The sequence below is a fragment of the Bidens hawaiensis genome, unplaced genomic scaffold (genome assembly GCF_021521415.1).
Source record: "Bidens hawaiensis isolate Kalapana, Puna unplaced genomic scaffold, B.hawaiensis_p1.1 tig00010796_1, whole genome shotgun sequence".
Taxonomy (NCBI): Eukaryota; Viridiplantae; Streptophyta; class Magnoliopsida; order Asterales; family Asteraceae; genus Bidens; species Bidens hawaiensis.
The window spans coordinates 205,007-277,095 of NW_027491829.1; the positions used below are offsets into that span (position 1 = coordinate 205,007).

Sequence of the window (72,089 nt, forward strand, 5' to 3'; positions counted from 1 at the left end):
ACAAATTTTTTTTTTTTAAATGAGATGATTCTTTGAAGAGCAAGGATTTATATATTTTTGTTTGTTTTGTTTTATTATAAATAATTGGTAGCTGATAATCAAAACATGATTATCAAATCTACCAAGAACCAAAACACCTATCAAATTTGAAATAAATAATATTTAATTTGATTATATTTGGTAATTTTATTAACATCAAACAAATGCCCAAAAACAGACCTTAGAACTTACAACAAAACAACAGTCACCCACATAAACATAGATGATTATAGCAGTCAAATTTACAACTTACGACATAAATGTGACATATACTTCAGCAATTCAGCCATAAACTATGGTCTTATTTAATCATCTCTATTACTTTGTAGAAGCACTAAAATAATTGAATACTCTATTTTTCCTTCATCCATAGATTCCAAAAAAATTTGAAAAAAAAAAACGATCTTATTTTTTTTTTAGCTGCTCTAGTTAACTCCAGAATAATAACACACGCCGAATACTTATAACAGACACACATAGTAGGTTGAGGTATGAAAATAGACACTTAGTGTCACCCCAGGCTTTGAATGAGCTTATGGTCCTGTTAAATAAAATAAAATAAAAGCTAAAACATAAATATCTGAATTATATTAGATAAAATAGGTGCTTCACAAATTTTGCACTTTGATCTTGAAGATCAGAAGTTGCAATCCACTCAATTGAAGGCTTTAATAAATATGCAATGCAAGCATGAAGAAAGACCTGCTAGAAGGTTCATATTTGAAAGACAAATAGGTAAATTTGGTTTAAATCTCACTTTTAAGATGAGGGGTTAAATAAAACACTTAAATCAATTTAATTTTGACACGAAACATATATTATAAAAAAGAATTAAAAATAAAACGGGTCAATGGGGTTTCATTAAGTAAATTTCGTGTTTGATTGAATAAAGGAAATTTTATGTTTGGGAATGCAAGTGTAGCTAAGCTTGACATGTGAAACTTTAAATTTGGCTGCTTTATTAGATATGCTCACAACCCATGGCCCACATCAATTTTAAATATGAAAGTACCAAGTTTGACTTTTTTAAGTCAAATTATAAAAAAGAATTACACTGATGTTTCTTTGCCATAGTCAACCAACTGTGTTGTCCATTATTATAAGTGTACCAACCTTCCCATTATTCGATCGTCATCCTTGCAATCCTCTGCATTATAAGTGTACCAACCAATTATATGATATATGCTCTTATCTTGATCGACCCATTTTCATAAACTTGCAATCTCACAACCCACATATTCATCCAACTATTAACATTGAAGATTGGGTCTTTTTATAATCTACAAAATAAATTAACATACTGAATAAACACTAATTGACCCCGGGCAGATTACGGATAATCTGGGGGTTAAATAGATGTTTCCCACGAAGGTTGGTTCCGGCAAAGATGGTTCTTCTGATGACCTGCAAAACAGACACCGTAAGCTCGTCACTGAGAAGGGGGGTACCTCCTTGTGACCACCCTCCGGCGTGAGAATCAGACTAGATTGCTCTTGAATATAAGTGTATATTAAGAGAATGACTAGAGCATATATCAGGTAATATATCAAGATATGAGATATGAGATAAGATCAGATGTAAGATGATAATACCGTTCCAAGGTGTTGGAGTATTTATAGCCGAAGGTATGTTTCCAAGCAGGTACAGCCGGCTGAATAGTGTTCCTGTTCTGCCAACTGTGGGCTACGCACATGCCATGCTGGTGGTTGGTGGGTAGGCAGCGGCTGATAGTGACCAGGCCGGCTGTGTACTATTCCTGTTCCACCAACTGCAGGCTATGCACGTCCTCCGACAGGTTGGTGAGTAGGCAGCGGCTAATAGTGACATACAGTACAAGAGCGTGCTGCTCGCCATACTGTTGTCAGTGAGCTGTCGTATCTTTGGTCAGATATTTTGTCCATACCTCGTCATGTACAGTACAAAAGATCCTCCAGTATCGTACGGACTGGCTCATTTGGGCGGGAGTTTTCCCGGCTTTGTGCGGGAGTGTTCCCGGCTTGCTCATCTCCTCTTCAGGTGACATTACTGAATTATTTAAGAGTTAAGTGCCTTGTGCGTGTAGCCTTGCTGCGCGGGTAGCCTTCCCTGATGGCTAGTATCCGTTGCTGCGGGAACAGGCGGAGTACGTCGACCATTGGGAGGCTTTTCCTGCGGGAACAGCTTGCGTACTGCGCATAAGGACGTCACGTCTCTGAGCATGGTGGGTCATGCGGATCCAGTTGGTTTCTGCGCAGACGTCTCTCTTCAAGGTGAGTCTTGCGAGTTTAGCCTTTGCGCAGACGTCCCTGTTGAAGGTGAGTCTTGCGGGTTCAACTGCGCAGACGTCCCTCTTTGAGGTGAGTCTTGCGGGTCCAACTGGGCTCTGCTGGGACCTACCTCTTCAAGTCCCCCCAGTCCAATGTTCTTCTCATGAATTGTTAATAAGTGAGGTGAACTTTTGGACTTAACCAAAGGGTTTTGAAAAGGGTTTAGTTTTAAGGTTTTCCATGGGGATTCTTCCCGCGGAAGTCCTAATGTCACGTGCAGAAATTCCCGACTTTTCTGCTTGATCTTTGGGTATGATGCGGGTAGGTCTGTAACCTCCTCGCAAGTCAGGAGCGTTGAGTTCCACTTGTATAGATTCTCCCTGAGGTTTTGGTAGTTTTGAACATAGTGATCAATTATGTTAAAACAACCAATTCCATCTTGGAGCTTCAAACAATCTAGTTCTCGACGTTCCCGCTATGCGGGGATGTTATTCCCGTTTCCGCAAGCATGGCCCAGAAGATCCTTCTTGGTTTCAATTCCCTGCGGAGTGCTAGGTATGTGAAGGGTTTCGCCTTGACACTGTACCCGCACTCGTCTTATAGTTACTTTACTTCCAAGGTATTCCTGGCTTCAATTCCCTGCGGGTGCTAAGTATGTGAAGGGTTTTGCCTTGACACTGTACCCGCACCCGTCTTATAGTTACTTGGTTGCCGAGGTATCTTTGGCTTCAATTCCCTGCAGGTGCTAAGTATGTGAATGGTTTTGCCTTAACACTGTACTCGCACCTGTCTTATAGTTACTTGGTTGCCAAGGTAAGGGGTATAGTCCCGCTTACTTTTGAATCTTTTTGACTTGCGTTGTAAACGTTGTATGACTTGCTCACGCATACTTTAGTTTAATTTAGCAATTTTCCAAGTGTTTTGAACAAGTTAACCGTTCGACGCGCGGTTGTCAATAGGTTAGTTCGGTTTCCTCTATCATGATTTGTGCGGTTAGGACCGGCACTTTCATTTAGTGGAATGACTGAACTTCACCTATAACTAACCTGCGTGAAGGTTGTCAGCTGTTTTTTGTGCTTACGCGGGTTTTGCCGCCGTCCACACGCAACGATTTCTTCACACTTATGCGGTGAAAACCGGCATCAGTGTTTTGAATAAATTAACCGTTCGACGCGCGGTTGTCAATAGGTTAGTTCGGTTTCCTCTATCATGATTTGTGAGGGTAAGACCGTCACTTTCATTTAGTGGGATGACCAAACTTTACCTATGACTGACCTGCGTGAAGGTTTGCCGTTTTTTGTGCTTACGCGGGTTTTGCCGCCTTCCACACGCAACGATTTCTTCACACTTATGCGGTGAAAACCGGCATCGGTGTTTTGAATAAATTAACCGTTCGACGCGCGGTTGTCAATAGGTTAGTTCGGTTTCCTCTATCATGATTTGTGCGGGTAAGACCGTCACTTTCATTTAGTGGGATGACCAAACTTTACCTATGACTGACCTGCGTGAAGGTTTGCCGTTTTTTGTGTTTATGCGGGTTTTGCCGCCTTCCACACGCAACGACTTCACTTATTTATGTATGCGGTGAAGACCGGCATATCAGTGTTTTGAATAAATTAACCGTTCGACGCACGGTTGTCAATAGGTTAGTTCGGTTTCCTCTATCATGATTTGTGCGGTTAGGACCGGCACTTTCATTTAGTGGGATGACTGAACTTCACCTATAACTGACCTGCGTGAAGGTTGCCGTTTTTTTGTGTTTATGCGGGTTTTGCCGCCTTCCACACGCAACGACTTACTTCCCCACTTATGTATGCGGTGAAGACCGGCATATCAGTGTGGAAAGTTAATAAGTATAAATGTAAGATCATCAGCGTCAATGTGATAAGGAGAATCATTTCCATTAGAAGTAGCTCTGGGCCTTTTCTTTTACAAGTTTGGAATTGATCTACATGCAGACTGTGTAATTGAGCTCCCTTCCATGTTCTTAGGAGTGTCATCGAGCCTTTCGAGCCGATTTGCACTTGGTTCGGAATCTCGTTGTTTACGCAGTATGTAGTCTCCGACATTGAAGCTGCAGTTTTGTTCGTGTTTTCCCCAACTGGGGTTCTACACGCATTAGCCTGCTTAGCGTTACGCCACTAGGTGCGTGAGCGTTCCTTGGTTTGAAGGTTTCTTCGAAATTCCTTCTCGGTTGGAAGTCCGTTTCCTTACGCTTCCCTTTCGCCCTATGGCGAGGGTTTGCGTCAGTGTCGGATTCCTCCGAGTACTCGCACTCACTACTCATGTTGAGCTGTTGAGTGCTTCCAAATTCGTCAGCCTGTTGGATGGAACGTAAGCGTTCGTCCAACTTAGCTTGGAATTTCTTCTGACGTGCTTCCGCCCACGCTTTAACTTGTTCAAGTGTTTGGCGGGGGAACCTCGTCTGTCGTCTTTCCGCCTGGGTATCAATGAATCCCAGGGGATGATTATTTACTACACTTGCCCCGGCTTGGGTAACCGGGGTAGTGTTCGTAAAATTTACTGCACTTGCCCCGGCTTGGGTAACCGGGGTAGTGTTCGTAAATATTGTGTACTTGCCGGTGTTCCCCCCAGTGGCTGGGGTTGTGGTTACCGGGGTTTCTTGGTCACTCGTTGGCCTTGGCAACGGAGTAACCTTAACCATCTTTCCAGAAGTTTGAAAAAACTGAAAAAGAATTAAGTTCTAGCTTTTATGCACGGATTGTGCCAATGAAGAAACACTAATTGACCCCGGGCAGATTACGGATAATCTGGGGGTTAAATAGATGTTTCCCACGAAGGTTGGTTCCGGCAAAGATGGTTCTTCTGATGACCTGCAAAACAGACACCGTGAGCTCGTCACTGAGAAGGGGGGGTACCTCCTTGTGACCACCCTCCGGCGTGAGAATCAGACTAGATTGCTCTTGAATATAAGTGTATATTAAGAGAATGACTAGAGCATATATCAGGTAATATATCAAGATATGAGATATGAGATAAGATCAGATGTAAGATGATAATACCGTTCCAAGGTGTTGGAGTATTTATAGCCGAAGGTAGGTTTCCAAGCAGGTACAGCCGGCTGAATAGTGTTCCTGTTCTGCCAACTGTGGGCTACGCACATGCCATGCTGGTGGTTGGTGGGTAGGTAGCGGCTGATAGTGACCAGGCCGGCTGTGTACTATTCCTGTTCCACCAACTGCAGGCTATGCACGTCCTCCGACAGGTTGGTGAGTAGGCAGCGGCTAATAGTGACATACAGTACAAGAGCGTGCTGCTCGCCATACTGTTGTCAGTGAGCTGTCGTATCTTTGGTCAGATATTTTGTCCATACCTCGTCAGGTACAGTACAAAAGATCCTCCAGTATCGTACGGACTGGCTCATTTGGGCGGGAGTTTTCCCGGCTTTGTGCGGGAGTGTTCCCGGCTTGCTCATCTCCTCTTCAGGTGACATTACTGAATTATTTAAGAGTTAAGTGCCTTGTGCGTGTAGCCTTGCTGCGCGGGTAGCCTTCCCTGATGGCTAGTATCCGTTGCTGCGGGAACAGGCGAAGTACGTCGACCATTGGGAGGCTTTTCCTGCGGAAACAGCTTGCGTACTGCGCATAAGGACGTCACGTCTCTGAGCATGGTGGGTCCTGCGGATCCAGTTGGTTTCTGCGCAGACGTCTCTCTTCAAGGTGAGTCTTGCGAGTTTAGCCTTTGCGCAGACGTCCCTGTTGAAGGTGAGTCTTGCGGGTTCAACTGCGCAGACGTCCCTCTTTGAGGTGAGTCTTGCGGGTCCAACTGGGCTCTGCTGGGACCTACCTCTTCACATACTTAACTCTATAGAAGCAGTGAGAGGAAAGTGGCAATCCCAGATCATCTTACATAAATCATTCAATATAGATTCTAATAAGAAACTAAGACATCTATAGAAGCAGCGAATGTTTTAATGTGAAAAGAAATTATCTAATGCCCGTTTACCGTACTACAAAAACAAAGAAAGCATTATTATTTTAGTTTAATCAAATTTAAAATCTTATTCAGGCCATAAAAATAACATCCACCCACCCACAAATTTACATGTAACAATACAAACGATTTGCTCCTGATACAACACTCACGAGAAACATACATTCAGATTCTTCATCTTCCACAATTTGATCTCTACTGATTTCAAAGATTGCTAGAATTCTCAATATAACCATGCAAAAATGTTAATCCGTAGTCTCAGATAATTCCGAATTATTAGTCAGGTTCAAAACAATATCAACCATGTTTTGCCAATCATAAAATTTACTGATTTTAGGGAGAAAAAAATATCAGAATTCGCCTAAAAAAACGATAAACAATCCAAAAAATGTAATTAGTCAATCAATTGAAAAATCGAAAAATTGATACAACCAAAATCATATTACATACCTTGTAGAAGAGATCGAACGATGATATACTAAGTTAATGTTGCAGAAAAAGGCACCTGCATGGCTGTACCTGTTCATCAGAATTAGGATCTATTAGAGGGTCATTGCTCATAAGAAATTAGGGTTTATTAATGGAGAAATCGTACAACATAACATGAAGAAACATTCAATTGATAATGAATATGATTAATTATTGCAGAATTGAAGCACAGAACATGTGTTGATTAATCTGTTTGAATTGAGAAGATTACTGATTTAGAGATGACTGATGGTTGTGATAGGGTTTGTGAGAGATTAAGCAGTAGCAAGATTGTTATTGGTAATCCGGGCTGGGTTAAAAGATACAATCGGATCCCATGTGATTTTAATTTGATGCCTCTGATTATTAGTCATGCCATGTGGATAAAATTATGCCTCCTAATGCGATGTGGCAAAATAAAGAGCTCTTATGCATTGTAAAATATAGGTTGCAAAAAATCCATTCTTTTATTATATAAAGAGAAGAGATTAAATGCATTTATTTATTTTTTTTTCAATTGTGTAAAAAAAACAAAAGGAAAACTATGACCCTTTTGATAATTTTTCCTTATTTAAAAGTCAAAGGTTAAAAGTCCTACTGGTTAAGTAATTTGAACGTTAACCCCTTCAAATTTACAGGAGTACCACTTAAGTCCCTATATTTTATTAGCCAGTTTGCAGTCCACGGCCGGCTATGGTGGTAGGTAAAGTAGTTGACAATGAACGTATTTATACCCCACAACCAATCCCTTTGTATCTCTGTATTCAATTCATCAACTTTCAACTGCACAACATATTTCTAGGTAAGTCTTTCTCTCTCAATCTTTATCATCACCATATGCTGTTTTTATCTTCACAATAATCAGTTACAGATTTCACCTTCATGATCATATTATTACTCGCCTTTGTTCCGTTTTAAGTGATTTACCGTAACTAGGGATGAGATCAGTACCGAACCCGTACCTACTAATACATAATTTCTAGAAAAGTGTGCTATCGGTACAGGTACATGTACCGAAAATAATGATACTGAATTTCTAGAAAAGTGGGTACAAAATCTATCGGTACGGTACCAAATGCTCATTCCTAACCGTAATTACCCGTTAAAAAGCGAGTCTGTTTGGAATGAGAAATTATTAATAAACCATGTTAATTGACCAGTAATTTATGTTCAGAAATACACCAAAATAATGGCTCAATCAGCAACTAATGCAGAGAAGAAGTTCATCAAGATTGATGTGACTTCAGACAGTGTATGCCCATGGTGATTTGTGGGCAAAAAAAATCTAGACAAAGCTTTAGCTTCATCGAAGGACCAATACGATTTCGAGGTTCGAATTCTCTCCATTTATCCTTACTTTAAGCTGTTTTGTTCGGTTTCGTTTATTCCATCATTTCTGCAGATTAATTGGCACCCTTACTTGCTTGACCCTTCTGCACCTAAAGAAGGAATTAACAAGAAAGATTTCTACAAAAACAAGTTCGGTTCTCGTGCTGATCAAATACTTGCCCGTATGACTCAGGTATCTCACTTTGCCTTCTCTTTCTTATATTCACTTCTAATTTTATGTTATTCGGATGATAATATACAGCCTGTAAACGAACCGAACGTTCATGGTCTGTTCGGTGGGAAGTTCGTTTATGTTTGTTTATTTAGTTAAACAAATGAATATGAACACACCTATTGTTCGTTTGTTTATGTTCTTGAACGTCCGTTTATGTTCGTTCATTTATGTACGCTTAATTTTTAATAAATACACAAGTAGTTATATTTACGCAAATACAAACACACCACAAACTCATTTAAACCACTAATCATGATGAATATTTTGAATAAATCATGTAAATTTAACCTAATTTAGATGTGTTTTTGGATAAATTGTGATGCATTAGACTTGCTCGTTTGTGTTCGTTAATGCAAACTTATGCTCATTTGTTTTCGTTTATGCTTAGTCAGTTATGGTCATTTGCGTTTATTTATGTTCATTAAAGTCTGTTTATGTTCGTTTACGTTTATGAACTTTTCTTTTAGGTTTTAAACGCACGAGCACAAACATGCCCATTTTCTTAATGAACGAACACGAACAAAAAAATGTGTTTGATCATATGTTCATGTTCGGTTAAAGTTAAATGAACGAACACACGTTTATTGCAGGTTTTTAAGGGACTTGGATTGGATTATGATGTGTTTGGCCTAACGTAAGTTCTCTTATCGCGGTCTGAATTATAATTACTTAAAGAGCTCATTTAATGTGTTTTATTTGGGAAACAGAGGAAGTTCCCTGGATAGCCACAGGCTCATACTTTTTGCAGGGAAGCAGGGGCTTGATAAGCAGCATAATCTTGTGGAGGAGTTAATGAGTGGGTATTTCACACAGGGGAAGTTTATTAATGACAGGTAATCTTTCACACTTTATAATATGAATTTTATGTCCAGAAAGGAAAAAAGAAACATAATTTATTAATATTGTTTCAAATCCAGGGACTTTCTTGTGGAGTCTGCGAGGAAAGTTGGTATAGAAGGAGCGGACGAGTTTCTTCAAGATCCGAACAATGGGCTCGAGGAGATCAATGAAGAACTCGGGAAGTACTCGGCTAACATATCGGGTGTCCCTCATTATGTGGTATGTAGCTAAGAAAATATGATTACTAAAACAGTTTTGGTTTCGGTTACAGGATGTTATATAACTGAATGTCTGTTTGCTTGTTGCAGATTAATGGAAAGCATAAGTTGAGTGGTGGCCAGCCTGAAGAAGTATTCCTCAAAGCTTTTCAAGTGGCTGCTAACTGAGTCATTTAAGTTGTTCTTATGCAATATATGTGTGCATGTGTGTGTAACTTTCACTTTCTGAAAACTTCACTTTTAATAAATTTGGTACTCATGGGATTGTGTTCTGTTTGACAATTGATATTTAAACAAACTACTTTACAAAATCAAAATTGATATGTATTTCACAAGAATATAAGCTCATTTTACCTGTGACAGGCATGTATTATGCAAGAAACTTCTACAATAACTTATGAGTAGCTTGGGACACCTTTGAAGAGAACATAAAATATATTATAACAAGAAAAAAGAAACAATATTCATCATAAGAAAAAACAGCCTGTGACGAAACTAAAATCGAGCAATTTTCCAATTTTTTTACATGAAAGAACACTTGATAACATGTGGGTATTCACAATGAATTTACAAGCTGTTGTCTTGATCTCTTAATTGTATTCATTTCTTTACGGGTCTCAGATTAAGCCTCAATAGTCTCATCAAATGCCATCACCTACAGAAGCCAAAACATCCACAAATATTTACTCAGTGGCGAAGCTTGGACAAGAACGCTAGGGGGTGGGTTCAAATGTATAAAAAATTTCATAAACAGGCGCACAGGGGGAAGGCTCAATTTTTTGGTTGAAAACGGGTAAGTTTACCCTACGTACAAAAAATTTCGGGCGAAACACAGGTAAATTTACACTAATGCGCAGGGGCGGGGGGTGGCCCTGGTCCTCACTATGCTTTGTATTTACTCACAGACAGTTGCATTCAAGCACATAAACATATATAAGAAACTTTTACCTTGCCACAAACAGGGCAGTTTTCACTTCTTTCCATCCACTCGTATATGCAACTGAGGTGAAAATGGTGCGAACACTTTGTAATTATCTTAGGGTTTTCTGTAGTGTATTCTGCAATAAAGAATACAAAAAACAACGATAAGTGTATATATTATAAAAGGTAGATAATTATTCCAGAAGTCACCTTCAAGACATGTTGGACACACGTCTTCATCTTCAGACGGTGATAGAATATGTGCAAATCCAGTTGCCTCTTTTGGAGATAAAAGCTTAATGGAAGACTTTGTGTAGGACCCTTTTGTTTCGTCTTCACAAGTCGAGTTATTATTCCATTTGCTTCCAGCACATAACGGATCCGTCTCCATATCACTGTCACTTCCTCTTAACAGGTCGCCTTCTTCCAGTGACGGACTCGACCCTTTTTCCCGTCTTGAAACCAGTCCGTCTCTTTGAAGACAAATATACCTCGGGTCAACATCATACGGTAAAGGTCTTGGCGGGGCCCGATAAACACCAGATAGTGAGCTATCAAGTGATGCCGATGAGTTAAAAGATGCTGTCCCTTGCATTGATGAAGGGCTCTGAAGCCTCACATGCTCATCTCCTCTTTGAAATAATGATGTGTACTATTATTCAAACAAAAACATATAATAAATTCCATAAACTTAATAACAAATTAGGAGACTTTTCATAAACACTTATTAGTTATCACATACCAAATATAAGAAATTCTGAAGAAAGCATCGAAGGCAAATGCAGTTTCGGTATACAGAACTGTTGGGATTAACATAATCTTCACAGTCGTTATGCAAGCAGCAACAAACAGCACCCATGATGATACCTTTAATGCAGGTTAACTGCTAATAAGATTTTATACCAAAACTGAGAGAGGACTTGAGGCTCGCAGAAATGTTAACGGCTCTGCGGACCAGTAAACCCTCTCTGTATACGCGTGAATTAGTCAAGTGATTACTGATTCAAATATGCTTCGCCACCTGCAACAAAACATGTACACATTTATAAAAGATTGTTCATTCAACATTGCAAAATCAAGAAACAAGAAACAGAGCATACAGTTGCAAATCCAGTAATAAATCAACATGTTAATCTTCAGTAAATGACCCCTTTAAAAGATTTCAAAAACCCATAAAAGTTATCAAATTTCAATAATGAAAAACCCTAAAATAAATAATAAATAGTATACTTGTTGTAACCACAAAGCACAACTAGGTCAAAAAAATTGAAACTTGATCTTAATTCCTTAATACCCAGATTGGGTATGAAACAAGTTAGCGTTTTTATGCCAAAAGTCAATCTAAAATTAAACCCTTTTGAATTGATTTTAAATCTTGCAAACAAATTCAAGAAGGAAATGAACATCGACCCAGAAAAACCCATTAAAATCTAATAATCTTGAATGAATCAATTAATCACAACAATTAAGAATATATTATGAGAAATTAGGGTACCTTATATGAGTGAGAGAGGTTGATGATTTGATTAAAAGCAGAAATCTGGAAGTTTGATTGATAATTTGGGATTGTGATGTGTGATATCATAGCATATATATCAATCAGATGATTACGGCAAATTGTTGAGCATTTATTTGGATTTTACGGCGACAAAGACTACGCGCTATCAAATGAAATGAAATGAAATGAAATTAAATTAAATGAAATATTATTATTCATCTTTTATGTATGTCTATGGGGTCATATACATACAAACTTATCTTTTACAAAATATACATTATTTATTTTACTTTCGGCATTGGGCAAACTTATAATAAGCTTAAATAAGTTTTCTAGTATTGGAGCAGGTTACAGATTTATATAAAGATTTAGTAACTATAAAATCAATTTTAAGTAGAAAATCAAGCCGGCCGTAAACTTTTGTTCTGATATAACGATCGTTGAGTACCCGTTTTTTCTTTACGACGATTAATATGGAAATACAACTTGCACTAGCAAGGTGCTAGGCAAAGAGAACAAATCGGCCTAACTGTTTGACATGTTATGCATCGGAATTACACCAGTAAAACCAATCTACTAGTTTTGTTTTTGCCTTGTTTTTTATCCATACAAATGTGTTCAATTTTATTTGGTCTATGACTTTTGACGAATGCGAGTTTTGATTGTTGAAAACCTTTTCTTTTCCTGTCTAAGTGAAGACCATAGTGTTGCCACTTTGATCGTATGGAGTAATTCTTTCTTGGTTTATCAACATGTAGGGAATTTGGAAAAAATGAGCAAAACTTTTATCGTCTCTGTTTTGGTAACTGACAATTGCCAAAGTGCACTTCTTTGGCTAAACCATAGGAATGAAACAGGTGGCTATTCGACTCCTCTTCGTGCCCATACCAAACACATGCCGGTCAGTTGAGTTGATTTCCCTCTTCACGAGTGTGTCTCTTGTTGAAGCCTACACATGACCGCCTTCCAACCAAAGAATTCCACCTTTTTGAAATCTAACTCGATTGTATGTGTATGTATTCTTGTTGAGAGTTTTTTTTATTTGATTCTCACCATTTATTCCTTAAAGTTGTCATATGCAGGGGTAACACCCCAAATATCACATCTACAAGACAAGGGAATCGCATTTACCAGATAGAGATAAAAGGACAATCACGATCAACAGCTACAAAAGTAAATGAGTGATCCACAAGATTACACATGGAATGTACTAAGATGGTGACATGTTAAAGTCACCCCCCCCCCCCTCTTCCCCTCTGGCAACACACAGGTAGACGGCTAGACGCGATCACATCTCTCTATTTATAGAGCTATATATTATAACCATGCGATATATATATCAATATATCATAACTTTACACTGTTAACTTTGCCATATCTAACTCAATATCTCTCTCAAATCTACTACTACATCATAAATTCAGAAGTTAATCATGACCTAAATACATCTTGGTTAGGGGTTTGCTTAACATCATATACGGTATACCACATATAAGTACATTATCTAATTGGTACTATTCACTGTTTAAAATTGATTTGTATATTTAAACATCTCTAGAAAAAAATGCTCAAATTTAAATAACAAGAAAATAACTTAAGGCCCCCAATAATTTCTAGTACGCCTGTTTTGATAAATATTTTGTTTTTTATTAAATAAATGTTTTGTTACTTCGTCAAATCAGTGTTAACAATGATTCAACCATGCAAAAACAATATGATAAAACAAATAGTGTAGTAGGTTACACCTTCCATTATTGCAACGAATCACCTTATTCATAGAAGGGGTTATTATTGTCATTTTTCTAAATTTGTTGGAATGAGATTGTAAAGTTGACACCGACAAAGCCGAAATGACTCGATGACCGCAAGTGGTATATATATCTTTTTCGTCTCTTTTAAGTTTTAATAACTATGTTGTTGCTTTCAATCCAATTTGGTGAGAACACCCCTCTCTTAATTTTCAATAGCAAAACAAATAAATATTTCAATGCTAATCATGGTTATAAACTACTTACCAATGTTATCAATGACGGATCTAAAAGAAAATAATTTGAGTGGTAGCGTAGTCTAAAATTTTTTTGTTTAGAAGTAACTAATGCATAAAACGAAAAAGAAATATATTTCTTTTTGGCACTAAAAATGTTAATTCGCCAAGAAAGTTGAGGGATAGCATGGACTACCCCTCAACCTATGCTGGACCTGCCCCTGACTGTTATGTTGATAATATAGTAAATTTTTGAACAATGACTTGTGAGTTTTTTTTTTAAAATTTATTTAACTAAAGATCGATCTATACATTAATACATGTATTTGAAAAATGAAATAAAAGGCAAGAAACGAGTTTCAAATTCGATTAATTCCATTTTAGTTTGTTTTTTTTAAATGAATACAAAATGGCGGATTACATTTTTGTGTCGTTACTATTACTTCAAAAACTCATTAAAGCTCTTCTTTTTACGAGTTGCAACAAGTAATCCTTATTTATGTGGCTTGATTCCATCTAAATCAAAAATCCAAATTTCAAGTTAAGAGGCATTTAGGTATCGAGAAAAACTGAACATGATAGTGTAGTTTTGGGTCTGTCATATAAAATAATACGAATGTACAAATAATAGTTATATTTATAGCAATACAAATAATTATTTGTGTCCAGATAAGTGAAAAAACACATATTCACTAGATTTCCAACTTGGTGTCTATTTTTTTCCTTGTCCTTTTCTTGGTTATTTCTGGTAGGTGCACCTATTTCATAATCACCTTAAGCTAAATATGGCGGTATATGTGTATTTCTCTTTTGACATTTTTCTAAAGATAATAATGGGTGATTTAGTTTAACACCTTTTTCTGACAAGAAATTTCAAAACATTCATTAACAGAAAGTACGTTAATGTAAAGCATAGTATACGTTAATGAAACTAATATAAAACATAATTAAAATAACGCAAACATAACACGCAACGATAAAATAAAATAAATTAAAATTTTTACGGTAGTAGCTTTCTGTTTACTAGTGTTACTATCTTTTTCACATGCACGTCTAATTTTAGATAACTTTTTTATTATTTTTGTTTTTTATTTATATATATTTACCAACTACTTTCTTTATAACTTCTACTTCAGCCAAAAGAGTATCATTGGAAGGTCTTCATGGTTGATTCATAAAAATTTCAGAATGATTAAAATTATGTCTTTAAAACTTTATGCGTTAGAGCTTAATTAGGTATTCTACCTAATTTGCTAAACAACTTTAAAACATTCAAACTTGGTAACTATTATTTTGATTTGTACGAGAACTCACCAACTTTCCGTTGTCACGATTACTTATTAGTATGTATTTCTTTTAAAAAGATATATGATTAAATAAAAAAGGATTTGTCATGAAAACTCACTTTGTACGAGGTTAGTTGTAGAAAATTGTTTCCCCTCTAGTGCTTAAATCACTTCCATTGGTGAACCTTTGATGAGTTGAACGTCCCACTTTTTTTTTTTGAAAGGCAAACAAAATTTTTATTAATATACTAGCAAAAAGCTAGCACCGCCAATTACAATTACAAGAGAAAACCGGGCTTGACATGACCAAGGCCCACCACCAAACAACAAGAACAAGAACAACGACTTATTACAACCGAAACCTGGTCCAGTCCTCCCACGCTAAACCTTTCCTTTTAGACCTATGCTTGATCCATAGATAACCAAGAGCTTTAATCTCTTCAATCAAGCATTGAAGGTTAATCGGCTTCCCATTGTGGACTAGGTGTTCCGTTTCTTCCAAAGGCACCACATCGTGATTAAACAAACCGCATGGAACACTTTCGCTTTTGCTTTAGGTAACGTAGAAAATTTATACAACTCAACCAAATCCCGAACACAAAAAGCAAAAGTCGGAGGTACCTTACACCATTGGGAGATCAAACACCACGTCATTTGAGCAAACTCACATGAAACAAAAACATGTTCGACCGAGTCCTCATCCTTCTTACATACCGGACAAACCGTAGAAATTACCGGGATGTTTCTTCTCGCCAATACGTCTAGAGTAGGTAATCTATTGATTACAGCTCTCCAAGCTACGAAACCCACATTCTTCAGGATCCAATTATTCCACTAAAATACGAGTCAGGCATGTCACACCCCAACCTAAGGCGGAAATACCGAGGCGTGATCCGATTGCTTACAGCTCGAAGATGCTATCATACATAAAAGGTGACAATATCTAATGAATTATTTTACTGAAAGAATACACACAATATCCAAATATAACAAACAATTTAAATACATAAATGTAAGCTCAAATAATGATTATCTTGTTTATATCCTAAGGTCTTGCCTAAGTGTCCAACTTCAATCTTCAATACAAAGCATCCTGTATATGCGTAGAAAATGGAGTTTGTCAATATAAAGTTGAGTGAGATGATCACCAATTTTGACACAACAAATAATTATTTAATAAATAAATAATAAATGATAAATATTAAATACGCAAACAACACATGTGATGGTAATCAATCAAATCATATCAAAGCATATATCAACCATAAACGTGCTAGTGTGCCATTAAATCATTTCCAAGTGAATCGAGCATTGATTACAATGACTGAGATTGTCGGTTTACCTTTGATGCTAGACTGTCGCTATCTAGTCAAAAACAAGTAAATCAGTGTCCTGATCACCTAAGCAAGTTAGGGTAAGTAGGGTGTCGAACCACGAGGAGTATGTGGTCAGTGTGCAGTGAAATCAATTCCTAAACTTATGAAGTAACTTAGTTAACAGTGTTGATCATACTAGCCAATGGATTTGGGTTTTATACTAAACGAACAATTAATCAAGTATTCTATCAGTCAAACAAAGCAAATCACACCCGGGAATTCAAGTAAGCAAACTAACAGCAACCTCATGCACATAACAGATAAACTATCATGTGTCAACTACAGACTTACTAACCGGTTAAACCTTAGGCATCCACGCTCGCTAACACACGGCACTGGTTATCAAACGGTCCCTGCCAGTGTGACTCAACTAAAGGCAAACGTACGCTTTCTCACAATTAAGTAATTAACAGGTCAAAACAATCCTAAGCAATTATCATAGCAACTGGCACACTAATCGTTATGATCGAAATAAACCTAAACCGACGTTGTGCACAATAATACTAGGCATCAATACTCATAGATTAACACCAAGATAATTACAATCAATTGTTCTAGTACATGAGAAAATAATTGAAAGATTACAAACTATACATCCCGAGTATGACTCGAAGGGTCTAGTCGTGTCTCAGCATCTCTCGGTCTTCAATTATGATGATTTGGATCATATCTATGGACTTTAGATGAATGGAAATGATGATAAGCTGTTATTCTCCTTGGAAACTGTTCTGGAAACTCGATAATGGCATCCCGGGTCATCAAAACGAATATAACATAAAAACCCTAACTTTCCCGTCTGTACGGACCATCGTGTAGCGCGATGGTCCCCTCACCTGGTCCATCGCGCTACGCGATGGACCAAAAGTCAACGCATCAATAAATGAAGGGCATCACGCTACTGTCTTCCACACCCATCGCGCTACGCGATGGGTGGCTTCACTTAGCAAAACCATATAACAGCCTCGGTTTGCGTGCTGGACATCCCGTGTCTTCATTCCATGCTTGTACAGGTCCAAATTAAGCGCGTTAAGTACCTGTGACCTGAAACACAATAAACACGTATGAAGTACCAAAGTTCCTAAACTAAACGAATAAAACGACTAAGTTAACACACTAATATATGTACAAATAAACTGAACATCAACCTTCGCTAAGCGAATCGGGCTCGGGTTACTACGACGGTCGTATGATCATACTAATGAGCATCCTATAAAAAGGGAATACGGTGGACCTCTCCGACAATGATAGAATATACACATAAGCAAATAAATAGCATTTAATTGATATACACACAATGATTATGTTTGCTAGTTTGTGTGTGTGTGTGTGTGTATATATATATGATAGAAAATATGAATAAGTACGCATATGCCCCCAAAACGTTTGAAAACACTATATAAAAAGGTGAATGATCAAACTCATCTTAGATTAATGATAAGCGATTACTAAATGCGATTAAACGAGCTAACGTATAAACAAGTCGTCCACTACACGTCAAATGTTATAAAAAATCAGAATCTAAATCTTTAGGATACGATAATATAAGTAAAAACGAACTCATTTCCGCTGGAATCAACCCAAAAGAATGTTGAGAATTTAAGTTATGTTTGTTTTAAGATTTAAGCGAGCTGGTACTGACCAGAATCCGAACAGTGAGTCGGAAGTCGGGTTTTGGTTAGTAGCCTTAATATTGTGTTACGAGAATAAAAGTCTTCTGGACTGAATATTGAATCCAACCAGAAGTATGAGAAAACGTTAAATCAAACAAGTTGACTATTTTGCCCTTTATCGAGTTTTAAAGCGATTGACCAGTCAACACCCTTTAACCACAGAAATTGATTGAAGGTTATTGACTAGGAAATATATATGAACAATTTCTATGTTTACAACTTACCCGGAAAGTGAAAGAGTCAACCACAACGAAGAGTCAAAGGTCCAATTATAAGCAAAGTCAAACGAACGAACTTGTATCTTCAACAAATTAGCAAAAACTGAAGAAGATGAAGCATAACAGAGGTAGGTGACGGCTGAGATTAGTATATTAGGGTATGAGGAAGTTTATCAGAGATTATGAGGATTGTTTATATAGAAAACACTAAAACGAACCATATTTAGTAAATTCACTCGTTTAGGAAACCGAATATGTATTTAATGACTAAATCAATGAAATAAGTTGTAGATTTCATGCATGATCAGTAATTTATGAATATGGACTTGTGTTTTAGTTATAATCCTTTTCTTGGACCTTAATTCACCGATTTATGCCTAAAATAAGCGATTTTCATGCTAAAAACAAACTAGGAAAGGAAATCGAACAAGAATCTTGTGCAGGTCATCCATAGCGCCGCGTGGTGGGCTAGATGCCTCCCATCACATGGTGCTCCGGCCTCGTAACAGCTTCATAATTTGACAGTTTTGGTCCTTGTGGTTTGAGAATTGGTTAAATAATGAATCTTTTATGCATAAATTAAGAATTGAACATCATTTAAAATATGAAGGGCCTAAAGTGAATATTAAAAAGACCCAATTACAAATTTTGTCCTTTAAAAAAAGCCAAATTACGGTTCGTGTCCTTTCCTTGCAGGCGGTGTCCTTTAAACTTTTTTTTCCTACAAGTTTTGTCCTTTACGCTAACTGGGTTAGAAAAAGTCAGTTAAGTATGACATGTGCCAGACATGTGATGGGCATAATTGTAATTTTAACAGGGGAATATATTATATATATTTTCTTTTCTTTCTCTCTTCTTTCTCTCTAAGCCATAAATTCCGGCCACCATAACAGCCACCACCGTCGGCCGTACAAAACAGTAAATAATAATAATAATATGTTGCATACCTATCTCCGGCCATCTCATCTTCCTCCTCCCTCCTCCTCATTGCCGCCGGAACCCTAGCCTTCGGCTCTCTCCTCTTCCTCTCCCGCCGCCTCCTCCCACCACCAACCTCCAACAGCCGCCTCCACCGCCAGTACCACACCAACCTCCCTCAACGCCGCTTCAACGTCCGCCGCCTCGATCTCAGCTTCCGAGTCGGCGCCGTTTTCCGGCAGCCGGAGAGCCCACCGGAAAAACGCTCCGCCTGTACCTCCCATTCCATCATCACCACCGCCATACAACCGCCGTAGATCTATTACCGGCGGCTAACTGTTCTTCACAAGGTACGATTCAATTTCTACATCGATCGATTTATGCATCGTTTTAGGTTACCATTCGATTTAATCTTTGTGGGTCAATTTCATCTGGGTGTTATTGATTTTTGTTTGTTAAAGCTTGGATCTTTACGGGTGTTCTTGATTTTTGTTAAAGCTTGGATCTTTATTGTTTCTGGGTCGTTTGTTCTGGGTCGTTTGCAATCTGTGTGTTTTTGATTTTTGTTAAATGTTGGATTTTGAGTGTTTCTTGTTGTTTATGAACCATTGATTTATGTTTGGGATCTGTGAAAATGTATAAGTGATGTCATTGTTGATTGGATTAGGTTTTGATTGAATTTGGATCTGAATCGGTTGGGGGAAATGGAGCCTGAGGGGGTTAAGCGTCGAGGGAGGAAGAGGAAGAGAAGGAAGGAGTTGCAGGTGGTGAAAAGACAAAAATGCCCTCACATGCGTCTCACGTGAGGGCATTTAACTGAGTTTTTCTAACCCAGTTAGCGTAAAGGACATAACGTGTAGAAAAAAAAAGTTTAAAGTACACCGCCTGCAAGGAAACTTAGAAAAGGACACGAACCGGTTTTTGGCTTTTTTTAAAGGACAAAATTTGTAATTCTGTCTATTAAAAACTTAAAGTCTTATAAATATTTGATTTTTAATTTATAATAAAGATCCTGAAATATTCCGGGTTGGGTTAAACGCAAACGAATACGGGTTTAGAAAATCCGAAATATTACAAGGCTTATCCTGTTGGAATATCGTATGCCCGAGACACGTAATTAGGTTAATGTGGCTAGTTGTGTTTGATCCAAGTCGGGTCATACCCAATAACGAGTTAGACACACACCAATTATGTATTTGTTGAGATATGATCTATAAAACAAATACAGAACACGACACATTCAGAAATCGGGTTTCTGAATATTTACTTGAAAGTGTTAGATAAATTAATTGGTTAATTTATTTATTCAAATAATTATTATTGGAATGATTATTTAACTATGTATTCTTTTATAAAATGGTTTATAAAAGATGGGGTGTTTATATATTTTATAAAATATAAAATATAAAATATAAAATAAAAAAAAAAAAAAAAGAAAAGGTTATAATTGGGGCCGGTTTTGGGTGGGCCCCACACCCCATGTCTTGGTCAATATCATGTCATGGAAAAGGTTGAGTATGGGTAACTTAACCTAACATCATGGGCATATGAATGATGATAATAAATAATGATCAAGATACACCAAATACCAAACACTTTTCAAGTAACCAAACACAACTCTTCCTTTCTTTCTTTCTTGCTTGTTTACGGCCAAAAGAAAAGGAAGGGCTCGGGTCTCGTTTTTTTTCGTGTTCAAGCTTCCTAGCATAGCTCGGTGTGTGTTGGAGGCTCGGGGTATATTCCGTTTGAGGGTTTTCCTTTGAAAGTCTAGCATTCACATCATCATCTTCTTCAACCATATACTAAACTCTTAAAGGGTTAAGAATGTAAGTGTTTACAAGCTTGATAGTTTAGCTTTTCCGTATCATTTGATCCTTACTTCGGGTTTCTAGTAAATAGATTATTGGTAATCTTATAACATGAATAAACTAGGTTATTCATGAACATATACATATATAAACACATGGATACATATGTTTACTTTGTAAATATCACGCTTCCGCCTTAATTGTGACTAGTTAAATGGTTAACTAAGCTTGTTAATTTCATAGAAACCCAACAAATGGCATCAAGAGCCGGGATACGGGAAACTAAGCTTCGGGTTCTCGGTTTTATTTTTTCCCCTTGAAAGATTTTATACAAAAAAAAAATTAACATGCATGAATTTTTCTTTGTATTTAATCTTGTTATTGTTTTTGGCTTTGTTCAAAAAAAAAAAAAATAAAAAAAAAAAAATAAAACCGAGTATATGGGCCGAAGCCCAAATCGGGTGATTTTGGGCCGAAGCCCACTTGGATATGGTTATTGGGCTAACCGGACATAAAAGGCTATATGGGCCGAAGCCCATTTTTGGTTAAATGGGCCGAGCCCATGAGTTTTTTTAATTGGGCCGAAGCCCATGTGTTGTGCACATGTGGGCCGAAGCCCATAATCTAGTTATTGGGTCAAGCCCAAATGGGTTGGGCTAGGTCCGATAAAGTCAAGGGGTTTTGGAACGGGTTCCTAAAACATAACGGGTTATGTTTGTTAATACTAGACCGAGCCGTAGACCAAGTGGATGTTTGTTTGTGGTTGATGTTGTGATTGTAGTTAATTATTCAAGTTTCGGTTTGTAATAATTAATTAGGGGCAATTTTGTAATTTTGTAATTATTTATTCATATGGGTATGTAATAAATAGGTTATTTGTAATATCTTTATTTTATAGAAAAATGTATTAGGACATTTGTTTTGTAAAATAAAGAAGATTGCAAAATTGAAAGTTTGGGCCTAATTGGGCCGGGTATGGTGATAATGGGTCTCACAAGCCCATTAAGGGATTCAAGCCCAAAAGGACCTAAGCCCACCAATTGAGCCCAAATGGAAGCTTATGGAAGCTAAGGCCCAAGTTCAAGCCCAGTGGATCACAACGGGGTTGAAGAAGATGCTCGAAGCATTTGGATGCGGGATCGAGTGGGAGCTACAACATCCATGTGTCATGTGTCCCTTAGGATCGGACCTAAGATACACACTTGTTTCGGCTAACAAGTGTGGTCTAACTTAGTGGCTCGTGTCTAGTATAATTGTGTATGCTTGTTAATTAATTGATTGTTTGATTGTGTGGTTGTTAGATATTAGGATATCAACTTCGTCACATAGAATTAATTAACAAAGCATAAAACGGGTTCTAATAATTATCGGTAATTACGTGACACATAGTCTAATAAAATGGATTTATTAACTAGCCGTCTCACGCCCATAATAAAATGGCTTTATTATAAATTAGAATTTTGAAAAATGGTTTCAAAATATCATGTTACTAAATGCATGTTAGAACATGATTTAAAGTTTTACAACTAGAATTATTAAAACTAAAAATCCCTTTTAAAATTAAGGATAATAAGTTAAACACCATCCTTTTGTATAACGCTTAACATATTAGTAAGCTCTTAGTGGGAAAAAGGTCACCTAACCGCGTAGAGTAAATTAATATGTTGAGGTAATATTGGCATATAAATGGGAAAAAGGTCACCTAACCGTTTGTATGTTAATATTACAAGTTGATACAAGTAGGACGACTTAAATTAGAACCATGTGAAGAGGGTCACCCAAGCATGGGGTCTAATAGGTGTTGATGGGATAAACATGCCGACACGAAATATGATTTCGAACCGGTCCCATAAACTCTAGAAGTTGCAAAAGGGTTTGCAATTGTTATGAATAACTACCTTGATAAACCGACAATGGGAAAAAGGTCACCTAACCGGAGTCGGGTTTATCGTTGGATTCTAGATTTTAATTATTAATTATATTTGGTATATATATATAAAAGGGTATTAATAATTAAAAAGGTAAAACACTAAAATGAACTTAATTAAAATTCTGCAGATGGCCGCACACGTCGACGACAACATAATCCCTAACGTCCAAAATGTCTCTCTCCGATCTATTCTCGCTAAAGACCGTCTTAACCACAATAACTTTTCGGATTGGTTCCGAAATTTAAGGATTGTTCTAAAACAAGAAAAATTATATCATGTTTTGGAAACACCTATCCCCGAAGAACCGGAAGAGGGTAGTGAGGTCGAATATATGAATTGGGTCAAACTCACGGAAGATTCCATTCAAGTGTCATGCCTCATGTTGGCGACTATGGTTCCCGAAATCCAAAAGGATTTCGAAAACCATAATGCGTACGACATGATTACTCAACTTAAGGAAATGTTCCTTAAGCAATCAAGAGTTGAAAGGTTCGAAACGGTTCGAGCCTTGCATGCATGTAGAATGGATGATAATCAACCAGTTTCAACTTATGTACTTAAGATGAAAAGTTACATTGATCGCCTCGCCAAGCTCAATTGTCCCATCTCAAAAGAGTTAGCAACGGATTTGATCCTTAACTCTTTGTCGAAAAGGTTCGACACTTTCGTATTAAATTATAACATGAACGGGTGGGACAAAACCATTGGAGAACTTCACTCAATGCTTAAAACAGCCGAGGCGAGCATGGGCAAAAGGGTTTTACCCATGTTTGCGATCAATGAAGGTAGATCCAAGAATCGATCTCAACCCAATCTTAAGGCTAAGGTAGCCAAAAGAAAGGGTCCTCCTATGCATCTTAAGGGTAAGGGCAAATCACCGGTTATGGCAAAGAAACAAAAGGTTATGGAACCGAGGGGTCATAAGGATGATCCTTGTTTTGGTTGTGGGGAGACCGGACACTGGAAACGCAATTGCCCGGTCTACCTAAAAGAGCTAAAAGACAAGAGGAATGCGGCGCATACCTCGGGTAATGTCTTTATGATTAATGTTGAGCTAAATCTTATTTCTTCTAACACATGGGTATTGGATACCGGATGTGGAACTCATATTTGCAATTGGTTGCAGGGGTTCAAAAAGAATGAAGACTTAAAGAAGGGCGAAGTGAATCTTTTCATGGGCAACGGTGCAAGGGTGCACGTGGTCGCTAGAGGAGACTTCACTTTATCGCTTCCAAGTGGTTTGGAAGTTGTTTTGAGAAATGTTTTGTATGCTCCTAGTTTGACTAGGAACATTATTTCTGTGCACCTTCTTAGACAATGTAATTTTGATTTTAAATTTGTAAGATCAGAAATGCATGTATCATCTAATGGTATCTTTTATTTTAAAGCTGTACCAAACAACGGTATTTATGAATTGGTTCATGATAATACCTTAAATAGCTCATTATATCAAACTTCTACTAAAAGACTCAAAAAGGATTTGAGTGATTCCTACATTTGGCATTGTCGCCTTGGACACATAAACAAGAATCGTATAAATACTCTCCAAAAGAAAGGTCTTTTGAAAACAAACGAGTTAGGTTCGTTTGATGAGTGTGAATCTTGTATTCAAGGCAAGATGACCAAAGAGCCTTTCAAAGGTACAAATGAAAGGGCTAAGGATTTGTTAGGTATAATACATACGGATGTATGCGGACCTTTCAAGCCAACTAGTAGGAATAGTGAAAGGTACTTCATTACCTTTACCGACGATTTTAGTCGATATGGGTATGTTTATCTAATGAAACACAAACATGAAGCCTTTGAAATGTTCAAAGAATTTCAAAATGAAGTACAAAATCAGCTCGACCGAACAATCAAGGTACTCCGCTCCGATAGAGGAGGCGAATACCTAAGTGAAGCTTTTCAAAGTCATCTTAGAGATTGTGGGATTATTTCACAGCTCACTCCTCCTGGAACTCCTCAACATAACGGAGTATCCGAAAGGAGGAATCGAACACTGTTGGACATGGTTCGATCAATGATGGCACGAAGCTCACTACCGCCATCATTTTGGGGATATGCGCTACTCACAGCGGCTCGTATTTTGAATATGGCCCCGACCAAAAAGGTGGATCGAATACCCTATGAAGTGTGGCATGGAAAGGTTCCATCCTTTTCATATTTAAGGGTATGGGGATGCATAGTTTATGTTAAACGTGACACCCCAAATAAACTTGAGGCTCGATCCATCAGGTGTATCTTCATAGGATACCCAAAGGATGATATAGGATATATATTCTATGATCCTAGTGAACAAAAAGTGTTTGTTTCACGCAAAGGATACTTCTTAGAAACTAGGTTCCTTATGGAAGGACCTAGTGAAAAGAGAGTGGAACTTGAAGAGGTTCAAGAATCACTGGATGATACACAGTTGGTCGATACTAGCTTTCAACACGAGGATGTTGAAGATGATCAAATGGTTGATCATACACACGTTGCTCGCAGATCTAATAGGATTAGTCGACCTCCCAAGAAATATGGATTTCTTGTGGATGATTGCTACTTGGTCGATTCGGATGAACCGATCTCCTACAAAGATGCTATGTCACAACCTGATTGTGACAAGTGGCTTGAAGCCATGAGCGCCGAGATGCAATCCATGCACGATAATCAAGTTTGGGAATTGGTTGATCGTCCACTTAACTCCAAACTGGTTGGATGTAAGTGGGTCTTCAAAAGGAAGACCGATATGCATGGAAATTTAGATACTTACAAAGCACGACTTGTAGCAAAAGGTTTCACGCAAACTCAAGGGATTGATTATGATGAAACCTTCTCGCCGGTCGCGATGCTTAAGTCGATCAGGATATTATTTGCCATTGCAGCTCATTTTGATTATGAGATATGGCAAATGGATGTCAAGACCGCTTTTCTAAATGGATATCTTGAGGAAGATGTCCATATGGTTCAGCCTGAAGGTTTTGTCGATCCATCTAATCCTGATAAAGTTTGTAAGTTAAAGAAATCAATCTACGGGTTGAAACAAGCATCACGGATGTGGAATCATCGTTTTAATGAAGAAATCAAAGCGTTTGGTTTCGTCCAAAACGGTGATGAGGCGTGTGTGTATAAATGGGCTAGTGGGAGTATAATCATTTTCCTTATTTTGTATGTCGATGATATACTTTTATTTGGAAATGATATACCAAGTATGGAAAACGTAAAAACATGGTTAAGTAGTCGTTTCTCAATTAAGGATCTTGGAGAAGCGACATATATCTTGGGAATAAAGGTCTATAGGGATAGACAAAGGAAATTGATCGGACTCAATCAAAGTGCGTACATTGATAAAATCCTGAAAAGGTTCAGGATGGAAAACTCTAAGAAAGGTTTGGTACCTATTCCTAGAGGAACCGTGTTGAGCTCATCCCAAAGTCCTAGCTCTAAGGAAGAGCAGGATAGGATGAAGCATGTTCCTTATGCTTCGGCAATAGGATCTATTATGTATGCAATGATGTGCACCAGACCGGACGTCTCGTATGCTTTAAGCATAACGAGTAGATACCAGCACAACCCAGGTGACAGTCATTGGATGGCTGTCAAGAATATATTAAAATACCTTAGAAGGACTAAGGATATGTTTTTAATATATGGGTCTGGTGAGGAGGAACTCGTCGTAAAGGGTTACGTGGATGCGAGTTTCCAAACTGACCGAGATGATTCTCGGTCACAGTCGGGATATGTCTTCATTTTGAATGGAGGCGCTGTCTCTTGGAAGAGTTCGAAGCAGGATGTTGTCGCGTTATCCACTACAGAATCTGAGTACATTGCCGCTTCAATGGCAGCCCAAGAGGCTGCATGGATGAAAAAGTTCATCATGGATCTAGGGATTGTCTCTTCCATTCAGGAGCCCCTAGAAATATTCTGTGACAATGAGGGTGCTATTGCACAGATCAAGGAGCCTCGTGCTCATCAGAAAACGAGGCACATTGAGCGCAGATTCAACTACATAAGGGATGAAGTTGAAAAGAGAAAGATATGTATTCATAAAGTTCATACCGATCAAAATATTGCGGACCCACTCACGAAGCTCCTCGATAGGCCAAAGCATGAGGGTCATGTTTGTGCATTAGGACTTCGGTATTCTAGTGAGTGGATTTAATCTGTATTTAGTGTTTGTAAAAGAACGAATGTAATGGGTATCTCATGAAAATTAATTATGTTTAATTATTCAATGAGTTATGTTCTATATTTGCATGTTTAATCCATGAATGACTTATGTTGTTCTAAACGTCCGTAGTCGATCATGCTTGTGGGAACAAGTATGAAGGTAAGACTATTATGAACCCGGATTGGTTGATATTCATGTGATGAATATAAGGCATAGGTTTGCCACCAAGGTTCATAGATATTTGTGGGATACAAATATTGGACATGATCCGCTCTCAAGGATCACTGCATAGAGTTAGTGCAACTGATCATAAGTAATCCTTGAGTAAAGGCGAGTATCATTGTGTCCTTTGACCTGAGATGCATATTGGATCTGGTCTTTTCATCAAGTCTGATAACTTGACTCTCTTCTTTGTTTTTCGGTAACACGATGACGTAAAAAGAAAGAGCTCAGATATCATACGAGATGTCAACAAGGATGTATGCAGTCAAGATGGGATTTGTTCCTCTTATGTGTTGAGAGTTTAGATGTCTAAGGCCTGTTAAGTTAAATCAATGAGAGAATGATCAATCTGTGTCTCTTCGATTTGACAGGACATCTAGTAACAAAGGGATGTAATGATAAGACTTACCTATGTCATATCAAGTATGGACTTGAAGGGGATGATGTTATTGAATGGCACTTAGTCAAACACACTAGGGATGGTGAACTGTTGTTAGGCGGTATTCACCATTAGCGTTAACTACCTATGAGTCTCGTGCAAGTGGGAGATTGTTGGAATATCGTATGCCCGAGACACGTAATTAGGTTAATGTGGCTAGTTGTGTTTGATCCAAGTCGGGTCATACCCAATAACGAGTTAGACACACACCAATTATGTATTTGTTGAGATATGATCTATAAAACAAATACAGAACACGACACATTCAGAAATCGGGTTTCTGAATATTTACTTGAAAGTGTTAGATAAATTAATTGGTTAATTTATTTATTCAAATAATTATTATTGGAATGATTATTTAACTATGTATTCTTTTATAAAATGGTTTATAAAAGATGGGGTGTTTATATATTTTATAAAATATAAAATATAAAATATAAAATAAAAAAAAAAAAAAAAGAAAAGGTTATAATTGGGGCCGGTTTTGGGTGGGCCCCACACCCCATGTCTTGGTCAATATCATGTCATGGAAAAGGTTGAGTATGGGTAACTTAACCTAACATCATGGGCATATGAATGATGATAATAAATAATGATCAAGATACACCAAATACCAAACACTTTTCAAGTAACCAAACACAACTCTTCCTTTCTTTCTTTCTTGCTTGTTTACGGCCAAAAGAAAAGGAAGGGCTCGGGTCTCGTTTTTTTTCGTGTTCAAGCTTCCTAGCATAGCTCGGTGTGTGTTGGAGGCTCGGGGTATATTCCGTTTGAGGGTTTTCCTTTGAAAGTCTAGCATTCACATCATCATCTTCTTCAACCATATACTAAACTCTTAAAGGGTTAAGAATGTAAGTGTTTACAAGCTTGATAGTTTAGCTTTTCCGTATCATTTGATCCTTGCTTCGGGTTTCTAGTAAATAGATTATTGGTAATCTTATAACATGAATAAACTAGGTTATTCATGAACATATACATATATAAACACATGGATACATATGTTTACTTTGTAAATATCACGCTTCCGCCTTAATTGTGACTAGTTAAATGGTTAACTAAGCTTGTTAATTTCATAGAAACCCAACATATCCAAGCGGTTTTCCACCAGCAACTCTTTGGCACTTCGAACTGTAAATTCTCTCGAAGGATCTCCACACCAGGTTACTCTATCCCAACCGGGCTCAAGCAAAACCTGTTGACAAATCGTCAAAAATCCCCGTAGTTCCTCCTATAGAATCGGCCTAACAGGATCTCTAAGTCACTCCCACCTACCACAAATTAGCCTATCAGACATGTATAATTGATCTGCCACCATACACCTTTTTGATTTCTCAATCAAGAACAGGTTCGGAAACCGAACGCGTAAAGGGCAATCATCTATCCACCTATCTAACCAGAACCATGTACATTCGCCACTTTTTACAACATACCGGAACATATTCCCCAATTCAACTCCGGACGACTCGAACTCTGAGGAAACTTTAATAATTTGCCTCCAAGGACCGGAGTAAGAAAGTTTTACCGAGATGAATGACCACAATCTCGACGAGTGATGTAGAGACCAAATCACCTTCTACCACAGCTTATCTTTCTCGTTTTTGAACCACCATCACCACTTCGCCAACAACGAGATGTTTGCGTCTCTTAAGAATCCAAGGCCGAGACCCCCATACTCAACTGGAGCCGACACTTGCTCCCACGCGACCCAATTTATTTTTGCCTTTTCGTCCGAACCTCCCAAAAAAATAGTCTTCGTAGCCGTTTTAACTTTCCAATACCCCAGTCAAAGCTTTAAATAAAGAAAAGTTATATGCGGGCAAAGAATTTAACACCGACTTTGTTTTTCGTCCCACTATTTGAAAACAAAAAAAATAAATAATTAAAAACGAAAAAATTAGACCAAACCGCAAATCAAATTGCAAACCGTTCTCCATCTTTCAACCCGACAGACAGACTTGGGCCAGACCCGTATCCATGACGTTGATCAAACCCGGCCGGTATCACCATGCATCTTCAATTTCTGACCGGATTTTAGATTTCTGGTTTCTAAGTTCACCTGCATTCCCTACATACAATCAATTTGTTTGTTTTACTTTTACTAAATAGCAGCAGTATTTCCGCATTGTTTCAGGTCAGGCATATTGAAATTGAAATTATTATCATTATATTGTCAGCTTCAATTTCTGAATCTGGATGGATCGGCCTTGTGAAAAATGTTTCTCTCATATATATATATATGAAAAGTATTATTACAAAAATAGCTCTAATTAACAATGCAAGGATGATGCATGATGTTGTTAACAGGGATTGGCTTGGTTTGATATGGGGAGTGCAGCCAAGCTTATCGTGGACGCCTTGCTACAACGCTTCCTTCCGCTTGCTAGACGTCGGATTGAAACAACACACTACGTACATGTAACAATATTCATCAACTACTTCTTATGCCTTTGAATTATATATATGTATATGTTGTGGTGGTAAAACTACAGGATGGAAATTACAACCGCCCGTTAGATCCTGCCTATGACCAAGTCTTGGATTCCTTAGCCTTGGTCGCCCGACACATGCCTGTATCTCTTTTTGAAGCACTTCTTAGGTGGAGAGACATGTATGTTTTCATTTTCTTTAAATTCATCAACATTATAAATAAGCTACAAACAAAGCGATGTTTCGACGGATCATGATACGTTTGAAGTTTGATTATGTTGTTTTATGCCGCTTTCTTTTGCAGCGAGTCCCCGAAAGGTGCAAATGACACGTCTACATTCCACAAAAAGGTTCTCATGACTTAAATATTTTGGTGGTCTAGTTTTCTCCTTAAAGAAAACATAACAATGTAGTTTTAGCTTTATACATAAGGTTAAGTGACTAGTCTGGTGCCAACTGTTTGGAATCTCGTTGTTTGTGAATATAAAATTTCATTGACACTTTGCTTGTTTCAGTTGACAGTGGAGTGCATTTTTTGCTCAGCAAGTATTCGCTTCGTGCAGTGTTGTCCACCCGATGGACTTATAGGTTTGTCGGTTCCATTATTACTAATCACTTCATCCATGTATAAGTGAAGTTATTTGGTGCTCAAACAATATATGCCTACTGTATGTGCAGAAAAACTCTGGACTGGTCTTGAACATTTTGTATTTGATTGGTTAATCAATGCTGACAGGTATTTCCAGTTTTATTTGATGAAAATGGGAGATACCGTTAGTAATAGAACCTTAAATGTTTTTCATTGCAGGGTTGTAAGTCAGGCTGAATATCCCTCGTTGGTTGAGTTGCGTGGTCTCCTTTTAGACCTTGTTTCACAACTTGTGGGCGCTCTATCACAAATCCGGTAATTGTTAATTAAATCCACCCTTTGAACTTATTTGCATTAAGTTAGGAAAAAAACCAAGAAAATGTTTTGTTTTTCCATAGATTTATTCCTGTAACGGGACGGTTTTTCATGGAACTACATGCGCGTCGGATTGATACTAGTGGTGCTCGAAGTGAAATACTAAGTATAATTAACGGGATGCGCCATCTAAAGCTTGGGGTATGCGACACACACTCTTTTTGCTGTGAATTATCTTTGTAAATTAGTTAATATTATATAATTAAGTAATCAATGCCAGGTCAAGACTGATGGTAGTCTTAACATGTCAGCATCCTTTGTGGCAAAAGCAAACCCTCTTAATCATGCTCCTGCCAAACGAAAAGGTGAACTTCACCATGCTCTTTGCAAAATGCTGTCAAACATTTTAGCACCACTTGCAGATGATAATAAATGCCACTGGCCTCCTTCTGGGGCACAACGTGCACTTGTTGTGTGGTATGAAGCTGTTGCTCGGGTAAGAATGCAGATCATTCATTGGGCAGATAAACAGAGCAAGCATATACCTGTAAGTAAATTCATTTGTTCATTAATAATTGCAGATCTGTTTTTCATTTTTGTTGATTCTGGTTGTTTTTATGTTAGGCTGCATACCCTTTAGTGACTTTACTTCTCTGTCTTGGTGACCCTCTTGTTTTTCTAAGTAACTTTGGTTCTCATACAGAACAATTGTATAAGCATCTTAAGGTAACTTTACATGCACAAGGTTTTCTACTTTCTCTATTTTTCTTCCAGATGACACAATAAGATGTGTGTTTACAGGATAAGAACAACCGGTTCATGGCACTAGATTGTCTTCACCATGTTACAAGATTTTATTTGGGTGTTCATGGGCGGTCTCAGCCATCAAACCGCGTGTGGGACTATCTCGACAGTGTGACATCACAACTTCTTACAATTCTTAGGAAAGGACTGCTTACACATGATGCCCAACATGATAAACTTGTTCAGTTGTGTGTTACTATAGGGGAACACAACCTTGATTTTTGTATCAACCATTTGATTCTGGAAATGCTTAAACAAGATAGTTCAAGTGAGGCGAAGATCATTGGTCTTCGTGCTTTACTTGACATTTCAATGTCTCCAACAAGTCGTCATGCCGGCTTGGAAATCCTTCAAGGTAATTAATAACCTTTTTTTAACTTTCAAACTTTTATTTTTGAATTTATTTTTACATTGACAGCTCAGGATTTTAGGTCACTACGTTCCAAAAGTAAAGATTGCACTCGAGTCTATTTTAAGGTCATGCCATAGAGCTTATAATATGGCTCTTCTCACTTCTTCAAAGACGACTATAGGTAACTATATAATGAAAACTAAGCATAATTTTAGCAGTATACGCTTAATATTTTCACTACTAACGAAGCGTAATACTCCAGATGTTATTACCAAGGAAAAAACACAAGGGCATCTTTTTAGGTCAGTTTTGAAGTGCATACCTTACCTGATAAAAGATGTTGGTCGAAGTGATAGAATCACTGAGATAATACCTCAACACAGGATAAGCATTGATCATGGTGTTCGTGAGGAAGCAATACAAGTACTCAATCGAATCGTGAAATGCCATCCTGATCGTCGGTTCGCAGTTGTGAGAGGTATGATGAACTTCATCCTACGGCTCCCGGATGAGTTCCCTCTTCTTATTCAAACAACATTAGGACACCTTTTGGATCTTTTGCGCTTATGGAGATCATGCCTTTTAGATGAAAACATTGAACGTGATGCTTCACATGCAAAGCATGTGTATATAAACCTAAGATCTAAAAAATCTTCTTTTAATCATGGAGAACCGATTGAATTCCATGCTTCAGAGATTGATGCAACTGGTCTCATCTTTCTTGCTTCTGCTGATAGTCAGATCAGATACACAGCGTTGGAGTTACTACGTTGTGTGCGTGATATACGCAAGGATATACAAAACTGTTTATTATGTGAGAAGTTGGATTTCATTAAAGATGAACCTGAACCTGAACCAATACTTATGGTTGATGTTTTTGAGGAAAATGGGGTGTGCTCTCTTTGTAGCCTACCTTACCTTTTCTTTCCTTTTAACCTTTTTTCATGTGGATCGTTAATGTAAAGCACCATGGTTTTGACAGGATGATATTGTTCAGAGCTGTTATTGGGATTCCAACCGAGAATCTGATGTGGCACCACCTGATGCAACACTTGAGGTCTTGCTTTCTGAAAATCATGATAAGAATAGATGGGCTCGGTGTCTTAGTGAGCTTGTCAAATATGGTGCATTGCTCTGCCCACGTTCTGTTCAAGAAGCAAGGTAATAAAAAATTATTAAATAAGTTGTCTAGTTTCATGTTATTTGAATCTGAAATGATCAAACATTAAAATTTTAGATATTTATACTTTTAGGGTTCAGATTATTAAGCGCCTTGCGCTTGTGACACCTGTCGAGTTGGGAGGAAAGGCACATCAGGTTCAAGATGCAGACAACAAACTGGACCAGTGGCTCATGTATGCCGTGTTTGCTTGTTCTTGTCCACCTGGCAAGGAAGCATCTGCTGCAGCTGCAGCACGAGAATTATTCCATCTTATAATTCCCTCCCTAAAATCTGGTTCTGAAGCATATGTTGTAAGTATTAACCATTAACCACCAACTTTTATTGATAATAATTATATGCAAAATGCAGTAAACGTAATAAACAATTTACACTTTGTACAACTCAGCATGCCGCTGTTATGGCGCTAGGGCGCTCACATCTGGAAGTGTGTGAAATAATGTTCAGTGAACTGGCATCTTTCATGGATGATATTTCTTCAGAAACAGAAGGAAAATCAAAATGGAAGGTATGATGAGTTCATACTTAGAATCATGCATTTTCTTTTTGTTCCACTGTAGATAAATGTCTTATTTGTATCAAATAATTGATGCAGATTCAAAAACCTAAACGGGAAGAACGTCGTATCCACATTTCAAACATATACAGAACCGTTGCAGAGAACATATGGCCCGGCATGCTAGCCTGTAAGCCAGTTTTCCGTCTTCATTACTTGAAGTATATTGATGAAACAACCAAATTAATATCAACAACGCCTTTTGACAATTTTCAAGACTTGCAAACTCTACGCTATACACTTGCATGTGTACTAAGAACACTAGCCCCTGAGTTTGTGGATTCAAAATCAGAAAAATTCGACCTGAAAACCAGGAAACGACTATTCGATCTTTTTCTCTCATTTTGTGATGATTCAGGTAACGCATTTAGTCAAGATGGTTTAAGTGATTACAGGCGTGAAGTTGAAAGATACAAGTCTAGTCAACACGCTCGATCAAAAGATTCTGTAGACAAGTTAAAGTTTGACAAAGAATTGTCTGAACAAGTTGAGGCAGTTCAATGGGCTTCTATGAATTGCATGGCCTCCTTGTTATACGGCCCATGTTTTGATTTTGACAACGCGAAAAAAATGAGTGGTCGGATTATATATTGGATCAATAGTCTCTTTATCGAGTCTGCACCGCGGGCTCCATGTGGTTATTCACCCACTGACCCAAAGGGGCCGTTTTATACCAAACATAATAAGAGCAGAGTTGGCCACCTTCGTGTTTCCGTTGCTAAAATAGCTTTAAAGAATCTTATTCTTTCAAATTTAGACTTGTTTCCTGCTTGCATTGATCAGGTAAGACATCTATGTAGTTGATGTATTCTTATTGTTCCTGTTGGTTTTGAATCTTATAATATTGAGTAAATTTTGTTTCTTTTCTGATTTCAGTGCTACTATTCTGATGCTGATGTAGCAGATGGATATTTCAGTGTGTTGGCTGAAGTGTACATGCGTCAAGAGATACATAAATGTGAAATCCCACGGCTATTGAGCTTGATTCTTTACAAAGTGGTGGACCCATCTAGACAGGTTCGTGATGATGCCCTGCAAATGCTCGAGACACTATCGGCCCGTGAATGGGCTGAAGATAAGATTGACGGGTCAGGAACTTATCAAGTTGCAGTAGTTGGAAATCTTCCAGATTCTTACCAACAATTTCAGTACAAATTATCTTGTAAACTCACCAAAGATCGGCCCGAGCTGAGTCAGCTTCTATGTGAAGAAATCATGCAGAGACAATTGGATGCTGTTGATATAATTGCACAGCATCAAGTTCTAACATGCATGGCTCCATGGATTGAAAATCTTGATTTCTGGAAACTGCAAAACTCGGGGTGAAAGGAAAGATTATTAAAAAGTCTCTATTATGTGACGTGGCGACACGCTGATCAGTTTCCTGATGAAATTGAGAAGCTCTGGAGAACTATTGCTAGTAAGCCGCGTAATATCCGTCCAGTTCTTGATTTTTTAATCACTAAAGGAATTCAAGATTGTGATTCAAATGCATCAACTGAAATAAGCGGTGTGTTTGCTACTTATTTCTCGGTTGCTAAACGTGTAAGCTTATATCTAGCTAGGATTTGTCCACAAGGCACAGTTGACCATTTGGTTTACAAATTAGCTCAAAGAATGCTCGAGGAGAGTCCAGAACCTGCCCACAAGATTGATTTTAATGGAACTTTTGTTTTGGAATTTTCTCTGGGCTCCGCTATAGCCCAGCTGGCGTCTGTCATGGATAACCAACCTCACATGTCGCCGTTTCTGCTTCGAGGTTCTTTTGATAGTCTGTTAAGGAACACAAGCGGCCGGACCACTTTACGAGGTCGAACCACTTCCAGTTCAGTGGTCCCGGTACCTCCTGAAACAACCGTTGCATCTTCTGGTCATAGGCTTCGAGGCTCCACAGGAAATTCAAGAAGTCGGCATATTTCACGAGACAGTGGGGATTACCTACCTGACACTCCAAATTCTGATGCAGACAGTCATGGTGTGAGTGCTAGAGAACTTAACACAGCCTTACAGGGGCATCAGCATCATCAGCATTTATTAACACATGCTGATATAGCATTGATTCTACTTGCAGAAATTGCATATGAAAATGATGAAGATTTCAGGGAGCATGCCGTTACTTTTTCATGTTATATTTGTCTCAATGGATAGCTCAGAAGACATTGTTCTGGAACACGGTCAGCGTTTGCTTGTTAACTTGTTGTATTCTCTCGGTGGCCGTCATCTCGAGCTTTACAATGTAGAAAACAATGACGGTGAAAACCGGCAACTGGTTGCAAGCCTGATTAAATTTGTACAGTCAAAACGCGGGACCATGATGTGGGAAAACGAGGACCCAACAGTTACCGGCATTGAGCTCCAAAGTGCAAAACTACTGTCTGCTTTGGTTCAAAGCATGGTGGATGCCATTTTTTTCCAAGGTGATCTTAGAGAGACTTGGGGTGCAGAGGCGCTCAAGTGGGCCATGGAGTGCACATCCAAACACCTGTCATGCCGGTCCCACCAGATTTACCGGGCCTTACGACCCCGTGTCAACCATGATGGATGTATCTCCCTTCTCAGATGCCTTCATAGATGTTTAGCAAACCCAGTACCTGGAGTTCTCGGGTTTATTATGGAAATTCTTCTAACATTACAAGTGATGGTGGAAAGTGTAGAGCCCGAGAAAGTGATTCTGTACCCGCATCTTTTCTGGGGATGCGTGGCCATGATGCATACTGATTTCGTTCATGTTTATTGTCAGGTACTCGAGTTATTTGCTCGTGTCATTGACCTTTTGACTTTTTCTGACCAAACCACGGAAAACGTGCTCCTTTCAAGCATGCCACGAGACGAGTTAGACCACAGTGCGGTCGATAGTGAGGATGATGTTGGTTCGCCGTGTGGTGCAGACGGGACGGTCCTAGTTTTTGAAGGCGTGCAGCCTCTAGTGCTCAAAGGACTCATGTCAAGCGTGAGCCATGATATATCCATCGATGTTCTCTCAAGGCTAACTGTACCCTCGTGTGATTCAATCTTCGGGGATCCACAGACACGACTCTTGATGCACATCACGGGTCTGCTTCCATGGCTCTGCTTACACTTAAACCCTGATGCAGTTGTGGGCTTGGGCTTGGGCTTGGGCTCCACTTCACCCTTTAAACTGCAACACCAGAAGGCCAGTTCGGTTTCTATGAATCTGGCAATATGGTGCGAAGCAAAATCTTTAGACGAATTAGCCACAATATTTATGGCATATTCACATGGGAGAATTAAAACCATAGAAAATCTACTAGCTTGTGTGTCACCATTATTATGTAGCAAATGGGCACCGACACATTCAGTTCTGGCTTTCGGGCATTTACTTAATCTTCTAGAAAAAGGGCCCGTTGAGTACCAACGGGTTGTTCTTATAATACTGAAGCAATTGGTTCACCATATTCCGCTGGATGCTGTTCAAAATCAGCATATGTATGCACTCATTTCTCAGTTAGTTGAAAGCAGTTTGAGCACTGAAGCACTAGGTGTATTAGAAGCTCTTTTACATAACTATGAGCCTATGGCTGCATCCATTAACCATGATCCAGCTCACTATGAAAGCAGCCTTGGTGGGGTTGATGAGTCAGCATTCATGTCTCGTGGTGGACCATCATGTGTTACAGATAAAGAGTTGGCTTTGCGGAACACTCGTTTAATCCTTGGTCGAGTGCTTGATAATTGTGTGCTCGGGCGAAGAAGGGACTATAAAAGACTAGTTCCGTTTGTGAATACTATTGGTAGCACTTGTCACACATATAGTAAAAGTCAAAATCCAAAAGTCAACTGTTTTAACCTTTAATATTAGTTTCAAACTTTCAATTTTATCTCTATTTGATTTTCTTACAAACATGAGGACCTAAATTTACATCATCATCATCATCATCATCATCATCATCATCATCATCGTACTCAGTATATCCCACCAATAGCAATGCTATGGTAGGGTCTGAGGAGGGTAAGATGTAGACATCCTTACCTCTATCCCATAGGGATAGAGAGGCTGCTTCCGGTGAGACCCCCGGCTCGAGGACCTAAATTTACATTCTCACCAAATTTGATGACAACAATATTTTTCAGTTGTGTAAACTTGGAATACTGAACACTTGAAAAACACAAATGACCATTTTTTCAAATGATTCTTCCTGATCCGTTACCGCTCGTTTTGCCACATGTATTTGTGAGAAGCTGGCCAACTTAAACTTACACTCTTGTTGTAGTCTGAAGCCTTTCTGACATGAATCCATACCCGAGTGGTCTGGAGGTCAAAGCACACTTTTTATCCGGTTTTCTGAATTCGGAATTAGAAACTCATATATCATGCAGAAGTTTATATCTTCAAACAAGTTGAGACTTCAATGGAACATGAAGACATGTTGCCTGATTTGGAAAAAAGAAGTTGGAGCAGTCAATGGATGAACCTCACATATGATCAAAGCCTTCAAATTTTGTTGATACATAATTATAATTTTCAAGATTTGGCTAAAGTTTTATCATTAGAACACTAATGCATATGCATGTATCTTATCTTTATTTTCTTGTAACTCTTTTAAAGCATAAAATTGTAATACCAGGGACTGTTATGTAACTTAGTAAAACCTTAAGGTAATTCAAGTTGTAAATAGTACAAAAAGAGTGGAGGAAGCGGTTATATATGTTTTATATTTAATTTAACTTTTTAGAAAAGGAAAACGGTTAACTGAGAGTGCAGAGAAACGTAGTAACGCTTCCTTAACCGGTTAGCATTCTGAATCAGGAACGTAAATTTGTTTCCATTTTTTTTTTGTCTAATTCGAATATATATGTCTATGAGAATAATTATTGTTTGGTTTGGTTGGATTTAATAAAATGATGCTGCAAAGTTGTTTTTGTGAAACTGCTTAAAATGGAATTGGGTTTAAGCTTAACTGAAATTGAAAATGTAAATTTTTTGTTTTAAGAGGACACACTATTGCTATCAGGATCAAAAGTGATTATTAGACTTAGGTAAAACTGAGTTAAGTTACTTATTTCATTCAGTTTTCTTTCGGTATCGGCATGTATATATGATGATATTTATCATCATTCCTTAACATAAGAATAAGATGCACTTTGAATTTTGATGGATTAATGCCTCAATTTCTGAGTCCATGTGTAGGTGCTCAAAAGAAAAGTTGATATTAAATTTTAGTGCATTAAAATTTAAATACCGTTTTTGCTGTGTAGTTTTCCTTTTTTGTTGCTTTTTGGCGTGTGACTGGCTGTTATATAGAATGCGTGATGGGACTGAGAATGGCCCGAGAATCTCTTCTCATTCATATTCGTACATTCTAATAATTGAATTGTATGCAAAATCTGAGCATTATCATGATATTAATTCGCCCTCATTTATTTCAGGCCTGAATTTAGTTTACGCCTCAGCTATTAACATGGATTCAGCTACCAAAGATGATGCATCTTCTCAAGACTCAGATATAGCAAGATTTGTACTGGATGCAGCATGTATATGTGATAAGCTGACCAACTTGAACATGCTGTCAATGCATGTGGAAACTAAAGAAACTGAATTTGAGGCTTTTGCTGCTGATATGGATCCTGATTTAGTTATCAAGATACTTGAATACACCCTTTTATCTGGATTTTTGGAATCAGAGGTGAATTTACTAGAGGCATACATATCTGATCTTCAGATAGAAAAAGATAACGCAATGGAGATTTTATTTTTAAGAAAACACGGTAAAGAATCTTTAACCGAGATGGCCAACATTTTGCATGGTTCTGAAATATCATTGGAACATTCACTGGAGCAAGTCTCGGAAATAAAAGAACGGTCTGCCAATTTCGAGAAAAACTTGGTAAGATTATCTGGAGGTGATCAAGTACAAGTAAATGAGCATACCGACACGAACATGCATGCTGTAGAGCATCATAGACATGTTTTGAGGATGCTTGAGGAATCTTTGAAGAGAGAAATAGATTTGGAGAAAAGGGTGAGCGAGTTGACTGAAATCGAAGAAACTTTGACCATGAGGCTACGGTTATTAGAACAACAAGTATTGGATGCTGAAGAGGAAGCTGAAATGAACTTAGAAAATTATTATGAAAAAGACGACACGTCTGAACTATTAATGGAAACCTGCAAAGTATTAGTCGATAAAATAAAGATGTTACAGCTTAATTATGAAGGTTCATTTCAGGCTGAGAATATGGAGGACAGTGAATCATATTCAGACCTCAACGATGAACTCAATTTGGTTAAGATGAAGGTTAAAAGCTTGGAAACATCTTTGCATGATATGGAGGAAACCAAGAAGGCACCTGCTAAAAGCATAGATCTTTGTAGCAAGTTCATATCAGATCTGGTTATGCAGATGACACTCGAAAGAGAACGGGTCCAGAATCAGGTTTCAGATATTAAATAGATATAGTGTTAAGAAATATGAAACTTTTTTAAAACTGTCTGATGGTTTCATATATGTGTGCAGATATCTTCCTTGAAACAAGAAAACAGAATCTTGGTAAATCACTTAAAGAAAACATATGAAGTTAGCAGTTATAACGACTTATCAACCAAAGAAGCCTTATCAACCAACCTCGAGGTAGCTTTTTTATTGCTAGCCATTTTACTAAGCCTGACAAAACGGGTTTGGGTCAAAGCTGATTGTTTTAAAAAAGTATCAGTTCTGTTCGGGTTAAAACAATTTTACTTATCATTACTTAAATACGGTAACTTTTGTATTTTTCAGCTAGAGAAGTCATGCAATGACAATGAGACTGCAAGAGATAATGATGCAAGACTGCTAAAGACAAAAGACATTCTGTTAGTACTCTTCATTGTAATCTTTCCACTACTTGGGGCACTTCTTTATCAAACTCCGGTTTTTTAAGTTCCAACTCAGGTCTACTTAGTTTCCACAGCTCCGATCGATAAATACAAAATGCAATTTGCAAATTTGATCGCGTGAGGTGCAACTCGAGATGGAGAGCTTGTTGATAGAATCTTGTTTTTCTGTACTTTTGTGATGTGACTTCATCCTTTTTTTTTAATCACAATTATGTTTGTTTTTGACCAAATAATGTTGTGTAAAACGGTTTTTATCGTTTAAGTTGTTGCAAATTGTTTTGCTACGAGTTTATTTTTGGTTTTCTTTATTGTATATGTGCTTTATATGTTGGTATTCACAAAAATGTACAATAATCATATATTTTGAGCCTTGTTATAAAAACATTACATCAATTTTGATGAATTTAGAATTTTTTTTATTTTTAATTCATTTCATATTATAATAAAAGGGTTCAATTACAATAGAGAGGCAGGTAAGCGGGCAACAAGCTGTGCCACCACCCATTTTGAATGGCAAAACCGATCTTACCGAAAACAAAGTTATCGTTCTCCAGCACCTTTCTTTGTCGACGGAAGCAAGATATGGTGAAAACATCATCATTTTGATAATCTGGACACTGGTAACATGTTAATGCTAATTTTGAGTGTTGTATTTTGATTTTCAAATTTTAATTTAATACTTTTTCATTTTTAAGGTGTTTGGCCCGAATCGAAAAGCTTCACATGGTGTTGGTTATGGGCCCATTTCGTCTAGGTGGAAGGGTGGATGTAACACGATTGTCTGGAGACTTGTCAGGTTTGTATTGTTCAATTTGCTCATCAAAATTTATCAGGTTTATATTGTTCAATTTGCTCATCAAAATTAGTGTTCATACCAAACTATCTTTGACCCTGCATTTGACCATTGCAGCTTATACAAGAAGAACATAATGTTGATCATGAATTTAACTTCACGGTGACTACATATGTACCTGTTTGCAGAGTGTGTCGGGAATGATTATGGGGGGATACCGATTCCCCTCCCGCAATGGGTTCTTGACATCAACTTAATGAGCACGGTCAAATACGTTACGGCATACTGTTGATAATTGATATCAAGGCTCCCGCAGACGAAATATGCACGGGAACTGTGTATATGCAACTACAAGTAAGATGAAACAATATGCAATTAGTTTGTTTTTTAGTGATTTCTCGGCCGGCTATCATAATATTTGACATTTACAAACTAAAAAAATCCGTTAAATGTATAGCTTGTGGACCTATAACATTTATAATTTTTTTAATATACAATCAGGTTGTTCTCTACGGTGGGGGGGTTCGAAGCCCCTCCAAAGTGTCACGTCATTGTCACGTAGAAAACGGGGTTTCGAAGCCCTTCTTCATAACGCCTTGTTATGGTTTTAAGCCCCTTGGGCGCCCCAATATATATATATATATATGTGTGTGTGTGAGAGAGAGAGAGAGAGAGAGAGAGATGGAGAGAGAGTGGGCCCACCTTCTGCGCCGGTCGTTCCAAAAGCGCCTCCTCCTTCCACGCCCCCACCTACCGCGCCCCCTCGACGGTGTTCCGCGCCTCCTTCTCTGCGCCCCATAGCGAGGGGTCTTATGACATTAGACATATATTAAACTACTAGATACCAATGTTTAAAAAGAATTTGATTAGTTCCGTCGTTATATCCTCAACAATTCGAGAGATTATTTTTGAAATATAACTTAACCAAGTTAATAGAGAATTCTGTAAAAATATCCATAAAATAAGATTTCAAAAATTAATTTAATAAACTTCCTAGCGAAATGAAATTTAAATAAATATTTCCAAAATAGTTTATTACAAATTGTAACAAAATAAAGACGAATAATATAATCAGTTAAAAAAAATAGTAAATAAAAGACTTTGAAAAAAAATTAACATTTAAAAAAATTAATAAAATCTATGTCAAAAGTTGTAGTTTATCTTATTTAATCAAAATACTATTGCCTAATCAAAATGGTATCTGTCAATCAAAGTGAAACTTATGTTGTTAGTCCACCAAATAACGCATTTGGTAATTGTTAGTACGTTAGTGTAATTGGATTAACTGGTCGATTAATATAATCATAATAAACACTAAGAAAGTTTGGGATGTGCGTAGTGCACGCTTGCTTTAATCTATTATAATGTTAGGGGCGAAACCCCTGACGAAGAGAGTCTGGGGCAGCGCCCCCGATTGTGAGGTTCTAGGGGCGGCATCTCCTAACGGGTTCCTAGTGACAGAGCCCCTGGCTCGGTGAGCTTGGAAAAATTTAATTTTTGTTAATATTGCAACATTAAAACCCCATTAGAAAAATTAATTTATGATTATGTCACACATAATCATAAGTATTTAATTTGAAGGCATATTAATTAAATTTAAATTTTGAAACTAAAATAACTCATTATTTTAAATAAGTATTAATAAAAATTCTGGACTCTAATAATATTAATACAAACATTGTACATAATATTATTTAATCTATTATTTAATATTTCACAAATATTAAAAATTTACAACTCGATATTCATTATTGTGTGATCAATATATGTTAGGTTTTAACTATTTTTAAGCGTTACACTCTAAAAACAACCAACAATGTTTAACAGATTTACAGCTAACAGAATACCAAACCAAGAACCTTACGTTACTCGAAATTCAGAAAATTCTACAACAAAGCAACTCAAGTTTAACAAGGTATGAGACAATGCCTTTCCCTGATGAAGAGTCCTTATCTGTTATCAATAATATTGCCTTATTCTAGACGAGCATCATAAGATCAACAAACTAAGAGAATAGTTATTAAAAAACTATTTAGATCGATAACCTCAGACAGAAAACTATTTTTGACATAATAACGAAAGCCATACAGCAGAATAAAGGTGGTGTCTTTTTTGTTTACGGTCACAGGTGGGACAGGGAAAACAAATTAATGGAAGACATTGTCTTTAGCCATACGATCCCAAGGTAATATTGTTTTAAACGTTGCATCAAGCGGAATCGCATCATTATTGTTATCCGGAGGTAGAACAACACATTCCAGATTTCATATTCCGATTAACCTAAACGAGGACTCATCTTGCGTAATGGAACGAGGTTCAGATGAGGCCGAATTATTAGAAAAACAAAGCTAATAATTTGGGATGAAGCCCCAATGACCCACAAACACGCATTCCAGGCTCTGGACAAATCTTGCAAAGGTATCTTAAAGTCAAAATCGCTATTTGTAGGAAAGGTTGTTGTCTTTGGAGGAGATGTCAGACAGATTCTGCTGGTAATAAAAAAAGGAAGCAAGCAGCAAATAGTAAACGCCTCTCTGTGTTCGTCTGATATTTGGCATCATTGTCGTGTTCTTAGATTAACAACAAACCTAAGGTTAACAATTGGTCAGCCATCGTCTGACACAGAAGAGACCAAAAAATTTTCTAAATGGCTACTAGACATAGGAGAAGGTAAAGTTGGTGGACCTAATGAGGTTACGGCAAAAATAGAGATATTGGATTGTTTACTTATTGAACAATGTGACGATCCAACTTTATAATCTACTGAAATACTTCACGGTCTTAAAACATTCGGGCTGCCAAACCACAAGCATATACTAAAAGTCGGCGTACCTGTGATGCTTCTAAGAAATATCTATCAAAAAAAGGGCTTATGCAACGGCACTAGGCTTCAGGTTGTTTCTTTGGGTACGCATGTAATCGAAGTGAAAATTCTTTCAGGGAATAAGACTGGTGAGAGGATCTCTATTCCAAGAATCGCTCTGACACCTTCTGATAAGAACATAGCGTTCACGTTTACAAGACAACAATATCCCTTATCAGTTTGCTTCGCTATGACAATAAAAAAAAGTCAAGGAAAGTCATTAGGTAAGGTGGGTTTGTACTTAAAGAACGATGTCTTCTCACACGGACAACTGTATGTCGCATTATCAAGAGTTATGAGCAAAAAGGTTTTGAAGATACTAATTCTAGACAAAAATGGTAAGCAAGCTAAGAAAACGACAAACGTCATTTTCAAGGAATTTTTTCTTATTTGAAATAAAATTTATCGTTATCACTTACAATATTAGGATTTCTGAATTTAGAACAATTTTATAAATTCATGATCTACAACAACCAAAATAACATCACAACAACAATGAATTATGGATTTAATAGAATTTTATGAATTCATGATGTATACTAACAATTAACAAACATAATATAAGGTAACGAGTCAAACTTAGCTAGATCAATAAATAAAAAACATTTATAAGTAACCCGCGTAACACGCGGGCTAAAAGCTAGTAATCATATATTTAGAGCCTTGTTATAAAAATATTACATCAATTTTGATGAATTTAGAATTTTTTTTATTTTTAATTCATTTCATATTATAATAAAAGGGTTCAATTACAATAGAGAGGCATGTAAGCGGGCAACAAGCTGTGCCACCACCCATTTTGAATGGCAAAACCGATCTTACCGAAAACAAAGTTATCGTTCTCCAGCACCTTTAAGTTACTGTGCACGACCCGCTGAACTCTTTTCATAAACGTAGCAGCATCGGGGGCACGAGACCCAAATGTATCGAAAGCAAAAGGAATGAAGGAGCATTAATTCTCAACACACGCCTGCTCATGTTTAGCAATTTCCCCTAATTCTGCATTTAACATGACCTGTATAGCAACAAACCTGGTGTCCCTAAGTCCGACAAGAGGGGACACTGGACACCCTAGTAAGGTCCACACAAGCATGCTCCCCCCCCCCCCCCCCCCCGCGCCCACCCAAACACAAGAATGTTCGCTGGTCAGAGAGTAGACCTTCTGTCACGCTGATCCGACAAGAAATTCATATGAGCCTCTTTTTGCCGAGATTCCCGCCCGTTTTAACATATCACAAAAGGACATCCCTGACCAAATCATGCCTATATTTAAACCCCGTGAGTTCTTTGCAATGAACCACATGTTCACCAAAATTATCTAAACAAACTTTACGGCAGACCAGGCAGGGCTCATCAACTGGGAACAGGGGGATCATTAAATGATATTTAAGAAATTAATGGCCCGGTACTCCACTGCTAACATGTGCTGGCCTAAACCTTCGATGGGGATGACAAGTCTTGAGTATGAGGAGCCTGAAGACATGCTAATACCACTCTTTGACGAGTGGACAACTTTTCTCCCAAACTTTGGGCGGTTTTACTATAAAGGGCACTCGCCAAAGATTTTTGGGCTTTGAGAGGGCGGGGGGGGGGGGTGTCCTTATTAGCGAACCCGCCAAGATCAAGATCGGGAATAGAGTTGTGTAAACAATCCAACGCACACCCAAAATCGGAATCTAACCCATCAACACCACAATCTCGCAAAATGTGGTCCAGTAACTTCCAAGATTGTGCTCTCGAGGCTATGAAAGCATAGGTGGAAACATACTCAGCTGAATATAACCCTAAACAACCAAACGGATAGGGAGAGAGGCTAGTCTCCATTGAAAATCCCCAAAAAACAGACCCCACATACCACAATATCCTCAATCGCCGCTCGGAACCCTTTGTCAAAAACAGAGGCAACATCCTTAACAAACACAGGCTGGCATGGTCGGAGTCCAAACAAAAACTTAGCCACCCCTACACAGGAGCGAAGCAAGAGAAGCTCACATTGAGGTTCACACAGGCAAGTAAGACATCTCATTAGGTCCACTGCTCTTGAAACTCTGGTAATGGCCAAACTACTGATAAAACCAGTGTCCCGGCTAACCACACCTCCAAGGAGTTTTACCACTAACTTCGGTTTCCCAATCCTGATAGCAAATAAACCTACTTTTGCTTTTACCCCAATTGCACAACGGCCAAAATACTTCAGTCTTTTTAATATTAAACTCGAGCCCCAAACTTCGCCCCTTGGATTTAATAATATCCAAGGCTTTAGCCACTTCAATAGCGTCTCATATAATCATGTCATCATCTAAGTACCGTGCATGGAAAAGTAACTTGCAACCATCCTGTACCCAATGAATGAGGGAGTGTAAAGCTAATGCAAAGAGAAGGGGTCCTAAAGGATCGCCTTGTTGAACCCCGGTAGCTGACTAAATACAATCATTCCCTACATATAGCCTAGTCGGTTGCCCGCAAAGAAATTAATCCATACGGAAATAGATGGGCATCTGGCACGAACCTCCTGCAGGAGTGTGGTCCTATCCACCAGGTTGAAGGCATTAGAAAAATCTACTGTAAGCAAAGCCAACGATCCATTAGAATGGAACATGTTAAGAAATCTATTCGTGCTATGAATCACCGCCTCCGCTCCACTCGGGATCCCCACCCCGATTTGGAAATCACCAAGGTGTTTTGCCATCTCGTTTCCAACACTTCTCATAGCCACTTTGATACAAGCCTTCTCCAAATCCTGCCAACAACAATAGGTCTAACCCTATTTTTAGGCTTAAGCAGTGGCGTTAGGGGGCAGAAGCCACAAAGCAAAAGCAACAGGGTATCTCCCCCCTAACCACAAGTTACTGTTAGAAACACATTATCAATCATTAATATAATTATTATTCATTATATTCTTAATATATAAGTATGCCATTGACAAATCTATTTATTTGAATATGTCACAAGACTTTATAAAAGTATGATAACGTTTTATATGTTTTGGGGAGTTTTCAATGGCAAGATGGTATTAAAAATGATGGATAAATAATCAAACCAAAATGTAAATTCGAGAACTTAAGGGGAAATAGTTACACTGTAAAAAAGTATGGCAAAAACTAAACATATCGAAACCATCCATGCGTTATTTCACCAAATTCCCGACCACTATAAGCGTATGTGTACATATACGCCCAAAGAACATATATGCCGCCTATGTTGTGTATATATAGCGTTCTTTGTTTCTTGTTTTGAGGCAATTTCATTATGAGATAATTGTTTTCTACGAAAGACAAACAAGACTTATGCGCCGTGTAAGTGAAAACTTATACGGCGTATAAGTCGTGAAAATGAAATTTGACAGGATTTTGAATGAGAATGAATGAGAAACGATCTGAAACATTTTAGAAAGAAGAATATGACAAGTAGAGAACTTTTGAAGAAGTTTGAGCGGATAAAACTTCTGAAAAGAAGAAAATAGGAAGAAAAGAGATGAAATCTCAAAGAGATTTGAATGAAACGAACGGAATTGATCAAAGATCAATCAAATCCCTAACAAAACAGAAAAATAATAAAAAAAATGATCAGATGAAAATAAGAAAACCGACAAAAGGATGAAAACCGATTGAGACAAAAGCAGGACTAAGAACCTTGAAATCGATTGATATTTTGTTCGCGAGAAGTTACAAGAGGGCCTCGTGACTTTGGTGCATACGAACACAAAAGATCAGCTTGTTGACATTTTTACCAAGAGCTTACCGAGGCCTCATTTTCACTAGCTTCTATGAAAGTTGGGGTTTTCTCAACCTCGAACTTGGGGGGGGGGGGGGGGGGTAAGCGTATATGTGCATATACGCCGTGCATTTTGTGTATAGATACAGTGTTCTTTGTTTCTTGTTTTGAGGTAATTTTCATTATAAGATAATAAAATTTTCTTCTCTGCTTCATTTATACTTTCTTTCCCGTGTTAACGTTTTCTACGATTACAACCACCAATGGCGCAGCTTTGTTGGGGCCAGGGGTTCCCCGGCCCCTCCCGTTTTTCCGGTCGGTAGTGTATATTTTCCGATATTCGACCGAAAATTTTTATAGGTATTGAGCTCAGCCCCCCCCCCCCCCCCCGATTGTTTTTATACGTATTGAGCCCGGCCCCAAAAATAATTTCTCCATAGAATAATACTGGTTCCCACTGATTTTATTTTATAAAAACCCAACATTTGATTTTATTTTATATAAAGTCTGTTTGTTATTATAATTTACTTTTTTTAAAGAAATCCCAAACTTTAAGGGCTTGTATTGTAAATATGCTAAAGTTTTTAAATCAATAAAATATATCAAATAACAAGTGATGGTTTGAATTAGGGTTCTCCACTTCTTCCTTCGCGCCTATGCACATGTCTCCAGACTCCATCGGCAATCCAAACGTCCGTCAAAAGGTGAAATGGCAATAAGTGCAGCCTGCAGCGATCGTCCACAGCCGCCAGCGCCAGCCGAACTGCCACCTCTTCGGCTCATCTCGCCATCAACGCCGACCGGAATACTAGAGCCCGGCCTTCGTAACCGGTAATACTTAATTTCAGTTGAAATTAGAGTTAAATTGGGTTAAAATAGGGTCGATTTTGTATAAACTCAGTCAAATTGGGTTAAAATTACTAAATTAGGTTCGAATCATACTGTTGTTTTTTTATGAACTCGGAACTCGATTTGTATGAAACATTTGATTCAGAGTCCATAATCAATGAATTCAAAGATCTTAAAGGTCGTCGGGCTGCTTTGTAATTCTTCAATCAGGTACTCATTCTCAGATCGTCTTAAATATTTTAGGTCTTTTGTTGTTGAAAAACTATGTATTCGTTTTTTTGTAAGAACGGTCTTGAATGAATGAAGAAAAATTAGTTATTTAGATTTTATATTGTTTGACCCGACCTGAACCGCCGACTCGAAAATTTTTATATTGTTTGACTTTGACCGACTCAAACCGAACCGCTGACCCAAAAATTTTTGGATCCATAACTTCGGCCGCCCCGATAATTTTGCTCAAGCTTCGCCAGTGACAACCACACAAGAAAACCACGTAGCATCGGATTTCGGTGGCCTTCACATGTTTTCATATCAGTTTTCATCTAATTTTAGACCGTTTAGATGATACATTATGATTTTGTGTAATGGACCACATTGTGTTTAGAACCCGTCTAACTAGTGAACCAGTGGATTAGTCGTCAAATAATCTGTAGTATGCAATACATTGTGTAAAATAGATTTTGTGTTTGTCTTTCATGATACAACAACCTGATCAATAATTGTACCGTCGAAGAAGATTGACTAATATAACAATGAGACCCGGGCTTTTGTGTTGTCATTTCCACGAACTGAACAAAAATCCGATGTTAGATTGCTGCATAAACATATTGCATACGAATTAGAATAATAGTTTATCCCTTTTTCGTCCAACACAAGAGAATCCAACTTCTCTTTCTCACTAACATAAAAAACCATATCCACCATTACAGATAGCGTCTCATCTAACGAGACGCGAGTCCCACTTCTAAACCATAATTGCCGCTCACAATAATCACAGAAAACTCTAGCAAGTACAAAATACTCTTAGAACCCCTAGTCAGCCCCAAAGACCATTCCGGGTTTAGTATTAGAAACAACCTACTCTCTTAGTTGATGTCACATGCAGCGCATAATAACCGTAAAAAACTCTAAAAGAAACATGTTCTCATAATGGGTTTAGTAACATAAAACAACATGATATCCACCACTACATGTCGCTTCTCAACATCAACCTCTTCCTCGTCACAGTCTTGACTAAAACAAGACTGTTTCAACCAAGATCTACCAACGGGTAGATCTTTTCAAAAAACTCAAAAATAAAATTCTCTTAATTACATTTCAAATTACATGCCGTACTTGCCCTTAGCTTGCGAGAAACATTAAACCAATTATACAATATATCATGTCTAGAAGGTATTCAAATGTAATATTGTTTTCTTTTTTTCTTGTAATTTTTTTATGAATGGTTACATACATATACTCATATCAGGTTTTGAACTCTAGTCTTCACTTTCAAAGGTAAGAGCTTTTACCACTTAGCTAAAGCTTAAATGACATAATATTCTTTCCTATATATAAGTGCATAATATAATCATGTTATCAACATAATCAATTTACCATCTTAAAAGGTCATGAAACCAATTTAAGGTTAGGTTATAACCATAATCAACTATTTATTATGGATGTTGCTAGTTGAAAGCATTGGCTATGGGAATACGCATCTTTGTAATAAAATATTTGTATAAAACAAATTTTGTTCTAGAAGGGTCAACGTTTAACATGCAACCTTTTCGGCAATAATGCTTTTTTCCAATTGTTACAATCTGATGGTCAAATTCGTTTTCATTTCACACAGGTGATTCCAACATTTGGATCCTTCTTTTCGTCGAAGAGCAATAAAAGGCTAAAAACAAATTCAACCTATTCTTTTCCCGTTGAACTTTTCTTCTCTCTCTCATTAGCAAATAGGAGTGTATACGAGTCAAATCGTACGTGAGCTATTCAAGATCGACACAAACCAACGTCTAGGCTATTTGAAATCGACTAATTAAGAAAGCGTGACACTAAGAATGAACTTATTTAGTAAACGAGTCCAAGTCTGAGCTTCACTTATCTAGCTCGAGTATACTCATGAATTTAAATGAACATATTATTTGTATTACGATCATTAATTCATTATATATCAAATAGCTATTACTATATATGAATTTATAAAATAAATAATATTATGTTATGATATAAAAGTAACAAATATAAATCTATAATATATATAAACGAAAACTAAAAAATCCTACGTGTCGCGATGAGGTTGCTTCCCCCTTTTATGGAAGCCATCAGATTGCTTGATTTTTGAATAAAGGCTTCTCATGCGTTTGATCCGGTTTTGACCCATTTACCTTATGAATCTTGCGGGTTTTATGGGTCACCAACCCAGATACCTTTACCCGTTTTCTTCACAAGCAACATTCATTCAAATACCCTCATCTCAAAACTTTCTCCCCTGCTCGCATATCTCATCTTTGAAAACCCTAGGTCTTGATTACAGCCTTAATTGGACTCCAAAACACAACAGCGGTGGTTACATCTGTATCGGTGGTTACTCCTTCAAGATGGATGCCGATTGAATGCTTTGATTCATGAATTGCGATGCTCATTCTGTCGATGTATCGGATATCTATTCTACCATCAACAGCAGGGTTTTACTGAAACCCTAATTCGATTAAAGTTACGGATCCCATTATCAACAACACAATAATATTATTTGAATTCGCTAAGGTTGGTATTATTCTTTTCAAATTTAGGATTCAAGCAGATGTATCGAAAGTAGCATATACCCATGAATTCTGACCAGGGACCTATAATGAAGAAAAAAAATTATGAAGTAAATAATAATTTTACATCATAAATGCATGCATGATAAATGTCACACCCCGACCAATGAAGGCGGAAACGTCGAGGCGCGACATGATTGCTCATTGCACAATGACACTATAAAGTTACAATATTTAAACAACTCATTTAAATCCATATCATCATAAATAACACAACAATTGTACATACAAAATGCCAAATAGATAGATAAACAAATAACTTGTTCTTTTATTTTCTAATATCTTAAAGCCACGATAATAAGTTTCTTCAAGTAATCCAATCAAGCTAACATAAAACCTGTAACATTGCATAAAATAGAGTTTGTCAACACGAAGGTTGGTGAGCAATTTTCATAGTTTTGGACAATAAGTATATAGTATGAAATCCACAACTAGTATATGAAAACAATAAATAATAGCAACAATTTAGATAACAAAACCGTCAATAAGAATACATTGACGACAATAATGAAATCGTCAATAAGAATACATTGACGACACCTTTCTATATGGGGATACCATATATACTCGGAATTAACGTATGATCATACTTTGATGAGGCTACCCGCCTTAGCATTCAAGAGGCTACCCGCCTTAGCATTCAAGAATTTGCACATAATCATGTAAAGCATATAACACAAAATCGAGCATTTATTTAAGTAAACATATACAATACGTGTTGTGGTTTAAGACTCAAGTATAAATTATTTGAATTTGAGTAAGTATGCAATGCCACCCCCAAAATGAAAGATGGAAAACGGGGGATGAAAAAGTACTCACATTAACAAGTAACTTGAAAGATAGTGTCGTGAATAATCGGAGAGATCGGTTTAACGAGCAAGACCTATATTAAACGGGTCTCGTGTTAGTAGGTAGTCTTGGAAGGGTTTAAAATAAAATACATGACAATTAAAGTAAATAAATAAAGTTTAGGATTTAAAATGTAAATATTTGAGAAATTAAAGAAACGAGTTTTGTAAAATAAGTTTACTCGAAACCGGGTCTCGGTATTCTATTCATTAGTTTTTTTTTTCTTTTTTTACTCAACCTATGTTAAGTAATAATGTGGGTTAAAATGCGATATTGCAAAACCCTTGGTTATAAGAATACCAAAACGAGGTTTAAACGAGTGTTCGGGTTTGTCGGTTCGAGACTTGATAATTGACCAAGCTCACAGTTAACTTCCCAAAATAATAAATGTTATGAGATAACTCAATAAAATCAAAATAGACTTAACCAAGTATGTAGTTCTATTGTGAAGAACCTTAACGTTCGTTAAGCGAGTATACGACCTTATTAGTTCGAACTTGTTATAAGATCAAGTTGGTTACCGACATGCCAAGTATGTTTATAAATTAACTAAAATTGATTTAAAATATAATCTTGAAGAGAAATATGAGTTTTGGTGGCTAAAAACACACCTGTGTGTCTTAAGCGAGCGAACTCGGTTTAGTTCGGTTTTTGGTTCGGTCATTGACTCGGAATAAGACCGAGGATGGTTACCACATACCCAATTACCATGGAACTTGTAAAATAACTTATAAATAATAATACTCAAGTTTTACATTCAAAAAGTTAACAATAAAGCTTTTAAACAAAAGTTCGGTTTTTGGTTCGGTCCTTGACTCGGAATAAGACCGAGGATGGTTACCACATACCCAATTACCATGGAACTTGTAAAATAACTTATAAATAATAATACTCAAGTTTTACATTCAAAAAGTTAACAATAATGTTTTTAAACAAAAGTTCGGTTTTTGGTTCGGTTCTCAACTCGGGATGAAACCGAGGCTAGTCACCACATACCCAATACCATGGAACTTGACAAATATGAACAATAAACTAAAATATGTAGAAGTTAAGCAAGTATAACAAGTTATATGGTTAGATTTGTTAAATATATAAACAAGGAATACAAAGTCCTCCATGTAACCTTGCCTTACTAGCCCGAAACCCTAATTCGATTAAAGTTACGGATCCCATTATCAACAACACAATAATATTATTTGAATTCGCTAAGGCTGGTATTATTCTTTTCAAATTTAGGATTCAAGCAGATGTATCGAAAGTAGCATATACCCATGAATTCTGACCAGGGACCTATAATGAAGAAAAAAATTATGAAGTAAATAATAATTTTTACATCATAAATGCATGCATGATAAACCCAACTGGACTTACAGGAACACAGTAAAGTAACCGACGCTCCCAGACACGCGTATCTGATGAAGCACCCATGGGATATTGAGAAACATCTGTAAACTTTTTGGTATTCCATGTATCATTGTTCTGCAAAAAAAAAATGAGCACAAATTTAATAACAATAAAATAAATTAAAAAAGCATATTCATAATCTTATTCAGGCAAAAAAAAAACCATACCTTGTAAGCACCAACATAGAATTCTTTACTTTCAATTGTATGAATGTAAAGTCTTGATATATTTTTGTTGCATGTTTATAGTTTTGGGCAACAAGGTTGATGTAGATGGTGGAAACAGTTATTTTGAAACGTCTGCAAAGGAGGGAATTAATGTTGAAGAAGCTTTTCAAGTCATTGCTAAAAATGCCTTGAAGAATGGTCAAGAGGAAGAAATGTAAGTCAAACGGGCTGACCTTCTAAAATATATAATTCTTATTCTAATTTTAAAAAGGTGAACACGACCTGTTTATTAAACGACTTAGATATTTTTACCGAGAACCTGGTTATCTTCGTGTCTAAATTATGTCATGTCAACAAAAAGAGCATTATTTTGTAGCAATGAGTTTTGACTAACATGTCTGATATTGTTGTGTGACTTTTGAAGATACTTGCCGGGAAGAATTTTGGAGATTTTGCAAGGTGTTGAGAAGCTATAGTATGCTAAAACAGTGTACACGATTAAAGTTTTATTTAACATGGTAAAATCAGTGATCTTTCAAGGCACCCTAAATGAACCCCAAATTAAAGTTCATACTTGGTTTGATTGTTTATTTTTTATTTGTGGTTTAATTGATTCAGTGCAATCGAGACTAAAGTGCCTGCCAGGGGTAAAGCACTGGTTGCAACGGATTTAAGCATTGCAGTACCCAAAGGAATTTATGCTCGAATTGCTAATCTTTTTTTAATCATTTTCTGTTCCATTTAGGTAGACTTTTGAATTTTTGTGAATTATAATTTGTGATAATGTCTGGTCTGGCATGGAAGCACTCGATTGATGTTGGTGCGGGTGTGATTGACGCCGATTACAGGGGACCAATTGGGGTGATATTGTTTTAACTATTCTGATGTTGATTTTGAAGTGAAAGCTGGTGATCAAATTGCGCAGTTGATTACTAAGAAGATTATTAATCCTCAAGTTGTTAAGTAACATAAAAGAAATTTTATATGTGGAAGCAACATATAAAAATCATTTTGATATAAACAGATTTTTGTCCCATGTGTTAAGGGGGTTATAAACACTTAATTCTCACTAATATCAAAGAAAAAGTTATATATATATATTTTTTTAATTTTGGCATGAATGAAGAAGCTGGAAGGAATATTGCAAGCAGCTGGTGAGTGATGATGCAAAGATTTCCCGCAATTGTATATATTTTTGTGAAATAAAAGTTATATTTTTGTTTGTAGGAACAACATTAATTAGAGGCTACAATGCAAAGCAAAAGTCGCTCTATGAAAGTGGGAGGACTGAACAGGTATGCAATGTTTATGTAGCATGCAGTAGACAACTCATGATACTGATGATATATAAGCATTATTATATTGTTATTTTTTTAATTTTTATTTTATTTAGGAGTATGCTCCGGATCTCCCACCAGAGCTCTCGGCAGCAGCCGGGCATGACATTCCGTCCGAAAACCATAACGTTGTAAAAATCGATGTGCATGGTGGCTTGGCAATGGGCCTGCACGCGCTCGAATGCAATTGGTATGCACTAATGTTAAAGTTTGATAATTTGAGACCCTAGGATGTTGGGTGTGCGTGAAACCAAAATAACCGACTCGTAACTGAAAGAGACAATATAACCAAACTGAAATAACCTTACCCGACCCAAAACCAACGTTTTGGTTTTATCTCTTGAATGCATCAAAAACCGAAAAACTCGAACCAAATCGTAAAAACCTAACCAAACCCGACGGAAAAACCGAGTTTTGATATTAAATTAATGGATTATAATCTTTATTTTACAAAAGTTATGTAATTTATAAAAACATAATAAATGGTGTAGCCGAAAAATTTTAGGCCCATATGTCTTTTATTCTTGTTTCATTGTGCGCTTATTTTTTTCTCGGGTCTTTACATTCTTTGCGCCTTGCGCCTAGCGCATTTGATAACTATGCATATGTGTAATAATCACTTGCAGACTTACTCATTAACTAAGAAAAGAATAAGGTTCAATTTCATTACTTTATGTCAGTTTTTTTTCTTTTCGGACCTAAAATTTGAAGACCAAATGGCAAAACCGAACTTAACTCATTGTGAAAGCCGAAAACCACAAAAACTGAACCGAACGATTTTTAAAACATCAAAACCTGAATTTTCAGTTTTTGGTTTGGTTTGAGCCCAAAGTGACCCATGCACACAAGATGTAACAAATGTTTGTGAAAGAAATGTGTGAAGTCAAAACTAATTACTATTTTCTTAAAAATACAGCCAACTAGAATGATATGAAAATTTATAATATGTTGGTAATGTTATTCTTTATAATGAAGTTTTTATCATTTGCGTCAGTTTCAGGCATATCTTCTTCACCACGATGTTATTTGTATATGGTCGGATTCTTAGTCAACGACTGGTCACGGTTACTACATACAGGTTTTGGTAGAAATTTGTGGGAACTTTGACTAAATATCAGATGGCCACCTGTTATTTCTTGTGTATAACAGGTTTGTCATTTCTGCAATTGTAATGTTTTATTACTTTTTTTAATTTTATGATCAAACTTTAAACTTTGTTTTAACATCGGCAAAGTATGGTTTCTAATTAATCTGCTATTAGTTTCCTATAATTGAGAGCGATAGAGCTGTGTAGAAATTATTTATATTGGTTTATGGTGCAATTAATTATATGTAACATCCCGAAATTTTCAAGTAATATTAATTATGTTACTTAATAATAGAGAGAAAGTTTACCCGGGTTATCAGGAAATAAATAATAGAATAGGAGTTGGTATGGGTCGGGCTAGTGTTGGGTATTGGATGTGGGTTGTGGACTTGGATTAATTAGGATGGGTTAAATGAGAATGGGCCTTAGGTCCATGGGATCTCAGGGATATAAATACCCTAACACCCCAAAATATCTTCACTCTATCTTTATCCAAGCACACTCCACACACACATACACTAACTTCGCCGGAACCGGGCCGAGCCAAGGGAAGAATCGGACTGATCCGAGAGTGAGAGAGGGCGACTAGTTGCGTTAACAAGTTAAAGGAGATCCAAACAAGCCCAAAAAGGTATGATTCTTGATCTTTGAAGTTTAAAGATCCAAGCTTTTAGTGTATAAACGACCAAAAAATGGTCGGGTAGCGTAGTGGGTGATATTGAACCATAGCAAGAGTGTTAAAATCGCTCGAAATGCCGATCAGAAACTAAAACAGCGGCTGCCTGGGCAACTTCGCCTTCATCTGGGCAACTTCGCCTTCAAAGTGACGAACTTCGCCTGCAAGCTAAGTTCGCCTGATGGCAACTTCGCTGTAAAGTTAAGTTCGCCTAACTGGTAACTTCGCCTGAGGCCAAGTTCGCCTGATGACAACTTCGCCTGAAGCCAAGTTCGCCTGATGGCAACTTCGCTGTAAAGCTAAGTTCGCCTAGCTGGTAACTTCGCCTAAAGCTAAGTTCGCCTAAGGTTAACTTCGCCTAAAGTCAAGTTCGATTAGAAAATAAATTAAAAACCTAATGGAAAATGTGTTAAGACAGTTAATGTAAATAAAATTTTCCCAAGCTGACCTGGCAGCTCGACCCAAGCCAGGGGCTCTGCCCCTTGGACCCTGCTAGGGGCTGCCACCCCTAGACCCCGCTGCCAGGGGCGCTGCCCCGGACCCCCGTTCGTTGTGGGTAGTAGTTAAGACTGGAAAGATGATATGAGTAGTGATAGTTGTTTGATACGTGTACTTGTTATACAGTCAGCCGTGCACAGCTGAAGAAAGGGATTACGATTAACGGTGAACGTAACCTTGTTCAGGTGAGTTTCTAGCCCCATTCCTTGTTATGTTTTCGGGGCTGTGTGCATACTCGATGTGTTGTTAATACATTTATCCTAAGTGATAAGTGTATGTCATATGTGATATGTGTGATAGATATGAATGATTGTTTGTCGGTACGCGAACGATCTTCGGATATTGCGCGTACTGTCAGGTTAAAAATAAAGGTACGAACATTATATATCGAAGATGTATGAATATTTCAAATGAATACTTGTCGGGGCGTGAACGATCTTCGGATATTGCACGTAACGACAAGGGGTATGGTTGTTAAATGAATGAGGTAAAGAATGCCTAGAGTGTTCTTATGTTATAATGTAAGTATGTGTATATAGGTACACGAATGGCATGTGAGTTCTACGTTCGACATAGTAAGTTAGGATGGCAAATCCCTCTAGCTTCTGTCGGACATAGACTCGGCTGGTAATGGCGTAGTTAAGGACGGCGAGCCTTATACGTGAAGTAGATGATATATGTATACGTAGATAAGGACTGCGAACCTTATACGTAATGTAGATAGGCGTCAGCATAGGAAAGGACTGTGAACCTTATACGTGCTGTATTTGTAGCATAGGGGAGGACTGCGAACCTCGTACGTGCTATGAATTAGGTTGCAACATAAGGAAGGACTGCGAACCTTGTACGTGTTGTGGATGTATTTCAGCATAGGAAAGGACTGTGAACCTTATACGTGCTGATTTTGTAGCATAGGGGAGGACTGCGAACCTCGTACGTGCTATGAATTAGGTTGCAACATAGGGAAGGACTGCGAACCTTGTACGTGTTGTGGGTGTACTATGGTATAGGGAAGGACCGCGATCCTTGTACGTACCATAAATGGTGAACATAGGTAAGGACTGCGAACCTTGTACGTGTTCACGACCTTGAGTACAGGTATAGACGGTGAACTATGAACGTACTCTCGGTAGACTGAGGTTAGTGATTGTAGATATGTATGTATGTATGGTAGCAAGTATGTATGTAGAACAGAAGGGTAACTAGTGAAGTATGGATATGTATCTACAGATATGTATGTATGTGTATGTATTGTATGGCGTTCGATTATCTAGAACTCACTCAGCATAGCTGACTTTTAGTATGCACGCAGGTGAGCTGACTATAGAGTTAGCATGAGGATGACACACGGCATGGATTGAACGGCTGGCATCTGAAGAAAGAAGTAAAGATGTTTTAAATATAAAGTTTTGTGTTATGGTATCAAAGAAAAGATTTAATGTTTTGTAACAAATGATTGATGTTTTATATCCCGCGAAAAGTTTTAACAAACTCTGATTTGAAGAACTGTGTTTATGAGTAAATCCGACGCTAAAGTAGGGTCACCGGGTTCGGGGCCTTACAAGTTGGTATCAGAGCATAAGTTCGAGAGATTTAAGCATCCTACATGCTTAGACTCGAACAGAGAATGGGATTTAAGTAAGAAAGGAAAGAAGATGTCAGTTCAAGAATGCCATGTGTCGCTCAAGCAAGATCAGTAAAGGTAAAGTGCATGATTAAATGATATATGTTAATGAGAAATGAAAGATATGTGAACGATAAGGATAGAAGTAATTGATTGTTTGATGTGACTAACTGCTTAAGTAGAACCAGCACGAAGAGACTCATAAAGGGAAGTGCATAGGACACGGAAAGCAATGTGATCAGCTAGTCACAGCTGGCCACTGTTATTACCTGTTAGCCTTGCTATCCTTGTACTATATAGTTCCTTGAGTGAGGATGTTTGTGTTGTCCCTTTTAGAATACTGATGGCTGGAGCTGGAGAATTTGTGGGAACTGGGGGTCGCACTGGACGTCGTGGCAGGCCTCGTCTTGTCCGGCAACCCTCGGTAGAAGAAGCTTCCCACACCGAAGATGAAGGAAGCGCCGCTAGAGGAGACCAGAACAACAACGAAGAAGTTCAACTTAGCCCTGCAGTTCAGGCAGCCATTGTTCAAGCTGTAGTTGCTGCTGTAAAGAACCTGAATCCCGAAGGATCTGCTGGAAGCCGTGAACGAACTGCTGAAGGGGCGGGTGGTGATGGTAGGAAGGATGGGGAAGGAGAAAGAGGGGCCTCGAGTGAGGATAAGTCTGTGAAAGTCGATGACAGGAGAAGAGGCCAAGGTGGGTGCAACTATAAGTCATTCAAAGGATGCGACCCGCCAAAGCTGACTGGTTTGGGAGACGCAATTGCTACTCTCCAATGGATAGCCACAATGGACAAGGTTATCCGCATTAACGAATGCCGTCCCGACCAAGCTGTGGGTTATGCTACTCAGTCATTTGAGGAAGAAGCTATGTATTGGTGGGAAGGTGTGGAGCAGCGAAAGACTAGGGATGAGATCAAGGCGTTGAGATGGGACGATCTGAAGGAGTTGGTGATGAAAAAGTTCTGCGCAGATGCCGAGGTTGAAAGGACGGAGATGAAGTTCTTGAATTTAAAGGCCGGTATGATGACGCATCGTGAGTATACTACTGAATTCAACCGACTATCTAGGTTGGTGCCTGATATGGTTGACACTGAGGTCAAAAGAATCAAATGTTATGTGAGGGGATTGCCACAAAAAGTCCGCATGTTGGTCAGGGCAAATAAACCTGCTACTTTTGACTCTGCTGTTGAACTTGCAGAAGTGGTTTATGCTGACCTGGCTGAGGACGATGTGGTGGTGGGGGAAAAGAAGGAGAAGAAATGGGCTACCTCTGCTAAGCGGTCTGGCGAGATGGTGACAACAACTGATGAGAGGAAGGCCAAGGTTGGGAACAAGGATGCGTGTAAGACGTGTGGGCGAGTGCACCCGGGGGAATGTAGGATTGGGACAGACAGGTGCTATCGGTGCGGAAAGGGTGGGCATTACTCTCGAGACTGCCCTGATCGTCCAAAGTGCTACAAATGCGGAAAAGCTGACCACATGGCTAGGGATTGCAAGGAATCAGGGGCGGGAGGTGCGGAACGATAAAGACTTGGGGAAACTGCATAGAGGAACGCTTGATGAAGGAATAATTGTTCATGCAATGGTTTTATTAAGTTGCTTTTGCTTAAGGACTTGTTGTGTGTTAAGGTTTAAAACTTATGGTTATCAGTGACGTGTAATATATTGAGTAGGTTATGAATGATTATTATGTTATGATGAAATGTTGTTTTAGACAATAGTGTTAAAAGTACTAATCGAAGCCCTTGGAGGAATGAGATGAGTTGTGGTACATCGAGGGTCTCATGGACAAGCTACCTTAAATAGCTAAAACACATGACCACCATTCGATGACTGCAAAGTCGGAAGTAAGAAGGATAACTCAGAAAGCGAAGGCGATTCAATAAAGCGTGTAAATATAAGAAGTTTTCCTTTTATAGGGAATAAGTTAGGTTTCGGGGACGAAACCTCTTTAAGGAGGGAAGACTTGTAACATCCCGAAATTTCCAAGTAATATTAATTATGTTACTTAATAATAGAGAGAAAGTTTACCCGGGTTATCAGGAAATAAATAATATAATAGGAGTTGGTATGGGTCGGGCTAGTGTTGGGTATTGGATGTGAGTTGTGGACTTGGATTAATTAGGATGGGTTAAATGAGAATGGGCCTTAGGTCCATGGGATCTCAGGGATATAAATACCCTAACACCCCAAAATATCTTCACTCTATCTTTATCCAAGCACACTCCACACACACATACACTAACTTCGCCGGAACCGGGCCGAGCCAAGGGAAGAATCGGACTGATCCGAGAGTGAGAGAGGGCGACTAGTTGCGTTAACAAGTTAAAGGAGATCCAAACAAGCCCAAAAAGGTATGATTCTTGATCTTTGAAGTTTAAAGATCCAAGCTTTTAGTGTATAAACGACCAAAAAATGGTCGGGTAGCGTAGTGGGTGATATTGAACCATAGCAAGAGTGTTAAAATCGCTCGAAATGCCGATCAGAAACTAAAACAGCGGCTGCCTGGGCAACTTCGCCTTCATCTGGGCAACTTCGCCTTCAAAGTGACGAACTTCGCCTGCAAGCTAAGTTCGCCTGATGGCAACTTCGCTGTAAAGTTAAGTTCGCCTAACTGGTAACTTCGCCTGAGGCCAAGTTCGCCTGATGACAACTTCGCCTGAAGCCAAGTTCGCCTGATGGCAACTTCGCTGTAAAGCTAAGTTCGCCTAGCTGGTAACTTCGCCTAAAGCTAAGTTCGCCTAAGGTTAACTTCGCCTAAAGTCAAGTTCGATTAGAAAATAAATTAAAAACCTAATGGAAAATGTGTTAAGACAGTTAATGTAAATAAAATTTTCCCAAGCTGACCTGGCAGCTCGACCCAAGCCAGGGGCTCTGCCCCTTGGACCCTGCTAGGGGCTGCCACCCCTAGACCCCGCTGCCAGGGGCGCTGCCCCGGACCCCCGTTCGTTGTGGGTAGTAGTTAAGACTGGAAAGATGATATGAGTAGTGATAGTTGTTTGATACGTGTACTTGTTATACAGTCAGCCGTGCACAGCTGAAGAAAGGGATTACGATTAACGGTGAACGTAACCGTGTTCAGGTGAGTTTCTAGCCCCATTCCTTGTTATGTTTTCGGGGCTGTGTGCATACTCGATGTGTTGTTAATACATTTATCCCAAGTGATAAGTGTATGTCATATGTGATATGTGTGATAGATATGAATGATTGTTTGTCGGTACGCGAACGATCTTCGGATATTGCGCGTACTGTCAGGTTAAAAATAAAGGTACGAACATTATATATCGAAGATATATGAATATTTCAAATGAATACTTGTCGGGGCGTGAACGATCTTCGGATATTGCACGTAACGACAAGGGGTATGGTTGTTAAATGAATGAGGTAAAGAATGCCTAGAGTGTTCTTATGTTATAATGTAAGTATGTGTATATAGGTACACGAATGGCATGTGAGTTCTACGTTCGACATAGTAAGTTAGGATGGCAAATCCCTCTAGCTTCTGTCGGACATAGACTCGGCTGGTAATGGCGTAGTTAAGGACGGCGAGCCTTATACGTGAAGTAGATGATATATGTATACGTAGATAAGGACTGCGAACCTTATACGTAATGTAGATAAGCGTCAGCATAGGAAATGACTGTGAACCTTATACGTGCTGTATTTGTAGCATAGGGGAGGACTGCGAACCTCGTACGTGCTATGAATTAGGTTGCAACATAGGGAAGGACTACGAACCTTGTACGTGTTGTGGATGTATTTCAGCATAGGAAAGGACTGTGAACCTTATACGTGCTGATTTTGTAGCATAGGGGAGGACTGCGAACCTCGTACGTGCTATGAATTAGGTTGCAACATAGGGAAGGACTGCGAACCTTGTACGTGTTGTGGATGTACTATGGTATAGGGAAGGACCGCGATCCTTGTACGTACCATAAATGGTGAACATAGGTAAGGACTGCGAACCTTGTACGTGTTCACGACCTTGAGTACAGGTATAGACGGTGAACTATGAACGTACTCTCGGTAGACTGAGGTTAGTGATTGTAGATATGTATGTATGTATGGTAGCAAGTATGTATGTAGAACAGAAGGGTAACTAGTGAAGTATGGATATGTATCTACAGATATGTATGTATGTGTATGTATTGTATGGCGTTCGATTATCTAGAACTCACTCAGCATAGCTGACTTTTAGTATGCACGCAGGTGAGCTGACTATAGAGTTAGCATGAGGATGACACACGGCATGGATTGAACGGCTGGCATCTGAAGAAAGAAGTAAAGATGTTTTAAATATAAAGTTTTGTGTTATGGTATCAAAGAAAAGATTTAATGTTTTGTAACAAATGATTGATGTTTTATATTCCGCGAAAAGTTTTAATAAACTTTGATTTGAAGAACTGTGTTTATGAGTAAATCCGACGCTAAAGTAGGGTCACCGGGTTCGGGGCCTTACATTATAGTTTAGTTACTCACCGATATGACCTTCATGAAACCATTTCTTAACATTTTAACTATATGTGGTGGGAGTAGTACTTTGGGTGTAGGTTAGTAAGTTGATTTCTTTAGTTAGTTAATAAACACCAAGACAACCCAATTAGCATAACCATTGATTGGAATGAGATCATAAACTTTCAAATCCAAAGGAAAAGTCCATGTTTTTTTTTTTACTTTAACAAAAAGTCAAAATTGTTAAAAGATTTGACTTTATGCAAACATAAGGAGGATGATTGTAGTTAGAACTGGGTCACAAATGGGGTTATATATGAACAACTATTCACATAATACTACCACCTGCTAATATCATTAGTCATTACATGATCTAATAATATACCCCCGCAAACTAAAGACGAGGGATCGACCTGCACCTTAGAGCGTAAGAATGTTAACTTCAACTCACAAGGTCAACTCACAAGGTCTTACATATCACTAATACAAATAACTGGTTGATAGTTTTTGGATCATGTAATATCATATTATCATATTTACTTATTTAGATATAACATATTGTATTGTTACTTGCAAGCATTTAATATTTTGATGTTAAAGAAAGATCCTTTGAATTTCCTTCTTGCTAACAAGTTTCAGTAACTTTATCACAGTATGATAATCAGATTAGGGTGTTTGCTGTTTAGATTGAAACCGACTAATTAATCGAACTGAAACCGATTAACAACGAGCCAAATTATTAATCTGTTTTACAAAATCTAAATGCAGTTCAAACCAAATCGCCCGAATGAACCAAAAAACCAATATAATAACAAATAATGGTATTTAAGTTTTGTAATTAATTTAGCAAATCCGGTTACAATTTTAGTTTAATCTCATTTATACCCAACTCAATACAATAAATTATAACGGTTACTTTCAAAAAATATTTAAAAAAAATATTTGTTTATTCCATTATAACCGGAAACCAAACCGACCTAGAGTTCAGCATTAACCTTTATGAAGACAATTCATTTCGGATTTCAGTTATAAACGAATAAAATTACATTCCGAATAATTCAAATCAAAATTGGAAAATCGAATAACCCAAAAACCAAACAAGTAGACATTTCAATCACCCTAATAATATATTTGAAAAGAAACGATCCGCAAACAACTAAATTAAACTAAAATATGTTAATATATTTAATTGTGTTTAATATTAATATTATTATTCTTACATATAAATAATAGTCCAATATTATGACCTGTCATTGTCTTCCAAACCACACATGGTAATTCAGAAAGGAAGCAGACAACAAATAGTAAAGGCATCATTATGTTCTTCATACTTTTGGAATGAATGTCGTGTCCTTAGATTAACAAGAAACATAAGGTTAAAAATTAGTCAACCATCTCCTGATATAGAGGAAACAAAAAGGTTTGCACAATGGTTGATAGACATCGGAGAAGGTAAAGTCGGTGGGCCTAATGACTGTACAACAAAAATAGAGATACCAACTGATTTACTAAAATAGAGATACCAACTGATTTATTGATCGAAAAATGTAATGACCCTATCACAAAGCTAATTCAGTTTGTGTTCCAGACAATTTAAACAAGGAATACCCTAATTACTTTCAACAAAGAGCATTACTTGCACCAACAAATGAGGTCATACATAAGATAAATGGCCATCTGATCGAAAGCTTCCCTGGTGAACCGGTTAAATACTTAAGCTCGGATTCTGTGTCGAAGTCTAATTATATAGACAGGAATGTTGATCCAACTTTATACTCTACCGAGCTATTAAACAATCTAAAATAGCGGGCCTACCAAACCATAGCCTTGTACTAAAGTGGGAGTGCCGGTTCTAAGAAATATTGATCAAAAGAAAGGCTTATGAAACGGCAGTAGGCTTCAGGTTATTTCTTCACGTACCCGTGTAATTGAAGTGAAAATTCTTTCAGGAACTAATACTGGTGAAAGAATATCTATTCCTAAAATCGCTTTAACACCTTCTGACAAGAACATAAAATTCAAACTTACAAGACGACAATATCCCTTATCAATTTGTTTCGCTATGGCTATAAACAAAAGCCAAGGACAGTCATTAAATAGGGTTGGTTTTTACCTAAAGAACAATGTCTTCTTACACAGTTACACGAACAACCATGTGTCGCCTTATCAAGAGTTACGAACAAAAAGGGTTTGAAGATACCTATTCTAGACAAATATGGCAGACAAACTAACAAGACAACAAATGTCGTCTTCAAGGAGATCTTTTCTTACTTGAACTAAATTTAATTGTAATTTTACTGTGATGTTATTGATTGATTTCTACACTAATCTTCGTAATATTATGTACATTAGAAAAAATTAAAGCACCCGCGTAACACGCGGGCTAAAAGCTAGTATAAATATATGCAAAATCACTTATAAAATGTACAAACCAAACTCCAGCTTTATAAACATAATTAGCGGCAAGCCAAACTCGATGTCTCATAAATTAAATGAATTGTGTTCGAGCTTAAGCAAGCTCCGACTCTATCTCATTTACACCCGTACGCAAAACGAAAACATATGAGAAATTCAACAAGTTTAGAGGGGGTTGAATGAAAAGAAAGTAAAGTAGAAGGAGTAAAGTGAAATGAGCTCACCAACCAACCCAAGGAGGTCAAAATTGACTTGCCAGCAGCCTACCAGCTTCCTTCAAATACCACTTCTCTTTTACCCAATTCATTCATTTCATTTTCATTTTCATTTTCATTTTCGGATTACAGATCTTCACATTACAAAGAAGGTATCAATCACTTTCTCTTTCACTATAATTATTATTTTCTTCATTCATTATTTACCTTTACCTGTTCTTTGATCCGTACATGCATTTATCTGCGTATAATCGATTGCATTATTTTCACAACTGTCCTCCGATCTTTCAAATTTTGTTTTTTATTTTTTACTTAGATCGGCTAGCTCCTTCGTTATTTGATCCGTACATGTATAAATTGGGCGAGATTGCCGTTGATTAGGAAATCGTGGCTCTGTACCGATAATTTTAATCCTCAAAACCTACAGAGGGATATATGTTTTATTTGATTTCATTTCATTACGGCTGATTTTGTAGTTTTCATTTGAAATTTGCAGTCAAACTAGATTTGCTTTTTATTACGAGACTGTTTCGAAAATAATTGACTAGTGAGCGGTTTCAAATTGTAGATCGGGTCTTTGACTCGTCTTACCTTAGGCTTCGATTATATCTTCATCTGCTTTTAAGATTACAACTTTAAAGGAAGGAAGGATCAATCAAACTTATAGCCACTGCTTTTTGGATCTGATGTTAAGTTATGTTATGTTATGCTATGCATTGAGCATCATCAATTAGTTTACATGATCTGTTTGGATGAGTATTGTTAAGTTTATGTTTATGCTGTGGATCTATTTAAAGTTTTGAACTTGATGTAAACTGACACCAATATCTCTAGTCAGAAATCGTTTTCTTATGTTGTGTGCATGAGAGGTAGATCACTATGGTGTAGATTACTGGCAAGGCAGATGCTCTATACATGAATAATGCTTTTCATATTATTTCGAATGCATTTCGCTTAATTTGCAAGTTCAAATATTTACTGGCATAGCTAAATTGCATAATATTTAGACAATTAGTTTCTTCTGTTCAATTACCATTCTATTTGTTTACCTTTATGTAATGCATAGGTGGGTAAAAGCAACCCATTTTGATGGAAAATGTTCATTTAACATTTTACTTTTAGAAGATCGAGTGGTGCAGCTTTAAGTAAATTTAACTACAGAACACATTGGTAAAACTATGTACTGACAATGGGCAACAGTCTTGGTAATACCATACTTTTTCTGTTTAACATGCTTGCGAATTGTTTGATTGTTCATTTCTCATGGATCTAAATGCAATAGAATAGTTTGATTGTTCAATTGTCTCGTACCATTCGTATCGGCACCTTTCTTCATCTTTGTTATGTTCTTATCCATTTACTATAGTTGAAAATTTGATTTACAGAATAAACATGGCTGATCAACCGAAAACAAGAATTGGGCTTGCTGGTCTTGCTGTTATGGGCCAAAACCTGGCCCTGAACATTGCTGAAAAAGGGTTCCCAATTTCTGTCTACAATCGCAGTACATCCAAAGTTGATGAAACAGTTGAGCGAGCTAAGAAGGAAGGAAACCTCCCACTTTTTGGTTTCCATGATCCCGAATCTTTTGTTAACTCGATCCAAAAACCCCGTATGATTATCATGCTAGTCAAAGCCGGTGCACCAGTTGACCAAACAATCAAAACCTTGTCTCAATACATGGAGAAAGGTGATTGCATCATCGATGGTGGTAACGAGTGGTATGAAAACACTGAGAGAAGAGAAAAGGCCATGGCTGAACTTGGTCTTCTGTATCTCGGGATGGGTGTTTCTGGCGGTGAAGAAGGTGCACGAAACGGTCCATCTATGATGCCCGGTGGGTCCATTGAGGCTTACAAATACATTGAAGACATTGTCCTCAAGGTAGCCGCTCAAGTACCCGATAGTGGCCCATGTGTGACCTACATTGGTGAGGGCGGTTCAGGCAACTTTGTGAAGATGGTTCATAATGGAATCGAGTACGGTGACATGCAACTGATTTCAGAAGCTTATGATGTTTTGAAATCTGTTGGAAAGCTTTCAAACGAGGAACTACACGAAGTATTCTCAGAATGGAATAAAGGCGAGCTTCAAAGCTTTTTAATTGAGATCACTGCTGACATATTTGGCATCAAGGATGATAAGGGTGATGGTTATTTGGTTGACAAAGTGCTGGATAAAACCGGTATGAAAGGCACCGGTAAATGGACCGTTCAACAAGCTGCTGACCTGTCAATTGCTGCTCCCACCATTGCAGCATCTTTAGACTCACGCTTTCTTAGTGGGTTGAAAGATGAACGTGTAGAAGCTGCAAAGGTGTTCAAATCAGGCGGCCTTGATGATATTTTAGCAGATCAAAAAGTGGATAAACAGAAATTAATCAATGATGTAAGGCAAGCTTTGTACGCAGCCAAAATATGCAGTTACGCGCAAGGGATGAATTTAATACGCGCCAAGAGTAATGAAAAGGGGTGGAATCTGAAACTTGGTGAGTTGGCTAGAATCTGGAAAGGTGGGTGCATCATTCGAGCCATATTCCTGGACCACATCAAACAGGCTTATGACAGGAACCCTGAACTGGCTAACCTTTTGGTGGACCCTGAGTTTGCCAAAGAAATGGTGGACCGTCAGTCTGCTTGGAGGAGAGTTGTGTGTTTGGCAATTAATGCAGGTATTAGTACTCCGGGTATGTCTTCCAGTCTTGCTTATTTTGACACTTATAGGAGGGAGAGGTTGCCTGCTAATTTGGTTCAAGCTCAAAGAGATTACTTTGGTGCACATACTTATGAAAGGACTGATATGCCCGGTTCTTTCCACACCGAGTGGTTTAAACTCGCCAAAAGCCGTCTTTAGGTGATGTCTATCTCACCCTTTTGAAATTGAACTGTAATAAATCTTGTTATTGAGATTTGCATGTTTGTCAAATATGTTGGATGAGAGTTTTTTGGGTATTTTGTTATTGTTTTGTGTTCCTAGTAGAGGTTACTTCCTCTCGGATTATAATAATGTTATCCTATAATTAAGTCATTGTCTCTCTCTTTTCTTAATCTATAGTTGGTTTTCTTTTTTCTTAATCTATGTTATAATATAAATAGAACATCCATTAATTTTCAGTTTGAAGTTTGAACAAGTGTCTTGAGAGGCCTTTCAACGTTTGACCAAATAATCAATACTCTTTATCTATTTTTTCTATTTGTACCTCAGCAACTTTTCCTCAAAAGTTAAAATATTGTATATAATGTTGAAAATTGAGTATAGTGTTGGTTATGCAGAACATAAACAATTTAAAAGATCTGAAAACTATATATATAAATAACATTTCATTTGTATAAGAGAGTGTTTGGATTGCTTATTTAACTTCAAAAATGCCTATTGACTTATGAAGTGTTTAAAAAAGCGTTTGGTTTAGCTATTGTGGTGAGAAAAATCAATAAGTCATTAAGTTCTTTTATAAAAAGTGTTTTAACTATATATATAATATATAAACAACATTTCATGATTCAGATCGGATAATTTCTAGTATATATCACTTAATCGTTCTTAAAGAGATGAATTTTTCGTCAGATTGGTTGCTTACGTGATCTCTTACTTAAGTTTTGGTTATTTGGCATCAGAAGAGGTGTACGTGTTGGAAGCCGGCATTTATGATCGTTTAGACGATTGGCTCGCTATTGACATGCTGGCTCCCATTTCTTGAACAGGACTTCATTTCATATCTCTTCAACACTTCCCAAGCCTTTACATGAGGAAAACTCTTTTGCCTTGGGTTTTCCTATATTCGGCAAGCGGCAACTTGATAATGTTATTGTCATCTTGACCACTTGTTTGACTCGACATTTGTCGTGTGAAGATTCAATTGAATTTGTAATTTTTTTTATGCAAATCTTTCCATTTTGAGTTAACTTGGTGGACAATGTGGTCGATAGTTGAGTGTTAAAAGTGGTCAAGAATTGTGTTTCAAAAAGTGTCGTATTTTTGTTAATTTTCAGTCTTTGAGTCCTCCGATATGGCGAACCAAGCCCTCGCTAGCGCGACTTCTTTTTTCTCGTTCCACAACCTCGACTTCTTTCGGACCTTTGACTTTTGTGGGAGCCGGTCCTGTGACTTGTTAGATTCTTTGTTTGGGCTCAACGAATTTTCTTCATATTGTTCCTCTTCGTTTCGGTGGATTCTTCCGACTCTTGTTGGCAGGATTCTTGGAACTTTTGTTGTTGGGGTTGATAATTTTGAGCGTTGTACGATTTGAAAATAGGGTTCACCAAATGGGCGACGAATCCCGGAGCTTGGTTCGGTGGAGCTTTTATTAAGGGAACGCTTTGAAATTGGGATGGAATTTGACCCGGAAAAATCTGTTGAATGTTACAAGAATTACTGGCTCTCGATTTCTTCGAACCTTTGGATTGTCGAGGATCCATATTATTTTTTGAAGTTGAATGTGTATGGAAATGTGTTGTGTAGAGAAAATGTTTATTGAATTATGTGTAAAATAGTTAATTGGTTTGATAATATATAAATAACAATGTTTTGTTTAAATATATCAATATATGATCGTCGAACGGTCGGTCATATATACGTTAGAGCATCGGGATAGCCAGCGGCGTGACAAAGCCACTCCGGCTTCATTTCTTTCGGTACCAAGGTGGAACAGGGCGGTGTTCCCACTGATACCATATTAAAAAGTAGTGTTAATTTTCAATTGTAATTGTGGTTTGTATCATTTGTTTTCTCTTGTGTGTTCGGTTGGGTTCCCGTGTTTTTGTTTTAGTAAAATTGGGCGTCTTAACAAAAGCGCAAACTATGAATAAAGGGGTCCTAAAAAGTAGTTATTATTATATTATTTGTGAATTAAATTGTTTAAATAGTTGTTTGCATGAGTATGGTAAGTTTGCAACATAACATGACATGTGAGCTGGTTTTGGGCTATGGGCTAAAAGTGTTTGTGGGCTTGGCGGTCATTATGATTTATGGCGGGTCGATCATGTTGCTACAAAAAGGAACCACCCTAATTCAAGTCTACACTAATATATACGTATTTTTTTTCATCGTTTACGTACGTTCGATCGTGAAGATACGATATATATAATTATATATATATATACACACACTCCTTCACCAGATTGAATCAGCTCTTGAAGCATCTATCCATCTGTAAGTTTGTAGTCTAGATTTTCGCAGTGAAGATCGATGTGGCGTCAAACTAAATCCGATGGTACTCATGTTCATCCCCAGGTATGATTCTTTCTTTTGATTAGGGTTTGTTAATTATTATTATTATTATTATGTAACTACCTACGTTCCTTCTTAATTCTCACAGATTTATGAAACTTCGGATGCTGAATCCTCAGTTACTGGAGACTCTGATTTTGAAGAAGATGTGGCTTCTTATAATGTGAATGATTTGAAACTCACACTGATGTCCTTGGATGATGATGATGATGATGATGGTGAAGATGATCATGTATTCAATATCTGTCCGAGGGCTAGTTCCGTAATCAAGTTAGAAGCTCCATTACATGTGACG

The 72,089-nt window shown here is 37.6% G+C and overlaps 3 protein-coding genes and 2 pseudogenes across 6 annotated transcripts; 4 read left to right on the forward strand and 1 right to left on the reverse strand.

Moving 5' to 3' along the window:
- Window positions 1-7,878: 7,878 nt before the first annotated feature.
- LOC143536405 (uncharacterized) lies at window positions 7,879-9,642 on the forward strand (annotated as a pseudogene). Its single transcript, XR_013135878.1, has 6 exons — window positions 7,879-8,037; window positions 8,110-8,229; window positions 8,862-8,905; window positions 8,979-9,104; window positions 9,189-9,330; window positions 9,420-9,642. The product of XR_013135878.1 is annotated as an uncharacterized LOC143536405 (transcript).
- Window positions 9,643-9,796: 154 nt separating this feature from the next.
- LOC143536404 (E3 ubiquitin-protein ligase At3g02290-like) lies at window positions 9,797-11,362 on the reverse strand. Of its 2 annotated transcripts, none has more exons than XM_077030407.1 (4): window positions 10,989-11,362; window positions 10,461-10,902; window positions 10,278-10,387; window positions 9,797-9,984 (listed from the first exon to the last, which is right to left on the reverse strand). In XM_077030407.1, exons 1-4 carry the CDS (start codon window positions 11,064-11,066, stop codon window positions 9,952-9,954), a joined length of 663 nt encoding a protein of 220 aa, XP_076886522.1. In that variant the 5' UTR covers window positions 11,067-11,362; the 3' UTR covers window positions 9,797-9,951. The 2 variants fall into 2 exon arrangements, with proteins under 2 accessions (XP_076886522.1, XP_076886521.1); XM_077030406.1 differs by having other exon boundaries at window positions 10,993-11,360.
- An 18,713-nt stretch (window positions 11,363-30,075) lies between these two features.
- On the forward strand, window positions 30,076-37,790 carry LOC143536352 (uncharacterized; annotated as a pseudogene). The gene is made up of 17 exons (XR_013135873.1): window positions 30,076-30,157; window positions 30,235-30,361; window positions 30,485-30,530; window positions 30,696-30,768; window positions 30,859-30,916; window positions 30,989-31,084; window positions 31,168-31,285; window positions 31,365-31,631; window positions 31,709-31,810; window positions 31,886-32,248; window positions 32,313-32,421; window positions 32,503-33,131; window positions 33,223-33,401; window positions 33,494-33,713; window positions 33,809-33,928; window positions 34,016-34,759; window positions 34,853-37,790. The product of XR_013135873.1 is annotated as an uncharacterized LOC143536352 (transcript).
- A 1,450-nt stretch (window positions 37,791-39,240) lies between these two features.
- Window positions 39,241-40,409, forward strand: LOC143536353 (WPP domain-interacting tail-anchored protein 1-like). The gene has a single exon (XM_077030362.1). The coding sequence runs from the start codon at window positions 39,241-39,243 to the stop codon at window positions 40,387-40,389; it is 1,149 nt and encodes a 382-aa protein (XP_076886477.1). The 3' UTR covers window positions 40,390-40,409.
- A 27,499-nt stretch (window positions 40,410-67,908) lies between these two features.
- On the forward strand, window positions 67,909-69,490 carry LOC143536406 (6-phosphogluconate dehydrogenase, decarboxylating 1). The gene has a single exon (XM_077030408.1). It carries the CDS (start codon window positions 67,961-67,963, stop codon window positions 69,419-69,421), a length of 1,461 nt encoding a protein of 486 aa, XP_076886523.1. The 5' UTR covers window positions 67,909-67,960; the 3' UTR covers window positions 69,422-69,490.
- The last annotated feature ends 2,599 nt before the right edge of the window (window positions 69,491-72,089 follow it).

Excerpts from the sequence above, each read along its gene's own strand:
- LOC143536404 (XM_077030406.1), bottom strand. The coding sequence starts at position 11,109 with ATGGGTGCTGTTTGTTGCTGCTTGCATAACGACTGTGAAGATTATGTT. Across the intron at positions 10,903-10,992 it reads TTCAGAATTTCTTATATTTG|TACACATCATTATTTCAAAG; the intron begins GTATGTGATAAC and ends TTTGAATAATAG. Across the intron at positions 9,985-10,277 it reads ACTGCCCTGTTTGTGGCAAG|GTGATGGCATTTGATGAGAC; the intron begins GTAAAAGTTTCT and ends TGGCTTCTGTAG.
- LOC143536353 (XM_077030362.1), top strand. The coding sequence starts at position 39,241 with ATGCGTGATGGGACTGAGAATGGCCCGAGAATCTCTTCTCATTCATAT.
- LOC143536406 (XM_077030408.1), top strand. The coding sequence starts at position 67,961 with ATGGCTGATCAACCGAAAACAAGAATTGGGCTTGCTGGTCTTGCTGTT.